Source organism: Scomber japonicus, chromosome 7 (assembly GCF_027409825.1).
Source record: "Scomber japonicus isolate fScoJap1 chromosome 7, fScoJap1.pri, whole genome shotgun sequence".
NCBI classification, from domain to species: Eukaryota; Metazoa; Chordata; class Actinopteri; order Scombriformes; family Scombridae; genus Scomber; species Scomber japonicus.
The window spans coordinates 31,048,856-31,109,457 of NC_070584.1; the positions used below are offsets into that span (position 1 = coordinate 31,048,856).

At 42.0% G+C, this 60,602-nt stretch overlaps 2 protein-coding genes across 2 annotated transcripts in view; both read right to left on the reverse strand.

Annotated features, from left to right (window-relative positions):
- The window catches only part of LOC128362307 (GDP-mannose 4,6 dehydratase-like), a 6,097-nt gene extending 2,541 nt beyond the window's left edge, over positions 1 to 3,556 (reverse strand). The window contains exon 1 of the mRNA XM_053323048.1: positions 3,358 to 3,556. Within this exon, the coding sequence (XP_053179023.1) occupies positions 3,358 to 3,456 (99 nt within the window). The 5' untranslated portion in view covers positions 3,457 to 3,556. The remainder of the gene's footprint in view (positions 1 to 3,357) is intronic.
- A 12,572-nt stretch (positions 3,557 to 16,128) lies between these two features.
- Positions 16,129 to 26,948, reverse strand: mylk4b (myosin light chain kinase family, member 4b). The gene is made up of 12 exons (XM_053321857.1): positions 26,421 to 26,948; positions 24,930 to 25,011; positions 23,194 to 23,641; positions 22,860 to 23,083; positions 20,800 to 20,905; positions 19,920 to 20,013; positions 19,177 to 19,286; positions 18,918 to 19,059; positions 17,621 to 17,691; positions 17,368 to 17,496; positions 17,012 to 17,243; positions 16,129 to 16,173 (listed from the first exon to the last, which is right to left on the reverse strand). The coding sequence occupies exons 1-12, from the start codon at positions 26,946 to 26,948 to the stop codon at positions 16,129 to 16,131; spliced, it is 2,211 nt and encodes a 736-aa protein (XP_053177832.1).
- Between the last annotated feature and the right edge of the window lie 33,654 nt (positions 26,949 to 60,602).

Below are 60,602 nucleotides of genomic sequence, written 5' to 3' on the forward strand. Positions count from 1 at the left end.
CAGAAATGTCAAACACTCGCTGGCTCCAGCTTTTAAGGATTAGCAGATTTTCGTTTTTTTTTTTTTTTTTTTCCTTTTCTTTTTTATGATGATGATGATGATGATGATGATGATGATGATGATGATGACGACGACTGTAAACAGAATATTTATGACTGCCGATGAGACAAAACAAGAGATGAAGACGTTTTCGGGGAAGTGATAAATCAAAGATACACTAGACGAACCTTTCCACTCGTCTTATTCGACACTATTCTATCACTTTCTTCCTTTATTCAATTTATCTTAACCCTCCTGTCGTCCTCCCGGGTCAAATTGACCCCGTCTGTTTTTTGATTGTTCCTTCTTTTCTTCCTTCCTCCTTCTTTCTTTATTTTTTCCTTCGTTCTTCCCCTCCTCCCCTCTCTTTCTTTGCTCCCTCCTCTTTCCACACTTCTTTCCTCACTTCCTTCTCTCCTTACTTCCTTCCTCTTTCTTTCGTTCTTCCGTTCTTCCTTTCTTTCTTTCTTCCTCCTGTCCTTCCTTCCTTCCTTCCTTCCCTCATTACTGTCTTTCTTTCTTTCCTTCTTTCCTTCCTTCCTTCTCTCCTTCCTCCTTACTTCCTTCCTCCTTTCTTTCTTTCTTTCCTTCTTTCCTTCCTCATGTCCTTCCTTCCTTCCTTCCCTCATTACTGTCTTTCTTTCCTTCCTTCCTTCCTTATTCCTTCCTCCCCTTCCTTCTCTCCTTTCTTCTTCCTTTCCTTCCTCTTTTCCTCCCTCCCTCCTTTCTTCCTTTCTTTCTTTCTTTCTTCCTTCCTTCCTCATCCCTTCCTCCTGTCCTTCTTTCCTCCCTTCCTTCTCTCCTTTCTGTCTTTCTTTCCTTCCCTCCTTCCTTCCTTCCTTCCTTTCTGTCTTTCCTTCCTTCCTTCCTTCCTTCCTTCTCTCCTTCCTTCTCTCCTTCCTCCTTACTTCCTTCCTCTTTTCCTCCCTTCCTTCCTTCCTTCCTTTCTTCCCTTCCTACCTCCCTTCCTCATCCCTTCCTCCTGTCCTTCCTTGACCTGAGGACAGCAGGAGGGTTAACTACTATATGAATATAAATCTAGATGGACTGATAACGTCACCCTAAAAAGATTATATCCCCTAAAAAGCTGCGTTCCCTTCTGTTTGGTGCCACAGAGGAACATAAAAAGCTGAATGGAAAGGTGGCTAATGTGTAACCTCACAACTCGGTGTTGGGCTCAGTGGAAAGCATGTGTTTGAGATAATAGGAGAAGGAGAGACTTGTTGTAGGAAAATAAACATTTCATTCCCAAAGAACAGTATATTCTGGGAAGACAACAGCTTCAGGCACAAGTTCGGTGTAATTTGTTAGCCAGCTCAGAGTCCGACCCCCCCCTCTCTCACACACACACACACACACACACACACACACAGTCATCAATGTGTTTGTTTATTGTTACTTCACTGTGATGTTTGAGCTTCGCAGAGTGATGCATGGACAGAGTTCGACACCATAGGAGACTGTTTTCACATTCATCAGTTTAAAAAGGGGGGAATGCTTCTCTGTTATCACCTCACAGACAACTGGAATCAAAATTTATCATCCGTCTGCATGTTCATAGTTTTTTTTGTAATTTAAGGGTTAAATGCTCTTTGGAAAAATGCTCTTTTTTTGGTCTCAGCCAGGTGTTGGAGGCTTATTTGATTATCATTAGCTGGCAGTCTACTAACGTAACACCATAGAGAACAGAGACAAAGTAAACTAGCTGCTGTACGTACAAGTTAAGGACAGAGAGAGTGTCACTTAAAGGGGTTTTGAAGTGCAACGACCAAACCAGCATCTGCATTTTTCCCCAGTGAATATTTATGTGGTGGCTCATTCAACAAACTAAGGTACAGGACAAGGCGTGTGTGACCATATAGTAAAGTTAGATAAGAAGGAGACTTTAGCAGGAAAGCTAATGTTGGCTGTTGTTCAGAGTCTGTGGCTCTTGTGTAGCAGGATGCAATCAGGCTCAGTGTGACTGTCTGCAAAATTGAATCTTTATGCAATGTTTGATTAGCTGTGTTTAAGTAAGGACTGGTATTCCATTGCTATCATTAAATGAAAGAATTTAAAAATGTTATTTCTCCCTCCTGGTTTCAGCTTTTTTTCTCAAAAGGAGAACACACGACGAAGTATAGAGCAGATATGTTTTTCTGGACACTGAAGGTTTTTAATTTCAGTTACACTTTAAATCTGAGTTTAAAAATCCCCTCCAGATATAAAAAATACTCTGCTTGAAACAATAGTGTGTGTCTGATATTTAGGGCGATGTGTCGATACTCGACATCTTTAAAAAGGTAAATAAATTGATAACAAATAGTATTGAAAAGTCTCCAGTCAAACGATACCTGAAATCGATCCTTTTTGCACCCAGAGCTTGAAAATAGTCATGGTGAATTATAAATACATTTCATAAATTAAGTCGAAGTTCACTTTGCTGGACAAACTATGTAATGACACCATGTTTAGATCATCCCAAGCATCATTTTCTGCATTATATGTTCTGTAAAAATAAGTTACCGATCTTTGAAAGGCCTAGGCTATATCAGCCCATAATATCAGTCGGCGATAAATCGGTCGGTTTCTTCATCTTCTTACATTTCATAGACAAAATGACTAATTGGGAAGTAATGATTTAAATGCCAATAACCACTACTCTGCACATTCATCATTCTGCACAATGAAGCTCAAACAACTGAGTGAACAACAAGTAGCCTAGCATAACACATTTTATGAGTAGAGAGGGACTTTAACTAGCCTATTAAACTGAATTTATTTTTGGGGGGGGTGGGGGTATTATTGGTCAAAGTAGAGTTTCCAAGTCAGGGAGGGATCTTTACGTCAATAAAAGCGTCTTTACAATAATCTCAAACGCATGAGTCATCGTTTGAGAGCAGAGTACTCGAGTAGCGGTGAGTTCGCACCTGGCAGGTGGAAACAACCACCGGTGTTTCGCTCAAACTGGTGACCGTGTTAACTGGTGACCGTGTTAACTGGTGACTTTCTCACATGACAGGCTACGTTGAGAAACATAAATGAGTCTTCTGTGCACAATTAAACCTAGATAACTGGTTAGCATAGATTTTTAACACAAATGAGTAGGTATTTTTGAAAAAGGATTAAACTATCCTACAATTAAAGGCTTTAAAGGGCACATACGTGCAAATCATCAATTAGCATGGTCACCATTTAAACTGAAACACCAGCAGTGATAAACAAAAGCCGCCAAAAGCATAAATCACGCTCAAAGCAGCAGTGATAAAGAGACACATAAGCATGATTTTTGGTGTGCGTGTGCATGTGCGTGTGCCCGTGTCCGTGTGTGTGTGTTACCTGTCCGGTGATGCCGGTGATGACAGCCACCTTCCTCTCTTTCTTCATCTCTCCATTCACCGCTGAGCTGACAGTAGCATCCTCTAAGCTCTCAGCCATCTCTGCACGGATTGATGTTTGCAGTCTGAAGCTTCACAGACCAACAGAAACGTTACAAAAAACCTAGTTTATGTGTGTTTACAGTCTGAATCCTGCAGCATCCGTCACCCAAACTACACACACGCACACGCGCACCCCGCTACTCAGTGCAATACGTAGGAGGAAGTAAAGGTGAAATCAACCAATAGGAGCAGAACAGCAGAGGAGGGTTTATTAAAGAGAGGAAGAAGAGCTTGAGATGTGTTTATTAAAGCGCCACTGTGAGGAAGGAGGGAGAAATACAGCTATACGTTTTAATATTTGGACAAATTGTTTGCAAAGCAGTCAAATAAATGAAATTGTACGGTGGCCCTGAAGTGCAAAATACAACAGCAAATAAAAAAACACATTAGAGAGACTCAAACCGGAAAAGTGTGTGTTTTGTGTTTTCTTATTTGCTGTTGTGTTTTGCACTTCAGGGCCACCATAAAACTGTAATCCATTATAGTTACTGAGAAAAAAAAAGTGGTATTAAATTATAGTTACTAATGACTGATGATTAGAAAGGGGAAGTCAGACCTTTAAGATTTTATCAAGAAGGAGGGTTTTTTCCTAATGTTTTCATATTTAACATGTTACTTAATACATAGGCCTATATTGCTGTTTTTAATTCTTTGACATCCATTTTTTTATATACAGTATGTTTAGTAAAAATATATATATATATATAATCATGATGTGAGCTTAAATGGTGTCACAGTATCAATACACCCATGTCAGATTTTTGAGTTTTTTCATAAAATATCTTTATTTTATATTCCCAAATCTACATGAACTCAGAGGTGGGAAGTAACAAAGTATATATTGTACTTCATTACTGTATTTAAGTAGATTTTCCAGGTATCTGTACTTTGATTTTTTACTTTCACTCCCTACATTTTAACACAAATATCTGTACTTTTTTTACTCCTTACATTGTCGAAACAGGCTCGTTACTTGTTTCAACCTCAGCAACGTCTCTCCAGTGTTGCAAAGTGAGGCGATGTGACTGCTCGGCACAATAAAACACATTTTTTTTCCCCCATTTTTTTAATTTAACAAAAAAGTACAAGAGACCCAACAATCAAACATATGACACACAAATCTATCATAACCAAAATCAACAACATTATCAACTCTCTCTAAGTTATAATAATTGTTGGTTGGATTCATTTATTATGACAGTAATAAGGTAGCGGGGGGGGGGGGGGGGGGTAATAAAAAGAGGGAGGAAGAAGATTGATTAAAAGAAGACAGATGGGAGAAATACATCAGTTAATGAATTGGCTGAATGGAAGTGATCCGAGCAGTGGAGAGAAATGAAGAAGTGGGAAATAAATGGTTCCCAAAAACCCAATTTACATTTTAATTTGTGTATTTCTTCTGAGTTATTCAAGAATAAAAATTGATTTATAAAACATTTTGGGAGTGTAGAGTGTGTCCGAGGGCAGATTTCATCATGTGTTAAAGAATGGGTTCAAAATCTGTCTTAAATCAACAGCCAGGTGCCAAAATTAACACTGAAACCATTTTTCTTGCTGTAATCATTCCTCCCATTCATACCAGCCATTAGAAGATCCCTTTCATAATGCTTTTACAATGTAAGTGATCAAGGCCAAAATCCACACTCAAAAATGTATTTCAAAGTTGATCTGAAGCTAATATGAAGCTTCAGTCGTCCAAATGAGTCAAATCAAGTAGACATCTTTCAACATTACAGTTTTTATAGAGCCAAAGTCTTTTTGTTACTATACTAGTTCCATCACAGCTCAACATGGAAACACTAAGAGGGAGTTTGATGCTAAAAAGACTGTAAATGTGTCAGATATCGACTTTATGACTAACTCAGACTGCTGAGACTCATATAAGCTTCACCTCTACCTTTAACCCTCCTGTTGTCCTTGAGTCAAGGAAGGAAGGGAGGGAGGAAGGAAGGAAAGGAGGAAGGAAGGAAGGAAGGAAGGAAGGAAGGAAGGAAAGAAGGAAGGAAGGAAGGAAAGGAGGAGGGAAGGAAGGAAGGAAGGAAGGAAGGAAGGAAGGAAGGAAGGAAGGAAGGATCATTTGATATGACTAACTCAGACTGCTGAGACTCATATAAGCTTCACATCTACCTTTAACCCTCCTGTTGTCCTTGAGTCAAGGAAGGAAGGGAGGGAGGAAGGAAGGAAAGGAGGAAGGAAGGAAGGAAGGAAGGAAGAAGGAAGGGAAGGAGGGAGGAAGGAAGGAAGGAAGGAAGGAAGGAAGGAAGGAAGGAAGGAAGGAAGGAAGGAAGGAAGGATCATTTGATATGACTAACTCAGACTGCTGAGACTCATATAAGCTTCACATCTACCTTTAACCCTCCTGTTGTCCTTGAGTCAAGGAAGGAAGGGAGGGAGGAAGGAAGGAAAGGAGGAAGGAAGGAAGGAAGGAAGGAAGAAGGAAGGGAAGGAGGGAGGAAGGAAGGAAGGAAGGAAGGAAGGAAGGAAGGAAGGAAGGAAGGAAGGAAGGAAGGATCATTTGATATGACTAACTCAGACTGCTGAGACTCATATAAGCTTCACATCTACCTTTAACCCTCCTGTTGTCCTTGAGTCAAGGAAGGAAGGGAGGGAGGAAGAAGGAAGGGAAGGAAGGAGGGAAGGAAAGGAAAGGAGGAAGGAAGGAAGGAAGGAAGGAAAGGAGGAGGGAAGGAAGGAAAGGAATGAAGGAAGGAAGGAAGGAAGGAAGGATCATTTGATATGACTAACCCACACTGCTGAGACTCATATAAGCCTGACATCTACCTTTAACCCTCCTGTTGTCCTTGTCCTTCCATCTGTCCTTCCTTTTTTCCTTTCTTCATTCCTTCCTTCTTTCTGTCCTTCCTGCCTTTCTTCCCTCCTTCCTTTCTTCCTTCCATCTGTCCTTCCTTTTTTTCCTTTTTTCATTCCTTCCTTTTTCTGTCCTTCCTGCCTTTCTTCCCTCCTTCCTTTCTTCCTTCCATCTGTCCTTCCTCACTTTCTTCCTTCCATCTGTCCTTCCTCCCTTTCTTTCTTCCATCTGTCCTTCCTCCCTACCTTCCTTTTTTCCTTTCTTCGTTCCTTCCTTCCATCTGTCCTTCCTGCTTTCTGTCCTTCCTACCTTTCTTCCTTCTGTTCTTCCTTCCATCTGTCCTTCCTCCCTACCTTCCTTTTTTCCTTTCTTCATTCCTTCCTTTTTCTGTCCTTCCTGCCTTTCTTCACTCCTTCCTTTCTTCCTTCCATCTGTCCTTCCTCACTTTCTTCCTTCCATCTGTCCTTCCTCCCTTTCTTTCTTCCATCTGTCCTTCCTCCCTACCTTCCTTTTTTCCTTTCTTCGTTCCTTCCTTCCATCTGTCCTTCCTGCTTTCTGTCCTTCCTACCTTTCTTCCTTCTGTTCTTCCTTCCATCTGTCCTTCCTCCCTACCTTCCTTTTTTCCTTTCTTCATTCCTTCCTTTTTCTGTCCTTCCTGCCTTTCTTCACTCCTTCCTTTCTTCCTTCCATCTGTCCTTCCTCACTTTCTTCCTTCCATCTGTCCTTCCTCCCTTTCTTTCTTCCATCTGTCCTTCCTCCCTACCTTCCTTTTTTCCTTTCTTCGTTCCTTCCTTCCATCTGTCCTTCCTGCTTTCTGTCCTTCCTACCTTTCTTCCTTCTGTTCTTCCTTCCATCTGTCCTTGCTCTCTTTCTTCCTTCCATCTGTTCTTCCTTCTTTATGTCCTTCCTACCTTTCTTCCCTCCTTCCTTCCTTCCCTCCATCTTTTTAATGATCAAATTGGTCTGTATGTGGCCCTTGAATGTAAATTCGGAAAACAGGTGAAACTAACCTTTACTACTAACAACAACTTTATCAAATTCAACTCTTTCCCAGTTCATCCCACTTTATTCAACAGAGGTTTTCCTTTACGCACATAACGTCAGAACCAATCCCTTCTTCAAAATGACCACCTACCAAACTGATAAAGTCACTACAAGAGAAATATGGCCATTAATCCAGGACAAATAAGATCACTACTCACATTTATAAACTCATCTTTGACTCCCCTTAATTTATAATATCAGGATAAAATAGTTTTAATTGTGTCTGTTATAGTTATTTATCAATTTATTCTTGTTATTTTGTATTTAATTATTTAAGAGTATCTTACATTGGGGTTGAGCATGAGCATTGAAGCTGTACAATAAAGGCAAAAAGGCCCAAAAAATATACTTAACCCTTAAACAGGCCTTACTAGTTATGTCATTTGCACCTAAAGTAAGGAAGGAAGGAAGGAAGGAAGGAGGGAAGGAAGGGAAGGAAGGAAGGAGGAAGGAAAGGAGGGAAGAAGGAAGGAAAGGAGGAAGGAAGGGAAGCAAGGGAGGAAGAAGGAAGGAAAGGAAGGAGGAAGGAAAGGAGGGAAGAAGGAAAGGAAGGAGGGAGGAAGAAGGAAGGAAAGGAGGAAGGAAGGGAAGCAAGGGAGGAAGAAAGAAGGAAGGAAGGTAGGAAGGAAAGGAGGGAAGAAGGAAGGAAAGGAGGGAGGAAGGGAAGGAAGGGAGGAAGAAGGAAGGAAAGGAAGGAGGGAAGAAAGGAAGGACAGATGAAGGAAGGAAGAAAGGACAGAAGGAGGAAACATTTACCCTAACAGCTGAACTTAGATCTGAGGAAGGAAGGAAGGACAGATGAAGGAAGGAAGGGAGGAAGGACAGAGGAAGGACCCGGGAGGACAACACAAAGGTTAAAGAGTCTGTATCTCCTGGTGCACGTTGCCTGTTTAAGGGTTAAAAAAAAAAGAGTATCTTACATTTCCATATAAAGCACTTTATTCAGCTCCTGTTGATTTTAAATGTATAAATAAATTGGACTTGACTTGATAATGTTTTCACAATATCCTCCATGAAATGTGTACTTTCAAAAAATAAAAAGATAAATATCCATATTTCTATTCTGACAGATAAATTCTGTATTATTTCAGCCTTTCATCATTAAAATAGTCTTTCATAAACACACTGTATTTACATTTACGTTTCCATTATTTAACATCAGGAATGGGTTTTTTTTTTGCAACCAACAAAAATAAAGAAAATAGACTTTCAAACATGCAGAAGATAAGAGAAGCATGCAGTGAGAGATAAGTCTGTCCCAGCAGCAGCAGCAGCAGCAGAGGACGTTTCTCTCTCTGTGTGTGTTTGCCGATGGGTGACTGTGTGTGTGAATGATGTGTCCTTATCTGGTTACAATTCACAGCAGTACTGTGAAAGCTATCATATAAAAAAATGAGTCATCACTTTCCTGCCAAACTCTTGTGTAACTGTAGTTGATTAAAACATTCGGCTCAAAGTAAACAGTGAGAGACGGACTACTGACAGATTCATTTAGGCCGTGTGTGTATGAAGGACAAATGTGCCGATTCAACCCCTTTGTTGTCCTCAGGTCAAGCAAGGAAGGAAGGAAGGACGGAAGGAAGGAAGGAAGGAAGTGAGGAAGTAAGGAAGGAAGTGGGTAAGGAAGGAAGTGAGGGAGGAAGGAAGGAAGGAAGGAAGGAAGGAACAAGGGGGGAGGGAGGGAGGAAAAGAGGAAGGAAGGAATGAGGAAGGAAGGAAGGAACAAGGGGGGAGGGACTGAGGAAAAGAGGAAGGAAGGAAGGAAGGAAGGAAGGAAGGAAGGAAGGAAGTGAGGGAGGAAGGAAGGAAGGAAGGAAGTGAGGGAGGAAGGAAGTGAGGAATGAAAGGAGTAAGGAGGGAGGGAGGAAAGGAGGAAGGAAGGAAGGAAGGAAGGAAGGAAGGAAGGAAGGAAGGAAGGAAGGAAGAAAGGAATGAAGGAAAGAAGGAAGGAAGTGAGGAAGCAAGGAAGGAAGTGAGGGAGGAAGGAAGGAAGGAAGGAAGTATGGAAGGAGGAGGGAGCAAAGAAAGAGGGAAGGAGGGTAAGAATGAAAGAAAAAAGAAAGAAAGAGGGAGGAAAGAAGGAAGGGAGGAGGAAGGAAGGAAAGGAGGAACAGAAGAGGAAGGAAGGAAAGAAGGAAAGAAGGAAGGAAGGGAGGAAGGAAGGAAGGAAGTGAGGAAGCAAGGAAGGAAGTGAGGGAGGAAGGAAGGGAAGGAAGGAAGGAAAGAAGGAAGGAAGGAAGGAAGGGAGGAGGAAGAAAGGATCAGCCTAATATGAGAATAAAAGTGAAATATGTGTTTAATTAAAAACCAAGCTTGTGTTAACCTCCATACAGTTTTAACGCAGCGTTAAAAGAACCAAATGCTGAACCCAGAGTAAGTGATCCTCTCATATCGTGTGGAAAATGATGTGTTTTTCTGACTTTATAAGCGAAAACGTTTCAGAGGAAAATCTGGGTTAAAGATCTGGTCATCGGTCATTTTGCCAAAACAAGCAGAAGTTCAGGAGCAGAACTTGATCTATTGACTGACAGAGAGATTCATTTCACAAGAACAAACCCGCATCACTTGAGACACTATCTTAACAGGAGCGATCAAAACCTCTCAGAGCTAATCTCTTATTGTTCTTGTACATTTGACCGTTTACGACAACATCTGCTCCAGCTGTGAGTCTCGGTAGCGTTGGTCAAAAGCTCTCTCTCTCTCTCTCTCTCTCTCTCTGCTCGACTTCCCAGGGCGCACAGCATGATGGGAGGTGTGATTTCATTACTGTCTAAAGTAAATATCATTGTAAAGGCTTTCCAATATTTAAAAAAGAAGAGAGAGAGAGAGAGAGAGAGAGAGAGAGAGAGAGAGAGAGAGAGAGAGGAAAAACAAGTGCTTGGGGTCCTGAGAACCGCAGCAGTCCGCTCATCCACCCTGCCTGATCAAAAGAGCTCTGTGTCAACCCCAGGGGCCTTTCTTCTTCTTCTTCTCTTCTCTTGTTTTAGGGGGCAGGTGTCTCGCTGTGTGCTTTTAGGTATTTGACTCTGACAGTGCGTCTACTGCTGTGCAAAAAAAAGCTTCATTCTTCGCACGTGTGGGAAACAGAGAACAGGAAACAGAGAGGGGTTAAGTTCATCTGAGAGAAAAGAGAAAAAGAAAGATTGATGGTGTCAAAGAAAGTTGTAACCGTCAAAGCACAAAGGGAAACGCAGTTGTTCAGGAGTTCAAGTCTCCATGTTGACTTGAAGCTGACTCCATACTTTAAATCTCTGAAGCTCCAGCTCCGATGTGGTGACGTTCAGTAGAGGTGACACTGACACAACCAGAGAAAATCTGCAGCTTGTTTGCTTGTTTTAAGCTCCGGAGCAAGCAGCTGGTTTTTATTCGCTCCTGAATTCCTACAGCAGGGAAGTGAATCTGTGCTTTTTGTGCATGAACATGAAAATGCAATGCTATGTAAGAGGGGGTTATGTTTTATATAAAAGGTGCAAAAAAAAAAAAGTAAAAACACCTTTAAAGCTGGGCTGTGGCAGTGAGTGTAATTACAAAATACTCACACAACTCACTCAAAAGGACTCAGGCTAACCTGAAGGAAGGGAGGAAAGCAAAGAGGGAAGGACGGAGGAAAGAAGGAAGGGAAGAAGGAAAGGAAGGAATGAGGGAGGGTGGGAGGGAGGGAAGGAAAGAAGGAGGAAGGAGGAAGGAAGGAAGGAAGGAAGGAAGGAAGAAAGGGGGTGGAGGAAGGAAAGAAGGAAAGGAAAGCAGGAAGGACGGAGGTAAGATGGAAGGGAAGAAGGAAAGAAGGAAGGAGGGAGGGAGGGAAGGAAGGAAAGAAGGAGGGAGGAAGGAAGGAAGAAAGGGGGATGGAGGAAGGAAAGAAGGAAGGGAGGAAAGAGAGAGGAAGGAAGGAAGAAAGGAAGGAAGGAAGGAGGGAAGTGAAGGAGGGAGGAAAGCAAATAAGGAAGGATGGAGGAAAGAAGGAAGGGAAGAAAGAAAGGAAGGGAGGAAAGAGGGAGGGAGGGAGGGAGGGAGGGAGGGAAAGAAGGAGGGATGAAGGAAGGAAGAAAGGGGGATGGAGGAAGGAAAAGAAGGAAGGAGGGAGGGTGGGAAGGAAGGAAGGAGGGAAGGAAAGAAGGAGGGAGGAAGGAAAGAAGGAAGGGAGGAAAGAGAGAGGAAGGGAGGAAAGAAGGAAGGAAGGAAGGAGGGAAGTGAAGGAGGGAGGAAGGAAGGGAGGAAAGCAAAGAAGGAAGGATGGAGGAAAGAAGGAAGGGAAGAAAGAAAGGAAGGGAGGAAAGAGGGAGGGAGGGAGGGAGGGAGGAAGGAAAGAAGGAAGGTAGGAAAGAGAGAGGAAGGGAGGAAAGAAAGAGAGAAGGAGGGAGGGAGGAAGGACAGACGGAAGGGAGGAAGGAGGGAGGGAGGGAGGGAGGGAGGGAGGGAGGGAGGAAGGACAGACGGAAGGAAGGAAGGTAGGAAAGAGAGAGGAAGGGAGGAAAGAAAGATAGGAGGGAGGGAGGAAGGACAGATGGAAGGGAGGAAGGAGGGAGGGAGGGAGGGAGGACACACGGAAGGAAGGAAGGGAGGAAGGAACAGTCAAAACAGACGGGGTCAATTTGACCCGGGAGGACGACACAAAGGTTAAATATGCAGTTTTATGTAAAAGTGTAACTCCAGACCTAATAATCAGTTTTATGTTTTTGGAGGAAAATCTTTCACCACAACTTCCCTTAACCGGCCCAAATTAGCCCACGGATCGCTATTTGATAACTTATATCCAAGCATCCCCCATCTGATAAAACTTTCCCTTTTAGATGTTCTGTCATAGAGAGAGTATGAAATCCAGACCAAAATAATCACACATTCTGTCATTGTTTTACTTTTGGATGAAATTATAGTGAAAATTATTTATTTCACTTTTAGCTGGGGACCTCCACAAGCACCCCCGGGGGTCCCCTAGCCAGACCCCACTTTGAGAACCGCAGCTCTTTAGTCCTCTTTTAGCTCCGAAGTTCCTTGGACCTGTTTGCTGCCTCAATGTATCGAGTGATGAGAGAAATGATCATTTTTCTCCCCATGAATCTTTACTTTGGCCCACAAGGTCAGCTGTCCTTTTTTCTTTCTGTCTTTCTTAATTCCCCAAATCCCCAAATCTCTCAGTGTGGATGGAGAGGTGTTTGTTTTTTCAGGTGATTGATACTGACTGACGGGAGTATACAGGAATGTCAATTGTTAATTGAGATTTGGATCCTAGTCCTGACATTAATACCAAGATTTAAACACAAGATTTCAAGAGTAAAAATCAAATCTCTGAATGTAATCTAAGAATTTCTGTCTCTTTTTTTTCTTCCCTTGTTCAGTTCTCTGCAGCTCTCAGTCAGATATGCTGCCCTCTAGTGGTTCAACTTCATCATTGACCAGTTTTAATATGAAGGAACATAAATATCCTCAATAATGTGGAATCTATATGTGCAGAGATTAAATGTGTGATGACCCTGCATACAGAGTAGTACACTGTGAACATGTTTGATATATAAATGACATGTTAGTAGAATATAAACCCAGTAGAGCTCTGAGATCTACTGACTCAGGTCAGATAGTCGAGCCCAGAGTTCAAAGTTCAAACTAAACATGATGAAGCAGCTTTTACACAACTGGAACAAACTAGCAGCAGAACTGAAATCATTTTTAAATCCAGGTTAAAAACATATTTCTCTTCTCCTGTGCTTATGATTGAGCTCTTTTAACCCTCCTGTTGTCCTCAAGTCAAGGAAGGAAGGAAGGAAGGAAGAAAAGGAGGGAGAGTGGAAAGGAAAGAAGGAAGGGAGGAAGGAAAGGAAGGAAGGATGGAGGAAATAAGGAAGGTAGGAGGGAGGAAGGAAGGAAGAAAAGGAGGGAGGAAAGGAAAGAAGGAAGGGAGGATGGAAGGAAGGAAAGGAAGGAAGGAAGGACGGAGGAAAGTAGGAAGGAAAGCTGGAAAGAAGGAAGGAAAGGAGGAAGGGAGGAAGAAGGAAGGAAAGCTGGAAAGAAGGAAGGAAGGAAGAAGGAAGGAAAGGAGGAAAGAAGGAGGGAAGGAAGGGAGGAAGGAAAGGAAGGAAGGACAGAGGAAAGTAGGAAGGAAAGAAGGACAGAGGAAGGAAGGAAAGAAGGGAGGAAGGAAAGGAAGGAAGGACAGAGGAAAGTAGGAAGGAAAGAAGGACAGAGGAAGGAAGGAAGGAAGGAAGGGAGGAAGGAAGGAAGGGAGGAAGGAAGGATGGAACAGTCAAAACAGACGGGGTCAATTTGACCCGGGAGGACGACAGGAAGGTTAAAGCACTTTACATTTTAATCTTTCATTTGCACTCTATGTCCTTTTAATGATTTTAAAGCTAATCATTATTTTATGCTGCAATCTTATATTTAATGCTCTATTCTAGCATTTTATTTCTCTATTTCTATTTTTCTGTACTTTGTTTTTATCATTAGTGTGTGTGTGTGTGTGTGTGTGTGTGTGTGTGTGTGGTTGTTGTGGGGGGGGGGTTAATTGTATGTTTTAATGTTTCTCAAATTACATGTTTTTCTGTTTTATGTAAAGCACATTGAGTTGCCATTGTGTATGAAATTTTACTACACATTTACAAATCTCTTTATAACTTCAGTAATTTAAAAGTCAAGAAATGTCCATTTCTGTAGTAATTCATGGGAAAAAACACAATATCTCTTCTTCATTTTCTAGTGTGCTTTATTTATTTGCTTATTCATATTCTACATTTATTTATTTATTTATTCATCATTACACAAGAAAACTTGAAAAAAAAAAGAAGTCATAAATTCAAATAAACAAGTATTCAAAATCACAAAGCTTTTTTCCATTTTCAAATGGAAGAATCAACAACTGAGTGACTAATATTCATCCAACTTTCCATTTCTTACCCAGAATGGGACAATACTGCACAGACCCATGTCTTCTTTTTGCTCTGTTGTTGGCTCCTCATCAAGCTGAACTGAACTGTGCATTAACACAAAACAATGTGGATAACTAAACTACATCCTGTTTGTACGACGGCGTATTAGAGCCATATAAGTAAAAAAAAAAAACTGACCTGGAGGAATTACTGAGATTAAAGTCGCACATTTGTGAGAAAGAAGTCAGAAAAAAGGTGTTTTATTCTGCCAAGCAGTCACGTAGCCTCACTTTGCAACATTGGAGAGAGGTCGCTCGTCGTGGAAGAACTTATTAAATTGTACTTTTCAGTTGGGTTTAGCAATAATAAGGAGATACTTGTTATCTTAGCTCAGAGTCACCATATCATCCTAAGCATCAGGACTTTGAAAAGACACTGCAAGAAACTGGGCCTTGGATGCTCTGCTGACCTCTCAACGTCCTCTCTAGAGCGGCGTAACGTGCCTTTGCGACAGTGACATATCATGTGACTCTTTGCCTTCAAATTTTGGACTTTCTCATAAATTTGCGACTTTAATCTCAGAAATTCTGAGTTTTTTTCTCGGGATATTACCCCCCTCCCACCCCTCTTTTTTTTTTACTTATATGGCCCTAATACGCCGTTGTACGTTTGTCTCCCCTGAAATAAAACTATAATAACATATTGAATATAAGCTTTGTACTTCAAGTACAGACTGGTGTTGAACCAGTAAATAAAGGAACATAAGAATCCACTCCAGTCATAAACATGAATCATTCATAGGTAGTATTCTGTTGTTCGTTACGCCTTCATGGAAGGTGAGAGGGCTACTCAATACTGCCGAAGCAAAGCCAAGCTCTGGTGGCATGAATGCATACAGAAAGGCAATCCAGGCTACAGTGAAAATGAATGTGGGTTGATTATGGAACAAAAACCAGGAAGCGGCGTACAGTAACTGAGATATTCTTACTTTTGGGGGGGGGGGGGGGGCGACGGTATATGCAGAGCTGTGTTATATATATACAAAATAAATTAAACAAGGGTGTGACTTCAAAAATCAAGCTCAAGTTCTAAATGTATTTTTTTATGTCACGTTCAAGAAAAGAGAGATAACATTTTCATAAGACTTGTAAAATCAAAAAGAAAGAAAATAATCTGTATTCACAAAAATATATTATTTAAATATAGTAACATTCAGTCTACATCCTGTGTGTGTGTGTGTGTGTGTGTGTGTGTGTGTGTGTGTTTTTTTTTTTTGCTGACTCTTGGAGAAATAGGCCCGAAAACAAAGTGCAAAGCATGCAACAAATCAGGACGACATGACAAAGTCAGAGGGAGAACAACAGTGTTTGTTTGATGCAAAACTGCAGATTTTCATTCTGAGAAGTGGAAGTTGTAGAAGTGGCAAGTAACACAGGCCCTTTTTCTCTAATATCTTGGATTCACTATTGAAAAACAGCTCTTTTTTTTAACCTTTGCAGCTACAAGAAACTAAAAATACCACAGAGCATCAAAGGCTCATTCTGAAGTATTATACTCTACAGGACAGCTACCAATGCTAGCAGGCAGTTTCTACCTCAAACTTTAGGGGTTAAAAAAGGTCAGATGTCTTCCTGCTGGCCTCACAATATTCTGTTACAGGTCCGAACTACAAGCTGCGGAGGTAAGCTGATGTCAGGGTGCGAGGCAGAGAGTAGTTATCCAGTAGCTGTTACAGGTAAAGCAGCATTGGTCCAGTGTTGGGCACCAAGGGCCCTACATTGTCAAGAGGCATGCTGAGGGCCTCACAGTGTTTCCTGGAGAGAAATAAAAACAGATTTCAGGATTAAAGATGATGAAGGATAGTTTTAAAATAGATACTTTAAGCTGAGAGATAATTGATAGGTGCTGTATGTTGGCTTAATGTAATAAAATATATATATAGATGTATCTTACCTGTCTAGCTCTCTGGAGAAGGAGCGTGTGTGGAGTGGCACTTGTTTTTCTGCAGGTGGAGAGGAAACACTAAATTAGTGAAGTTGCCCGTCTATTAGTAATGCTTTTTTTCCCCCAACTCTTTTTTTTTAACCCTTGTGTCGTCCTCCCGGGTCAAATTGACCCTGTCTGTTTTGACTTGTTCCTTCTTTCCTCCCTTTCTTCCTTCCTTCCTTCCTTCCTCCATCCCCTTTTCTTCCTTCCTTCTGTCCTTCCTTCCTTCCCTCTGTCCTTTCCTTCCTTATTTCCTCTGTCCTTCCTTCCTCCCTTTCCTTCTTCCTTCTTCCTTCCTCTTTTCCTTTCTCCCTCCCTCCCTCCTTCTTTCTTCCCTCCCTCCTTCCTACCTTATTTCCTCTGTCCTTCCTCCCTTCCTTCTTTCCTTTCCTTCCTTCCTTCTCTCCTTCCTTCCTCCCTTCCTTCTTTCTTTCTTTCCTCCCCCTTCCTTCTTTCATCTGTCCTTTCCTCCCTCCCTCCTACCTTCCTTCTTTCCTCTGTCCTTCCTCCCTTCCTCCTTTCCTTCCTTCTTCCTCCCTCCCTCCTACCTTCCTTCTTTCTTCTGTCCTTCCTCCCTTCCTCCTTTCCTTCCTCCCTCCCTCCTTCTTTCCTTCCCTCCGTCCTTTCCTTCCTCCCTTCCTTCTTTCTTCTGTCCTTCCTTCCTCTTTTCTTTTCTCCCTTTCTCCCTCCCTCCTACCTTCCTTATTTCCTCTGTCCTTCCTCTCTTCCTTCTGTCCTCCCCCCTTCCTTCTTTCATCTGTCCTTCTTTCCTCCCTCCTTTCCTTTTCCTTCCTCCCTTCCTCCCTCCTTTCCTTCCTTCCTCCCTCAAAAGCGAAAGTGTGTTTAGACTTTACCTTCAGATTTAGTCGATAGTGCAGACTCCGGTCTGACAGCCAGGGGTGTCTGAGGGACTCTGCAGCACTCATCCTCCAGCTCTTGCTCTTCACCAGCAGACGGGTGATGAAGTCTTTGGCCTCGTCTGAGATGTCCAAAAACTCCTCTTCCTCGAAGTTCCACTGACAGGCCAGAATGTTGTTTAGTGTCTCGTTGTCATCGTCCCCCAGAAACGGAGACAAGCCACTGAGTCTGAAGGAAAAGAAAGACAGGTCAGGGGTGCTGCTGGCTATATTTATGTGTGTGTGTGTGTGTGTGTGTGTGTGTGTGTGTGTGTGTGTGTGTGTGTGTGGTTAAATTAGCGTGTAAGACTCACAGCATGTAAGTGATGACGCCGAGGCTCCACATGTCTGTGGGGAATGAAACAAACTCATAGTTGATGACTTCAGGAGCTAAAAATTCAGGTGTTCCAAAGTTGACCCTCAGCTTCTCTCTGGGTTTATACCTGTTAGAGACACAAAACCACAAACATAAGAAACACACACACACACACACACACACACACACACACACACACACAGGGTTCAACAAATCTACTTATGAAAGAGAAGATAAATAAAGCTTCTCACCTCCTGGCCAGACCGAAATCAATGATTTTGATCTTGTTAGTAGCTCTGCTGACACAAAGAATGTTCTCAGGCTGAAAAAGAAGAAAAAGTTAAAGTTACAATCTTTTTAACCTTTGTGTCGTCCTCCCGGGTCAAATTGACTCCGTCTGTTTTGACTGTTCCTTCTTTCCTCCCTTCCTTCTTTCCTTCCTTCTGTCCTTCCTCCCTCCCTCCTTCTCTCTTTCCTCACTTCCTTCTTTCCTTCCTCCATCCCCATTTCTTACTTCCTTCTGTCCTTCCTTCCTCCCTCTCTCCTTCTTTCCTTCCTTCCTCCCTCTCTCCTTCTTTCCTTCCCTCCTTCCTCCCTCCCTCCCTCATTGTCACTTTCTTTCCTCCCCATTACATTGCTTCTTTCCTCTGTCCTTCTTTCTTTCTTTTTTTTTTTTTTTTTTTTTAAAGATTTTGTTGGCATAGACGCCTTTATTAATCAGTAGATCGACAGGAAACAGGGGAGAGAGAGGGGGGTGACATGCAGCAAAGGACCTCCGATCGGGATTCGAACCGGGGTCGGCTGCGTATATGGCATGCGCGCTAACCACTCGACCACCTGCGCGCCCGTCCTTCTTTCTTTCATTCCTCCCTTTCCTTTCGCTCTCTCTCTCTCCCTCCTTCCTTCTTTCCTCTCTTCCTTCCTTCTTCCTCCCTCCTTTCCTTCCTTCCTTCCTTCCTTCCTCCCTCCCTCCTTTCCTTCCTTCTTCCTCCCTCCTTTCCTTCCTTCTTCCTCCCTCCTCCTCTCCTTCCTCCCTTCTTCCTTCTTTCCTTTCCTTTCCTCCTTTCCTTCCTCCCTCCTTCCCTTCCTTCCTTCCTCCCTCCTTTCCTTCCTTCTTCATCCCTCCTGTCCTTCCTTCCTTCCTCCCTCCCTCTTTTCCTTCTTTCTTCCTCCCTTCCTTCCTTCCTTGACTTGAGGACAACAGGAGGGTTAATGGGTAAAATATATATCAGACAGACAGATATCAGACTTATACTGTGAGCTTCCTGTCAACTAAAAGCAGATTTAGACTTGAAAGCCTTAACACTTGTTTGATTTCATTGTTTTAGCCCAGTGAGAGAATGCAGTATTCATGTAATTTACCCTAAAAACTTAACAGTGAGACAAAGCTGCACATAAATAAATATTGGGATATGACTTTTTAATAGGTTCTGGGTTGAAATACAGTCGAAATAAGGGTGGAACAGCGCAGTAAAGTAAGGAAATGGGTACAAAGACTGATAAGACAGTGAAATAAGAATAAGAGAGGTCAAATTTATGCAGGTTTACCTTGAGGTCGAGGTGCAGGATGTACATCTTATGCATGTACTGCAGCCCTTCACAGATCTGGCGTATAAACAGCACCGTGTCCAACTCCGTCAGGTTGTAGTTCTCATCAATGATGCGGTCAAACAGCTCGCCTCCCTCAACACTGAAGCACACACACACATATATCAACATCTGGAAAAAGAGCTTTTAATGCTGCTGCTGCTGTAGTACCGCACACACACACACACACATAGAAAGATAGACTGTTAGGTAGACTTACTACTCCATGACGAGGATGATGTCATGGCGAGACTCGAAGGCGGCGTACAGTTGGATGAGGTTGGAGTGATTCAGCTGGTTCATTACCTGGATCTCATTCCTCACCACATCCTGAGAGACAGGAAATAGTGAAATAAGTTAATAAACATGCATAAAAATAGAGATACATTATAAAAAAATGACAAATATGCAACAATAAACTGGAATAATACTGAGTCTAATGAGCAAAAATGGTATAAATTCATTAGTTCTTGTGCTTTCTTTACATTATTTGGCAGTATATTTATTATATTGCAAATCTGACTGAACACAGACACACAGGCAGATAGTCGTGAGGCAGCAACACTGTCAGTTTTGGACTGATGAGCAGTGACGCCGAGCTGAGCCAGCTGAGGATTTAGCCGTGCATTTATTGGGGCTTTGGGGTTGGCGCTGAGCTTTTTGAATATCTCAGATGATAATGTAACCGCAGAGCTATGTTTGGACATGTGACCTCTCTCTTACATCACTTTTGGATGAGCGAGAGCAAGAAAAAAACACAACGAGACTGACAAATTGACACATACTCGCACCCTCTTTGCTGTCGAGCTGCATCTATTTTTAAAAAAAGTAATCCTTGATGGTGCTTAGCAATGATAAAAGTAATCGTCTATTAGGGCGTCTACAGAATCTGGCATCCCGACGCCATTATTGAGCATGTATGCTGTATTGTATGAATCGCCGATTGGTTAATTATGACCGCACCTTCTCTTTCTGGCTCCTGGCTTTGATGATCTTGGCAGCCAACGTCAGACCAGACGAGTTCTCGATGCACTTGTGGACTTGTCCAAAACGCCCCCTAATCAAAGAAAAGCAAAAAAACACATCGATAAGTCAAATATATTGATTATAGAGTAAATAATGAGCCTGGAAACTGGATTTTTCAAGCAGATATCCAAAACATTTGCTGGATTTAGCTTCTCAATTGTGTCAATTTAAAGTTTTATTTCTTATTTTCTATCATTGTAAACTGAATATTTTTTTGAGCTTTCAACTGTTGGTAGATCCAAAACCCAAAATTATATATGTTGGTCACACAAAACAACCAATTTGAAGATGATGATGGTGACTTATGATGGTTAGTTGTCAATATTTTCTGACATTTTAATGGATATCATCATCGAAAATGACAAATTTTAATCCAAAAAGGCAAATAATCATTAGATGGAGCCCTCAGTCACTTGTGTACATACATTATAATTGGCTCCTTCAGTCATACAGCAATTAGAGCTATGTACTGTGTCATTATGTCAGAAATCTTAGAAATGTGCTTGCGTGCTGAGGGGTAATCTCCAGTTTGAGAGACAGGATTTAGCACTGGTCTATTACATCAGAGAGGCCCACTATTTTGCAACTGCCCCCCCGGCTCTACCTCCCTAGGCTCGCAATCATCTGCCCTTTAGGGGCCCAATAAAAAGGTCTCGGAAAAAACTATTAGCCGTCCCCTCACAGGGCGTGAGATCCTCTGTTATTCCATTAGAGAAGACTGATGTGTTACGGCGTCTGTGGTCGTATCTGTAATGCAAATAAACTCGGCCCGTATTATTATGAGAGCCGAGCATTCTGCGGTTTTCTTCTCACTCACCCGCCAAGGACCTCGTCTCGGTTTATGGTGTAGTAGGTGGCGATCTGATGGGGTTTGGGAGTCACGATGCGGTGGTCAAAAGGTGCTGATGGTGGAGGGCTGGAGTCTGGAGCAAAAACAGGAGAGGAGATAAGATAAAGATAAAGAAAGAAAAAAAAAGAGTTTGCTTTTGCTTTAAAATATAATCAGGCAGAGATTGAGGAAGAGATCACTACAGGCCCCTCGCCCCCCAGAAACGAAGTGGATCAAAATAGCAGCATGCCAAAGTCTCATTATCTGCTCTGCCAGCTGTGCCTGCTGACATGTTAGTGACGCTTGAACAGGGAGGGTGTTATGACATTGGATCTGCTTCAAAGTGTGAGGAACAAAAAGTCAAATGTCACCAACTAAAGACTGAGCTGAGTCTGCATTTAGAGTCTGCTGTCCAGGAATCTGAGATAAAAATGTAGATTCATGCCAAATAAAGCGAAGATTTTAGAAATATAATAGTCCTACATTTAACTTTTATGGATAGTCTATTTTTTTTTGGCCAGATTTGGTTGGAAAACAGACTCATTTTACATATATATCTCTAACAATAGCAACTAACGTTATTTTAACCCTCCTGTTGTCCTTGAGTCAAAGAAGGAAGGGAGGGAGGGAGGGAGGAAAGGAGGGAGGGAGGAAGAAGGAAGGAAAGGAGGGAGGGAGGAAGGAAAGGAGGGACGAAGGAAAGGAGGGAGGAAGGACGGATGGGAGGGAGGGAAGAAGGAAGGAAAGGAGGGAGGGAGGAAGGAAAGGAGGGAGGAAGGAAGAAGGAAGGAAAGGAGGGAGGGAGGGAGGAAGGAAGGATGGGAGGGAGGGAGGAAGGAAAGGAGGGAGGGAGGAAAGAAGGAAGGAAGGAAGGAGGAAGGAAGGATGGGAGGATGGGATGGAGGGAGGGAGGAAGGGAAGGAAGGAAAGAAGGAAGGAAGGAAGGAAGGAGGGAGGAAGGAAGGAAGGAGGAAAGAAGGATGGGAGGATGGGAGGGAGGGAGGAAGGGAAGGAAGGAAAGAAGGAAGGAAGGAAGGAAGGAAGGAAGGAGGGAGGGAAGGAAGGAGGGAGGGAGGGAAGGAAGGAAAGAAGGAAGGAAGGAAGGAAGGAGGGAGGGAAAGAAGTAGGAAGGGAGGAAGGAAAGAAAGGAGGGAGGGAGGAAGGAAAGATGGGAGGATGGGAGGGAGGGAGGAAGGAAAGGAGGGAAGGAGGATGGAAAGGAGGGAGGGAGGAAGGAAGGATGGGAGGATGGGAGGGAGGAAGGAAAGGAGGGAAGGAGGAAGGAAAGGAGGGAGGGAGGAAGGAAGGGAAGGAAGGGAAGGAAGGAAAGGAGGGAGGAAGGAAGGAAGGAAGGAAGGAAGGAAGGAAGGATGGGAGGGAGGGAGGAAGGGAAGGAAGGAGGGAGGGAAAGAAGGAAAGAAGGAAGGAAGGAAGGAAGGAAGGAAGGAAAGAAAGGATGGGAGGATGGGAGGATGGGAGGATGGGAGGGAGGAAGGGAAGGAAGAAAAGAAGGAAGGAAGGAAGGAAGGAAGGAGGGAGGGAAAGAAGTAGGAAGGGAGGAAGGAAAGAAAGGAGGGAGGGAGGAAGGAAAGATGGGAGGATGGGAGGGAGGGAGGAAGGAAAGGAGGAACAGTCAAAACAGACGGGGTCAATTTGACCCGGGAGGACGACACAAAGGTTAATGTGAATGTGGAAGCAAAGAAAGCTAGTCCCTTAAATAAGCTTCTTATTATGAGCGCTCTGCTCCAACATGAACATTAAGTTGGAACAAATTTTGGATATTGCACATGAGAGATTTCTGTATTTGTATTTAAATCACAATGTTTTCTCACAGGTTTGGAAAATTACTAAATATGTTTTCATAGGCTTATACACGGCCACATACACCACAGGATGTTGGAGCCAAGGCCTAAATGTCTACATAAAGTTTTATGTAATTCCTGGACCTGGACCTGGACCTGGACCTGGACCGCAGTGATAGTTATGATCCTGATGTAGTAGTAGCTCACTTTTAGCTTCTCATGCATCATAAGGCTTTCATATCTCACCTATGATAAACTCCCCTGACTCATCCTCCTTCCCCTCCTCTTCCGTCTTTGTCTTCACGTCATCAGATTCGGACGCTATAGGCTCGGCCCCCTCCGCCAACTGTCCATCAGCGGCTTCCACCTTACTGTCTTCCACTCGACTTTTTTTCAGGTCGTCTTTAACCACGTCTTCTTCTGCCACGCGACGTTTGCTGCACGTGGCCACATCGCCGACTTCTTCAGAGCTACACACACACACACACACACACACAGGAAATTGCAATACATTTTATCGGTGCCACTAAATAACTGAGATGATGATGATGATGAAGATTTCTGATTCTGTTACAAATACCTTTCTTGTGTTAGGAGAGCAGGCTTGGAGATATCAGTGGAAACGTCTGTGATGACACTCGGTGTTGATTTCGGCGACACTTCTGCTTCTCCTTTATGCCTTTTCTTCCCATCGTCCTCCCCTCCTACTGGCTGCTCTGGAATAACATCAGCTGTCTTTCCCTCTTTCTTCTTCTCCCTCTCTTCCTCAGCCTCTGAGTCTTCAAAGATACTCCCCTCCTCTTCTGCCTCCTGTCTCTCTTTAGCTGTCTTCTTCCTGTCCTCTTTTGGCAAGGCGGCCGAGGTTTGCGACCCATCCAGGATAAGCTCTGTCGACTCCTGTCTTCGACCTCCACTTCCCCGGTCCTCCCCTCTCTGTATGTCAGCCTCTGTGTTTCCATGTGAATGCTCCGTATTCTGCCTGTTGAGTTTTTCCACCTGTTCCTGCAGCTCGGGCTCATTCAGGGAGTCTGAAGTGGGAAAAAACAAAGATGCAACCATGAGTGTTGGTTGGTTGATAAGTTGGTCAACCACAATCTCAACATCTTCTGGATATATTGCCATGAAATATGGTGTAGACATTCATGGATGAAAGTTAATGCTGATACTCTGTAGCAAACCCTAATAATAGGTCACTTGTCAAACACATCAGTTGAATAATGGAGCTCTAAAATACTTCATAATGGACTACTTCTCCAATTAATGCCTTAATTCCTATTAAAGCTGCAGTTGGTAAGTCTTATAAAAGTAACTTTTTGTCATATTTGCTAAGACTGTCACTATGTAGGCCAGGATTGTGTCTGATGGAGCGTCTGACAGCTGTCGATCACTGCTCACACACACAGGCCCCTCCCCCTTCCTCCTCACAGGCCCCTCCCCCTTCCTCCTCAGCTCGGTCAAGCTCATATCTCTAGTTTCTAGGTAAGGTATAGCCATGTGAAAGTCACTGTAAAGTGTTTTATATCTAGCTGTGTGGAGTGTAGTTCATGTATTACCGGTCGCGTGCACGTGGTCACATGCCGCTGCGTGCACATCAGCCTCCTCTGGGGGAGGGACTTTGGAGGCTGGGCAGGAGTGCAGTGGAGAGGGAGGGGGAGGGATCTGAAAGTTGTACTTCTTCAAATTTGATGCTAAGTCCTCTCTCTCCTCAAAGTTACCAACTGCAGCTTTAATACTTGTATTTTAGATTAATACTAACATACTAGGCTAGTTGGCAAGCAATAACAGAAGACACACATGTGTAGTACAGCTAAGCATGTGAATAATCTCCAGTTAGCATTTAGCTGAGTCTACATTGAGGCGGACAAAGTTTAGACTAATAAAAGTTCAGTGAAGTTGGCCGATGTGTGGCTTAGTCAGTCTTAGACATCCTGAAATAACCACCCAGGTAGAATAAAATAAGCAACATTAACAGGTTTCCATTTTTATTGAATCCAGTGAACTATTTTAAAGATTTGAATGTCCTTGTCAATCCTATTCTAGTAGATCATTAAACACAAAGATGCTCCAGTTAGCATTTAGCTGAGTCTACACTGAGGCGGACAAAGTTTAGACTAATAAACCTTCAGCTATGTTGGCTAGTGTATGGCTGTCCTAAAATAGTCACCAGATAAAAAAAGAAAAGCAACACTTTACAGGTCAAACTGTATATTTTTTTATAGAGCGGTCTTTCCATTTTTCTTCTATTCCCACAGATCATTAAACATAAAGATGCTGTGCAAGTGTCTACATGAGCTCAGGTGATTGTCTGAGACTAACCTGACGTATCTGGGGGCTTCCTCTTCTTCTGGGCCTTCAAACCCTTCAGGCTCAGTTTGGTTTTATCCTTGTCATCCTTTGCCTTGTTTTAGAAAGAAGAAACAGACAGACAGAAGATCAAGCATTAGACATTATCATACATAATACACTGGATCCATAAAGCTAAAGACGTGGACACAACTTGAACCAGATATGAAAGTCTCATATTTACAGCATTTTATTTTTCTTAGTTGTCTGAAGATTTTTGGAAACTCATTCGGAAAGCCAAAGTATTTGTTGGTGTTACTATGGTTACCACCAGTGATGCATGCCTCTTCGACAAAGAGGAAAAGTCATATATCCTCACATATCATCAGCAGCAGACTACATATGACACAACACTGCAAACTCATGTATTTATTCATTTACTTCAGACTTTCCTACTTAAAGAATACCACACAGTGAATCAAGAGCATTATATGACAACAATATATTATTTTCAATGCACGGCACCGGTATATATGTACAGGATGATACAGGGAAAGCTTTCACGTGAACCCTGCTACTGTTTTCCTGTCATTTAACATGTGTGACAGAGGCCACATGGAGTCATAAATCTCTTTCTCTTAACCTTCCTCCGACCGCTGAAAACACCCTCTGAATCAGCAGAATTCAAGTATGTAAGGTATCCCATCTCACACACACACACACACACACACACACATATTCTGCATAGACAGAGTAGTAAAAGCTATAAAACAGTCCACCAAGAATACCAAACATGCATAATTTAATGTAGACTATGTTGGGGCTTCATACAAAGGACATCAGCCCTCATCTCATCAATCACTACAGTATTATGTGACGGATTCAGCACGAGCCAGACTGCAAGTGCTAAACTGACTGTGTGTCCAGCCCACTGCTGATAAAAGACATGATTTGGATAAGAGAACCAGTCTGACTCTAATCACCTACACCTCTGATACAAGAAGGAAAACTACTTAACATTACAAACAATCTGAGAACGACATGTTGAAGAACAGCAGAACTAATAATAGATTCACAAAGAGCCACGACAACGTATATCAGTTTTTATACACAGGCGAGGAATTCAAAAACATGTGGAGAGCCATTTAAAAGAGGTGCCTCATGTACGTTTAACTATACCTCTTTAAACTTTAGAGCCAGGAATTAATAATATCACATTTCACCGATGCAATCAAGAGGATGCCATTCCCAACCTTTCGGACGGCACTTAGTGAGTCTGCTGCAATGATCACAATGCAATTAGACTTCTCACTATGTTGACATGCACATAGTACAGTAAGAGAAACCACCATAGGTACTCAAAGCAAGATAAATATAAAATCACACCTACTATTATGACAACTGTAAGGCACAATAATCCATTAGTTAGTTCATTTGTGAAGTTTCCTTTTAATTTTGAGGTTGTTTTTGCCCACTTCCTGCCCGAAACCATTGGTGGTAACACTATTAATTAAACACTCTCACCTTCCTGTTATGTTTGTTTCCAGGCTGTTTGAAGAGCAGCTCCACCAGCCTGGAGCTTTTCACCACTTCCCCGATGAAGCTGATCACCTGCTGGGTCCCTTCCACCAGCTTCTCCACCCCATCCAACCTACGGCTATGATTCTCCATCCGCTCGGTGGCCCTCTCCACCACCACCTGTAGCTCTCTGCACACCGCCACCACCACCTCCGAGCCACCGTGACCACCACCATTTCCACGTCCCTCCTCGCGCATAGAGGCCAGATCGCGACCCATGCCCCTCACGTCTTGGGATAGACCGTCAAGCCGGGTGAGGACGGTCTGCTGCATGTTGAGCAAACACTCCATTTGAGAGCTGAGGGAGTCCATACGGCTCTCAACGCAGCGCAGGGCGTCATGAGGAGAGGAGGAAGAAGAAGCTTGGGACTTGTCTGATCCATTTAAAGAAAGCTTCCTTCCACCAGGCTTCTGACCGTGGAGAGGGTTGGGATCATAGACTTTGGCTAAAGAGTTGACCAAGCTGGAGCTCATGGTCGATTTAGCAGTAGACCCCCCTCTCAAAAACCAAAAAAAACTTTTCACTCACTAATGAAGCCTCATGCAGACTTGATACGAACTACAATATAAAAACATATCACCAGAAAAAGCTGCAGGCAGGAGAAAAGAAGCGGAGAGAGAACAGAACAGAGATGTCTCCCCCAATGAAGCAGCACTGAGTTAAGTTTTAAGAATAGCAAGTGGCTGTCCTCCAAATTAAAGAGCAGCCCCCTGTGGACGTCAGGCACAGAGTGGCCAGTGATAAGAGCTGAGGGCTCGGGTGTGCAGTAGGGGATTGATGGGGGGGTTTAGAGGGAGATGCTGGAAAGGATCGCTATGTGACATTTGAGACACTTCAAAAGCCCTTCAGTCAGGTGTCACAATCCCAAGAATCTGGGACTGAAATATGACGCCGTGAAAAGTAAGACAAACAAATAAAATGTACAGCCAACAAAAAAAGAACAGGGGAACGCCCAAATCTGGTAATTAAGACAGTTTGTGGTTATTATAAGAAGATATAGAAGATGTAGAAGTTGTGAGTAGTGCGCCACAAGTTCTAGTTTGAAAATTTCCATATGGAAGTAAAATGGCTTTCACAATTGTTCTGCAACAGGAAGAGGGGTGACAGGTGTGAGTGCGTGCAAGGCCACAAAAAACTTTACTAACCACTGGGAGCTTTGTTTAAACACATAAACATTGTGAGTATTTCTGAACCTCGTCAAATGCCACCCGGTTCTCACTACTGCCTTGTTTTTCACCAAGCTGATGCGTCAGCAGAACATTGCATAATTGCTTGTAACTCCCAGGGTCAAGACTCTCTAGGAAAGAGAAAAAAAAGAAAAGAAAAGAAAAGAAAAAACAGACCTCAAGACTTATTTTAAATGTGAGGTTTAATTTTGTATATTGGATCAAGACTCTCTAGGAAAGAAAAGTAAAAAAAAGAAAAGAAAAGAAAAGAAAAAACAAACCTCTTATTTCAAATGTGAAGTTTAATTTTGTTCATTGTGCTTGTGATATTACAACCTTGCCAACACGCTTTATATAAGAAGCTGCATTTTGAATTAGGATTAAGTATTGAGTATTGAAAACTTATATTTTGCTACTTTCTTTCATGCTGGATATCTACTTTTTGGTTTTACTCCATTTATGGTTAAATATTAATATTAATTGTTTGTCTAAATAGTAAAATAACCTGTATCTTGTTAATGTTGTAGCTCATTCATACCTTTATTTTGTTTTTATAACATGTTTTTCATGCTGGAACAAATAAAAATGTACTATTAAAATAAAGATAGCATTCTGAATATGAAGCGAGGTGCAGTAAAGGCGAGTAAAAAGTTTATTCTAGTCAATGTTTGCAGGTTGCAGTATGGATTCTAAGAAAAGACGGGTTTCATTTACAGTGTAAAAAGAGGCGGCAAGGTTCCTAATATAGGCTCTCCATCCGTGCAACGTGTAGACAACGGAAGAAGAAACCCGCAAACAGGTGATACCAATGACACCCAAGAACTGTTGACACAGAGGAGAAGAGATTTGATGGAGAGGAAACTTAGTGCACATGTGTTGTCACAGAATAAAGAGAATGAACTGGCACAGATAGACCAATGCACAAGTTCATACGTCTCAGCTCGGGTCGTATTGACTCCTGCTCGCTGACCTCAAACCTCAAACCTTTCCACGTCTCAGTTTAGAGGTATCTGGAGTGGGCAGGGTGACAAAGCGCCGGCGCCTATATACTGGCACCCAAAAACTGACCTATACTCTGTTTGTCCCTCGCAGTGTTCCCAGTACAGACAACTCGTCAGCTGTCAGGTTTAACACTCGTAGCCTCGGTGCCTATTAACCAGCTAAGGTGAGAATGAAAGAGGACACGGTGCGAGTGCAGACAGAGAACAAGTCATAACGTGGAAATGCATGTTTGTTCCCTGAACGGACAAAGGAGATCACTGATCAGGAAGACACTAAGCTGCTTTGTAAACATGAGCACATCTGCATTAACCGCTGCTTGACCAAACAAATGCTGCAAATACAATATGCTGTAGGTTTATGTAGAAGTTAAAGAGCCATTTCATGCTAAATCAGTCCACTATAGTGCATTTAAAGATATTAGCTCAGCATGATGGTCCAAAAGCACTGAATGAAATGTCAATGTTAATGTCATCTTTATTTATATAGCACATTTAAAACTGCCAATGGCCTACCAAAGTGCTTTATAGTAAAATATGCAGAGACAATAAAAACAATAAAAGCAATAAAAACAGTTAAAACTAAATAATATAGAGAAATATAACAGATAAGAAGACCCAATAAAAGCGGCTATACTCCGCCAAAGGCCAAGGTGAACAAGTGGATTTTAAGCAGTGTTTTAAAAGTGGAGAGGCAATTCGCAAAATGTGTTTTTTTCCCCATTAAGAATAGATCTAATAACTATAATCCATGACTGAAAACTACTTTTAAGTAATCTTTGATTGTCAATAGATATCGTAAGTTGTTTCTTTTTGTACTTAGAGCATCAAAAATCTTAATATTAATGTATTTTCTACAACTAAATACTAATTTCACCCTGTTTTTATGAGAAGGTGGACCCCAGTTACTGACTATCTGGCTTAGGACTCTTATACACACTTATACTCTATTCATTTACTTTTTTTTCTAAAATATACCTTTTTTGGGTTACAGAACTAGATAAGATATGTGCTACACCCTTTACAGTGCTATCTCTGTGTGACAGATGAGACCCAATCTCAAGATGTTTTCTTTTCTTTTTTGTATTCCTTTGTGATATTAAATGCCTGTTAACGTGCATTTAAGGCAATAAAGTTCAAAACTCACAGGTGAAACTAAGCTAAGTGGTAAATCTGGCTCTAAATACACTTAAAGAGGCAGTAACTAACCTTTTTTTAGCAACATATTACCACTTCATTAAGTTGTTATGGCTCATAGTTGCTTGTTTACACATCCAGCAAACATGGAAAAAAGTAGTACTGATTTATAATTGTGTTTCTTGGCACCCACTGAATAAAAGTCTAATATTCCTTCTCCTTCAAGCCTTATTTTTGTCTCACTTCAGAGGAAAATGTTGGACCACTGAGTTGCTAACCTTGTCTGTGTGTCATTCGGTACAGGACAGGAAGTGTACAGTGAGTTTATCAGAGCTTTAAACAGCTGCTTGCTGCGGCTATAAATGAGTCTGACGAGTGAAATGAGTGATGAGACTGAACCATACAGTAAAACAGTAACCCTAACTCTAACCTTAACAGAGTTGGATCTAAATTCTCTGTGGATTCATCATCACTACAAGCGTCAACGTTGCCATTACACACCGTCATATGGTGTTTGTTCCACATCAGTGTTAGCTGATTTATTATGTTTGATGTACTCTTGTTGTTGTTGTTGTGTGTCCTGTAATGTGTCCTTGAGTGCTTTAATAGGCACCTTTCAATAAATTGCATTATTATTATCATTATTAGTATTATCATTATGGTAAATGGACTGTACTTACATAGAGGTTTTCTAGTCGTTATGACAACTCAAAGCACTTTTACACTACATGTCTCATTTACCCATTCACACACTGATGAGAGGAGCTACCATACAGTGTAATCAGGAGGAAACTAACCATTCACACACATTCATACACTGATGACAGCGGCTACCATACAGAGTGCCAACCTGCTAATCAGGAGGAAACTAACCATTCACACACCGTTGGCACAGCAACAGGAGCAATTTGGGGTTAAGTGTCTTGCCCAATGACCAGGAATCAAACCGTCAATCTTCCAATTGGTGGACGACCGCTCTACCTCCTGAGCCACAGCCGCATTTATCATTATTAATTATTATTATTATTATTATGGTAAATGGTAAATGGACTGTACTTATATAGCGGTTTTCTAGTCGTTATGACAACTCAAAGCACTTTTACACTACATGTCTCATTCACCCATTCACACACATTCATAGAGGGGCTACCATACAGTGTAATCAGGAGGAAACTAACCATTCATACACATTCACACACCGTTGGCACAGCAACAGGAGCAATTTGGGGTTATGTATCTTGCCCAACGAAACATCGACATGTGGACGACCGCTCTACCTCCTGAGCCACAGCCGTGTTTATTATCATTATTATTATAATCATTTTAATTATTATTAGTAGTATCACTTATTATCATCACTGATTAGTCACTAGTTTCACTGATCACTAGATTAGGTGTCTGACAATGTGTGATGGATGGCTCAATTCGCTCAATGTGAGTAGGCTTAAAACTTTCCTTTTTGATAAAGCTTATAGTTAGGGCTCTTAGAGCTCTTAGCTTATGCTGCTATAGGCTTAGACTGCCGGGGGACTCCCATGATGGACTGAGCTCCTCTCTCCTCCTCCCTCTCTCTCTCTATCCATCCATCTATATCCATTAACATTCATGTTCTATTAATGCATTCAATAAGCTAAACTTCTTCCCTGGAGTTGTCTGTGCTTTCTGGTCTCACAGGTAATCTGGGCCTGGAGACGTCCGGATGACGGATTCCAGTCCCGGACCTTCTAGCTTCATTGTTAATTTTCATTGTGCCTCTCTCCTCTATCCTTCCTTTCTCTCCTCTCCTTCCTCCTCTCTCCTCTATCCTTCTTTTCTCTCCTCTCTACCCCAACCGGTCGAGGCAGATGTTCTCCCACTCTGAGTCTGGTTCTGAGGGTTCTTCCTGTTAAAAGGGAGTTTCTTCTTGCCACTGTTGCTCATGTGGGAATGTTGGGTCTCTTTAAAGTTAAAACCTGAAGAGTTTGGTTTAGAAACTGCTCTGTTGTGATTTGGTGCTATACAAATAAAGATTGATTTATTGATGGCTGATTAAAACTTCAGACATATTTAAAAGATGGAAAGAATCTAGCAAAATAGATGCTACAGTACAAAACACAATATCATATATATATATATGACAATATTATCATGGTGATGGTTGACTGGTGTGGTCGTGTTGTTGTGTGCAGTGGAAGGTTTAACTGTACCCTGATGGTAAATCTCTGAAATCCCCCGTCAGAAAGGGTTACGTGCAAAGATGAGAGTCAGTGTGTGTTATAGGATCGTTGTTTAGGAATGAGACTGACCCATCCTCACCACTCACTCTCTCCACATATAGAGTTACTCAGCAGGAAGACGCTGACAATACATAATGTTTATTCTAGTGCAGCAGACGATCCAGTAATCCAATATCGCTCCATAGCAAAGGCCTGAACAATGTGGATGTATCGAGCTTTAGCCCACAGACACAATAATAGAGTGCGTGCCATGCAACAAGCCTGTTGCCTCAGGTTGTGGTAAACTGAGTCCTCATTTAACAATGGCTTGGCAACAGAGAGATGGAAAGTAACACAGAGATGGAAAGTAACGGAATACAGATACTATTAGTATTTCTGTGTCGTCTTTTAAAGAAATTAAACACTGTGCTGGCTTCGTTTTTATTTTCACACTATTTTAAAACTTCAACACACTCGTAAAAACATGCAGGTAGTAGATTTCATTCTTTCTTTGTAGATGCACTCAGAGTAATTTGATCCATTTTAGGGGGGGGGATGCTTTGAAGGACTCGGGAGATTGGAGATTCATGAGCTGCACCTGCAAATTTTTCCCAGTGAGACAATGGACAAATGTTGTGGTCACTAAAAATGTTTGGCTCTCCCAAACAAGAGCTCAATGACAGCTTTCGTATCTTGAGTATGTTCCAGGACTCCGGTGTCCAACTATGGAGGCCCTGAATCAGCCAGGATGTCCCCGACCCCCCCCCCTTATGGCATCCCTGCCCGCAAAGGATGACTCAACCCACACAGCTTCTTTACAACCAAAAATAATGTAATCAGAGGAGAGTTGAACCTCTTTAAGTTCACTAATAGGATGTTTTTCATCATCTTTCATCTCTGTATCGTGATTTTAGGAGATTGTTTGTGTTTAAACTTTAAGCTTCAAGTTTTTTTTTTCCTGTGAATGATGATTTGATATAAAGTGACTGATACACAGTGGATTTTGGGGTTCTGAGGATTTGGTTTGGCAAGTGAAGGTTGCACTTTTCTGCTGCATTTGGACATTTTCAGTCTTGAAATGTAGAATTTAAAAGGAAGAGAGAGATTTGGAGTTCTTCTATGAGAGAAACTTGCTGACCTTCTTTGATTTTAAGGGGGGATGCTCGGTCCCTCTAGCCTAATATTAGGTTTGAACTGTTGCCATTGTTCAAAACGAGTTTCTTTATTTATGCTATGAATTTATCTATAATTCTGTCAACCTGTTTTTCCCTGTTGTATTTCTGTAATTTGGTCCACACAACATCTGTTACATGCCTGTCTGTCCTGAAAGAGGGATTCCTCCTCTGACGTTTGTCCTTATCTTCAATTGAGGATCTATGGATGTTGGATGCTTTACAGATTGCAAAAAAGAGATCTCGAGAGGCAAATTTATGATTTGTAATATTGGATGAAACAAATAAAACTGACTCAATTTGGCTATTTCACTGCAAATGTTCGCATAGTTTTACATTTTGAACCCTTTAACCCCACCTCAAGTAAGTTGGGGAAAGCATATTTCTACACTAATAGCATGCAGGCAGGACTTAATTGAAGCTAAATTATGCTTACAATTATGTTTTTATAGCTGCAATATAAAAGGGATCTTAAAATAATCCACATCTTGCACATCATTGCATGCAAATTTTTCCCTAAATCCACCGTGATATATTTAGTATCTTTGCAAATCATGGAGTATAATTTAAAGTAAATATCTGAGAGTTTAAACAACACCCATCATTGCAACATGCATTATTATTAATATGACCACAGGCATGTTTTTCAGGGTTTTAATTTTCAAGTGCTTTTTCCAGGACTGCTGGAGAAAGGACGTCTGGCGAGTACATAACAATGGAAAGAAGGCTGAACATTATCTCTGCTGCTCCACCTGCTGCTTTTCTATCTGTATAAACCTACTTGTGTCACCGCTGGCCGATGACAGTCTGTACTTTCACAGTTCAGCTGCCGCGATAACGTTCGTGCAGGTCTGACTGTTATGACCTAGGACACACTAGAAAGATTCCTTTAATGGGATGGAGGAGCTCTGTGACGTCAATAAAGTGTGTGTGTGTGTTTATGTGTGTATGTGTGTGTGTGTGTGAGTTTGTGAGGGTTGTGTTACATAAGTTACAGATTCTTATATAAATAGATGCATAGAAAACAACTTTCCTTTGTTATCTGTGAAAGCCTCCAATATCCTTTTAGCTCAGTTTGAGAGTCGCTCTAAAAGCCTAATTATGATTTTCATGAAACCGTACAAGCAGACGATAATCACACATCGCCTGTTTACTGCTGGCTGTCAATGTTACATAACGAGTAGACAACTGGGCGTGTTTGAAAGGGGATTCTGCATAAATGGTGACCTCTGACCCCGCAGAATGACTGTGAATCCCACTGCTTCAAAACATGCACACACATACACAGACAAACAAAAACCAGCGCAGCTTAGCGGAGAATTCAAGCAGAGGATCGTGTATCTCACTCCATCTATTAGTGTCACAGTGTCAGCACGAAGTGATGGTCTAGCTTGATAAATATAATTGAATAATCAAAAAAGATTAATGATTTAATGTTTTGTCGGTTTGATGATGAAATAGGAGCAAACATCAATTAATCAATTAAATGTTCAGCCCTGACACTGACCTTTCACGCTGACTTCAGGAAAGCATTCAGACATTCTCACTGTCTGAATTAACATTATGTTCAAGGATTAATAAACTTTAAATAAAAAGGTATTAGATTTTACTTTTAAAAACAGAAATGCAAATATAATGGATTGTAATAATCTGTGCTATCTGGCTGCTTCATTGCTCGACCATTCAGTTTTTTTTTAACTCTGACATCACCACAGCAACAAATCAGTGTGATGGCAATAAATGTAAAATTTCATGAATATACAAAAGTTTGAGAAAATAAATAAAAGTCAATTAATGCAAAAAAAAAAAAAAGTTTAAATAAAATCGGAAGGGATTAATGTCGACCAATTTATATATTTGAATATTTATAAATTACTGTATTCATATTTGCATGTATAAACATATGGTACATGCCATCATATTTACTGAAATAAGTGTGGCCAAACTTTTGATAGGTACTGTATTTTTGAAATGTCTTAATGTATATTAGATATTAGTTAAATTATGTTAAATCTGATGCAGAAAAGAGCATTTAAAAAAAAATTGCTAAATAGATTGGTCAGTATGTGTTGTTTTTAAAATCTGCAAAAGTCTGTGCTGCACTAATTTATTGTGATTAAATTGTGATTATAATAAAGCTGACATAATGATCCTTGTAATGGATTACTTGACTAAAATGGTAAAAAAAAGAAATATGAAGGCTAGTTGGGGCCTTATTGGAGGCTGTTATTACCTGTTTATTTCAGTTAGTCAATGTTAATGGAGCTCAAGATCTCTGGTATGTTTTGTAAAATTTAAACCCTTTATAACAAACTAATATAATAAACTAAATCATGTTAAATTAGAGTGTATGGTCTATTAAGTATGAGGAAGGTGTAATTCCCTTGTATCACCACTAGATGGCAGAACAGGACCACAGACGCCTGCTCTCCCTCTCTTCTCCAGACTATAAAATCTACTGATGACCATGCAGGAATTCAGGAGCAACAGGAGACCTTTGGTTATGTATCTGGGTACCTTGAACCCCGACCTACTACCCCCCAAACCACACACACACACACTCACAGAAACACACCACCGCCCAGTGCATCAATATTTGCCATGTCAGAACTACTGTACATGGTGACAGATCATAAACACGACCTGGCCTGCAGTCAAATACCTTTCTGACAGGCAGCTGTGACTTCATGTTGGCTATAAGTTCAATTGGGCTTTATTTCATCCTGCACTCACTCACTATTCCTGCATGTCTTGTTTTATACTATGTAAAGCACTTTGTGTTGCATTACTATGTATGAAAAGTGCTATAGGAATACAGTCTGATTGATTTATTGCTTTATTGACTGTGTTTAACGACTGATATGCATGTTTGACTTTCAACTGGGCTTTTCTTTTAATCCAGGCCGCCATTGCTTGAATATAAGCTGCAACTAATTTAGTATTAAAATCAACTGTATCTGTTTATATTAATGTTTTTACAGTATATTCAATGCATCATTAGCAAAAAGGTCAGTGTATCCAGGCTTCCTCTATTACTGCTGCACTGCAAATCCTTAAACTAATTATAGATTTAATCATCTGAAGACATCTAATTAGGAACAAATCTAGGTTAAAATGTTGATTTTTTTTTTTTTTATGTATACTCAGTTGCCAGATTATTAGTCTACAGACCTGAAATTATATACAGACGTTGTTTAAACTATTTTAGAGAGGTGCTGACTCAATTTTCTGTTCATTTTGGATGTTTTTGTTTTTGGTGCTGTTATACTGAGCAGAGAGGTATATGTGGCTTACTAATTATTACAGTAGGCCTATATCTAACCCTATACTAAGTCTATTTAATGCAATACCTGTTTACTTTAAATCCACTCTATGAGCATCAATGTCTGATTTGCTCTTATTAAGTAAACCCTAACCAATCACTGCATGTATACTGAGGCCAAATAATTATTTTATTCTACTGCAATTTTTTATTATCTGTGTGTGTAGCGTGAAGGGGGAATCAACTGAATTTAACTGTTTCATCCTGTATTGCACTTCAATGCACCTTCTCACAAATCTTCACTCAAATCTCAATGATTTAATTCCATGCTATTTGAACAGTGCATGATGTTTAAATTAATCAATTAACCTACTAAAGTGAATTTTTATGTGTGAATTATGCTGTCAGCTTTAGCCAATTTAACCAGGACAGATGTATTCTCCAGAAACACATATAGGTGGCAGTATAACAGAGACAATGTGGTGATGCAGCAACAGTCTTTCAGTCAACCATATAAAGCATGAACAGGTGTATAGTCAATAAAGTGCTCAAACCCAGACCCAAAAGACCCCAAAAATTGCAAATAGAGTCGTCAGCACTGACAAATAAAGTATGTAACACTTTAGATAATGTGCAGCAGCAGAGAGAAACGGACGAGTTTCGGCCTTAGGCTTTCCTTAGTGTGTCATGAGTGTGAGACATATGTGGGTGTGACTCCCATTAAACAGCAGCCAAGGATTTACCAATGTTTAACAACCAGCTGAAAGACAAATAGTAGTAAGAAAAATGAACTCATAAAAAGAAATATATATATCACATAGCGATCGACTCATTTACACACTAACAATAAGAAAAAGCATGTATGTGCAGAACATTCAAAGAAAATACAAATACACATATTGTTTATCAATAATACCCAATTCTAATTCACAAGTGGTCTATCGAATAGGCCTGTCTTTGGAGAAGTTTCCTCTCTCTATCTCCTTCCCTCAACAGCCTCAAACCCCATGAATCATAGTCTACAAACTCCACAGCCATTACAATTACAGTGTCTGGCAATAGAAGATATTTCATCATTATTTCTGATGCTACTCTTATGCTTGAAGATCCTATTTTTCAATTATCTTGCATGCAAAGCAAAACCCACAAGGAGAAAAAAAGAGAAAAAAAGGACATTTACAATTCTTCTCTCGGAGTGCACAGAACATTTATTTGTGTGTGTGAGTCATTTTTAGCCAAATTACACCACACATCCACCACAGCTTAGTGTTGGAGAAAGTTCTGTGGTTGAGCTACAATTTGAACCAAAAAAGGCTAAATCAGAAATGGCGACAGAGCAAGATGGTCAACCATGTCAAATACAACACTGAGGTCCAAAAGTATCAGAGCTGAGCAGTCGGAGGTTGGTAGTAACTCTCAGGAGAGCAGTTTCTGTGCTATGATGGGATTTAAAACCCGACTGAAAATCTTTTAAAATATCATTGCTATCCATGAAAAATATGAAGTGAGATGATTTGACGTTTTCTAAGACTTTAGATATTTGGATGGTGACATTTGGACAGTGACAGTCTGCCATTTGTTAAAGGATAATTACTGTTTTTTACCACCTGGAGCTTATTTCTAGCATAAAATACGATCATTTACTCACCCAGACAACTTTGGTGTCATTTGGAGTCGTTGGGACGAAATTAGCTCCAGTGGAGCACCGCGTATATCCGTATAATGCGAGTACACGGGGCACCGAAGCGCAGCATCTATATAACACATTATCTGAAACTAGTTCATTTCACCAATATTATACCTACTAACCTAAATACATCTGTAACACAACACTGGAGGATTTCCGCTCATTGATAAACCGGGCTGTGGTAGAGATGTTCAGAAATGACATCATCCAGATCAGAGGTTACTAGGACAACCTACAGACCCCGGATGTTGATAACATGCCACCACGGGCTCGGAGGGGAATAGCACTAACGTATCATAACTAAATATTGGTGAAATTAACTAGTTTCAGATAATGTGTTATATAGAGGCTGGGCTTCGGTGCCCCGTGTACTCGCATTATACGGATATACGTGGCGCAACACTGGAGCTAATTTAGTCCGATCGACTCCAAATGACACCAAAGTTGTCTGGGTGAGTAAATGGTCGTATTTTATGCTAGAAATAAGGTCCAGGTTGTAAAAAACGGTAATTATCCTTTAAAAGTGCTTACAAGGATGCCAACTCACATTTTATTGAAATTGAAATTAATCATTAGTTGCAGTCTTAAACCTAACACAGCCTCTAGTAGAGGATAGTAGAGCATTACAGATGTAAATATGCCCGTTTTGAGAATTTATCCTGTAGATTTCACAGTTACTATTGTACCGCTGCACCAAACTGTTCACAATTCAAAACTACCTGCTGAATATCACGTGGATTATTGGGTTTAGATTTATCCATCTCAGTTTAGTAGATAGGTTTATTCTCTGCTATGTTTGGAGGTTCTTTGCTGAGGAATGGTCCCATGTAGGCGCCCGGGCCACACACAGACAGCAGATTGAATTTAACAATGTAAACTTTGGAGTGTGGGTTGACCCCAAGGAGGCAGTTATAAAACATAAACCATTATAATCATTCCACTTACTCAGGCCAAAACAAAACACAAGCAGTTTTTGCCACACAAAGGAAGACCACATGCACTTTTTCTTGTTTGTACTGAGACTGTCTGTGGTTGTATTTGCTTGTGTGTGTGTGTGTGTGTGTGTGTGTGTGTGTGTGTGTGTGTGTGTGTGTGTGTTCCCACCACTGTGTATCAGCACTGAGCTTGGTAATGAGTTATGCAAACCACTGAAAGGGGACACCAGTCAAGATCCCAGAGGAGCCCAGGCGAAAACAGCACATTCCCCAGAGTCCTCATACCAGAGAGAGTCAGAGGGAGTCACACGGAGTCAGCAGAACCAAAGTTTAGAGGTAAAAAAAATGTAGGTTTAATTTTAAACTGGTTTTAAAGTGCTCAAATTGCAACTCTACTTTCTTTAACGTCGACCATAATGCAGGTAGCTTATGAGACATCGTGGGTCATTGTCAAGATAGAAGATCATTGTCAAGTACAGTACAATATGGATTATAAAGGTCAGTCACAAAAATGAGCAGGCATAACTCAACAGTGCTTCCAAATAAGCAAATACAGTACATGCATTTAATAATACATAAATAATACATTTAAACCTGCAGTATGAATTACATTGAAACCCTTTGCAAAAGAGTTCACACAATACCAATTAAGCTATCACTGCCAGGTAAATCTCTCTGTATTTCACACTATATCTGAGTTTTTAAGTTAGTTTCCTGCACTGGCCAGATGAATTCATACTCCATGGGTAGGGTAATACACACTGCAGACTCCTGCCAGCCGAGTCAGCAAACTCTGATTAGCTCTATCTGTCTAATTTAACCCTCCTGTTGTGCTCCCGGGTCAAATTGACCCATCTGTTTTGACTCTTCCTTCTTTCATTCATTCCTTCCTTCCTTCCTTCCTTCCTTCCTTCCTCCTTTCCTTCCTTCCCTTCTTCCCTCCTTTCCTTCCTTCCCTTCTTCCCTCCTTTCCTTCCTTCCTCCTTTCCTTACTTCCCTTCTTCCCTTCCTTCCTCCTTTCCTTACTTCCCTTCCTCCCTCCTTTCCTTCCTTCCTTCCTCCCTTCTTCCTTCCTTCCCTTCTTCCCTCCTTTCCTTCCTTCCTTCCTCCCTTCTTCCTTCCTTCCTCCCTCCTTTCCTTCCTTCCTTCATTCCTTCCTTCCCTCCTTCTTTCCTCCCTTCTTCCTTCCTTTCTTCCTCCTTTCCTTCCTTCCTCCCTCCTTTCCTTCCTTCCTCCCTCCTTCCCTCCTTCTTTCCTCCCTTCTTCCTTCCTTTCTTCCTCCTTTCTTCCTTCCTCCATCTCCCTTTCTCCCTCCCTCCCTCCCTCCTTTCCTTCCTTCCTTCCTCCCTTCCTTGACTCGAACACAACAGGAGGGTTAAATGGGGATAAAATAATTTCATCATGCAGCTCTTACAGACTTTCTAAATGTTATCAGACAGAATGGATCAAATTGTGATCGTAAAACGAGGCATTTCATGGGGGTTTATGTGCCACTAATCCACGTTTACAGCTGCAACAGTAGCAACATACTTGGCTCTGGTGGACCGTGGAGCCAATGACACAAACACATTGACATTGTTTTTGTAATTACTCTCACTGCCAGAAAGGGGAGACAAAAGTCCTGCACTAAAGTCATTTATTGTGTATCTCAAAGTGCAGAAATACTGTTGAGAAACTGTCCTATATTTAAACTACACTGTCCTATAATATGCATCCATTCATTAAGGCCCTGACCTTAAAGTAAAAGCTTTTTATTTATGAATATTTATCTAAATCTAATATCTGATTCATACCAAACTGCAGTGTTATTCTATTATTATTAAATGTTATTATTATTTATATTGATTTGTAATATCTTCATAGTCATTTCATCTCATGCTAGTATGTGTGCAAACCTTTTTCAAGTATCTACATTAACAAACAGTAGAGGAAATACAACACAGTCTTTGATATAATAAAAGAAAGAAACGCTGCAAAATTCCCTGTTTGCAAAGAGTGAATCATCTTAAAGTTTATTCTTACTTGTCTAAAGCATCAATAACAAATTCCTCTTTGCAAAAAAGGGAACAGCCTACATTTGTTTCACTACATTTGATCGTCCTTAATTCTTTAAACCATCTTTAAACTATCACCAGCTCTCTGTTTCAATCTCTCCTCTACTTGTGTGTGTGCTAATTCTGTCTGAGCCATGTGAGTGTGAGAATCCGAGGCAGGGGAAGCCATTCTCACATTAGTCATGCTCGAACGCATTAGCACAGGCTAGAGTTTACTCTGTGCTGGCCTCATAAAAAAAAACAACTGTTTGTTGGTACTTGTTGTAATGTCTGAGGCTCTTTCACATTTGTTTTATTTATCAGTGCATTAACTCCAACTTCGCATAAGCTGAAGTGTATACAGATTGTCACATTTTGTCCAAGAGAAAAGGCCTCTAACATCAACATTCAGCTGGCAGTCTGTACAGTTTTTAACACAAACAAAGCTTATGGCTGATGCAGGAATACATTCATAACTCTTTTAACTATTTGTCAAATAGTAAAGCTGCTTGGTGGCTCAGTTTTCTCCACCAAGTGCACAATGCAACTGTGAAGCAGTAAACAATGACACTTACAAAGTATGAATAAGGGAACAACCTTAACCTTTTATAGTGTAACAGTTGGGTATTTTACTTTAATAATTTCACCAAAATATTCATTTATTATTTCATTTCCTACATTTTTTTTGGGGTTGTTTTTGGTTATTCTTCCTCTGCCTGTCTGTGTTGGGGAGCTCTGTGTGTGTGTATGTGGGGGGGGGCTCCGATGGGGAGGTTTCAGTCTGCGCCTGCGTGTTTCAGTCAAAGACTGCTGGAACATGTCTGCAGGTAGGGTGTGTGGAAGCCGCTCTCATGCTAAAAGTAGAAAAACATTATTTCATGAAACTGATACTTAATATGGTCAGTGTGGTTCATGTCGGGATGTTGCTGGGAGTGTTTTTCAGTGGTTAACTGCCTTGTGTATGTGTAAAATGTGACTACAAAACAGTATTTACATATCGCTAATTAGCATTAGCATGTGCTAATGTGTACGCTACATGCTTCAGTAGCTGAGAGCAGATTCGCGGCATTTTTTGTTTTGTTTAGGATGTGACTCTTTTCTTTCTCCCCGGTAGAAGTGTCGGCAGCCTCCTCGTGTACAGCACTCAAGTTTCTCCTGTATGTTTGCTTTGTGACAGACCAAGTAAAACATTGTCAGAGCCCTCCACCTCGTCTCCCTGGTTCATTCTCGCACAACACATCGCAGAGTAACGGCAGAGAGATGTCTACATGGGTTACATTGGTGCCGTGACCCGGATCATCAAGCATCGATGCCATTCCGATCACCGAGGGAAGCTCTTCATGCACACATTTAAAGTCTGGTCATTTCATTTGAGAGGGACATTTATCAATCGCTGATACATTTAACAGTAATATCACATTGAGATTGTCATTGACATTATTACAACTGAGACTCTTATTGTTGTGAAATTTTGATACCTGATTTACATTTTTATTTCTCTTTTTTTCTCTTTTTCTACTGCTATTTTTACTGCTATTTTGGGTTGTTAACATGCATTCAGCAACTAATTTGGGAGATAATGGAGGTTCAGCAGGGGAAATTAGCTCTACCACGAGTTTTGGGAGAGGGTGGTTTCTCAATGAGGGAGTTCAGACACCTAGAGCGGGTAGGCTGGAGACCCCTAGGTTTAGCTCCACCCGAATCCAGGTCCCCCTTTGTGAGCCTCAGTCCCCACAGACAACACCCCATGCTGATTTGAGCAGTCTCATTTCAGAGCTGGCCAATCAGATCGGTCAGTCCATCGCTGCCCAATTGCGAAGTGATAAAAGCACTACTGAGCCTGTGTTAACAGAGAACTCTAGGGCAGAGCAGGGCCATTCTGGGCTGAACCTATCTGGTGTAAAACTAGTCATGCAGTCTGATGTTAAAGAGCCACCAGTTTTTAGGGGTGACAGCAGTGATAAGTGTTCTGTTCGAGAGTGGGTTGATTTGATGAATATGTATTTTGTAAAGAGAAACACTCCAACAGAGCAGCAGTCGCAGGAAATACTGTCTAAATTAATGGGCAAAGCTAAAGATGTAGTGAGGGTTACACTTCGCAACAACCTTTCACTTGACCACATTCAGACCCCAGGACTGATATTTGACATTCTGAAGCAGCATTACAGTGAGCTGACATACTCCTCCATGCCGATGGCTGACTTCTACAACACTAGGCCACTGCAACACGAAGGGGTTATGGAATATTGGATCAGGCTGAACAATGCTATTGACATCGCTGATGAGTGCTTACGGCGACAGGGACGCAGTGTTGAGGATCCAGGCCGAGAAGTCACAATGATGTTCATTAAATATTGTCCTGATCCTATCCTGTTTAATAGGCTCAGCTTCAAAGCAGCCGAGGAGTGGACAACCAGCGAAGTCCAGGAACGCATCGACAGCTTCCTACGAGAGCTCAGGACGCGCTCTCCTGCTGGAAATCGAACCCCACATAAACATGCTGTCAGCCACACCCAGACCACCATGTTGCAGGGAACTGAGGTGTCACATGAATCACCGCTGCTCTCCACCCCACACTTCACTTCACCAGCCCCACCTACAGACACTTACATTACAACACCAACTTCAGCTCCAACCTTGCAGCTCTCGCCCACAGCTGACCAATTCATCCCATCGTCACCCCCAGCAGTGACCCCTCACGCCCCCCAGGCCCCAACACCAGCCTGCCCAACACCAGTAGTGGCCTCTCGGTACACACAGCCAGTTGCATGCTCACCTGTGTCTCAAGCTGCTCACCACTGTCCTGCCCCACCAATCACTACGGCTATAGACGGGAACGGCATGCAGGCTCTGATAAGTCTTCTGGATCGAATGATGGCTCGTCAGGAGGTGCAGGTAGCAACATCTTCAGTCGCACCACAACAGTTTGCTCCAGGCCCTTTTCAGAGAAAGAGCTGCAGGGTTTGTGGGGACACGGGCCACTCCACGCTCATGCACTGCAGAAAAGAGAAGCTGTGCCTTTCGTGCTATTCCCCTGGCCATTTTAAAAGAGACTGCAACAGACACAACCAGAGGCAGGTGGGTCCCAATAGTCCCAGCCAGAGTCAGCCTCAGGGAAACTAAGGCACCCACATGTGGAGAGGGGCAGTGTGGGGGGAGGACAAGAAACCCTCAAGGAAAGTGACACAGATCTTGAGCTTCTCTATGTTAACACCTGTTCGGCGGTTCCTGAAGGTTACCAAGTCGTGGTTCAAGGGTCAGCAGAGGTGCCAGCCTTCAGTGAGTTATTCTACACACAGGTCGATGTGAATGACAAGGTCGGACTGAAGGCCATGATTGATTCAGGATCCATGGCATGCACCCTGAATGAAGAGGCTGAAAGGTTGCTTAGAGAAGCCGAAGCTCTTGTGGGAGAACCACAGTCAGCAGAAAAAATTGTGTTGGTTGGCTGTGGAGGTAAGCAGACCCGTCCAAAATGTCTGTATGACTTAACAATGACTGTTTATGGAGTAAAATGCATTGTCCCTGTCTTAGTGGTCCCCGGCCAAAGAGACGAGCTCATCATTGGCTCGAATGTCCTCAAACATCTGATGCATGTCTTGAAAAGTAATCCTAACTACTGGAAGCTCACATCCATTGGATGCAAGCATACACTCACTGACTATGAACACTTCCTGGATATGATGTCATGTACCACCAGATGGAGAGGTAATGAGGTCCCAGACAAGATCGGCTCTGTGAAATTGCCCCGTGCTGTCACATTACTTCCCCAGCAAGAGCATCTGGTGTGGGGCAAACTTTCCAGCAAAGCCCCGGTGTCCCCTGGCAGCACAATCATTGTGGAGCCTTGCACTTCCAAGTCCAGGCCAAGAGATGTTCTCATCGGGCGGGTTATCACACCGATGTGGGGAGATCGGTGGGTGCCACTGAAAATAACCAACCTGTCTTCCAGGCCAATTCTCCTGAAGCGTAACTCTCTGGTTGCTGAGGCGTCGCCGTGCATTGCAGTGGAGGATTTCAACCTACAACAGGGCTCCTGCAAGGTGGAGAAAAGGAAAAAAGAGCCAGCCACCGAGTCCACTCCCACTGCAGCCAACCTCAAGGCCAGACTCTCGGAGCTGGGGCTGGACGAGCTCAACATTGACTCGTGTCACACAAGCATCCAGTCGAAAGCAAAGCTTGTCGAGCTTGTCGAGCAGTATGAAGACATCTTCTCTAGGCACTCGCTTGACTGTGGTGAAGCTAAGGGGTTCGTTCACCGTATCCATCTGACAGACGACAGGCCATTCCGCATGCCATACAGGAGAGTGCCCCCGGCCCATTACCAACATTTGCGGCAGGTACTGACAGACATGGAGGAGAAGGGCATCATCCGTAAGTCCATCAGCGAATATGCGTCTCCTCTTGTCATGGTCTGGAAAAAGGATGGAGGACTGCGGATCTGTACGGATTTCAGGTGGCTTAACGCACGGACCCTGAAGGATGCTCACCCGCTCCCTCACCAAGCAGACTGCCTTGCGGCCCATGGGGGCAGTGCCTTCTTCAGCACCATGGACCTGACCTCCGGGTTTTACAACATCCCCATGTGCGAAGAGGACAGAAAGTACACAGCCTTTACAACACCTGTTGGCCTGTACGAATACAACAGGATGCCCCAAGGACTCTGCAACAGTCCAGCTTCGTTTATGCGAATGATGTTGAACATCTTTGGTGAGCTCAACTTCACGAGTCTCCTTTGCTACCTAGACGACCTTCTCGTGTTCGCCCCCACTGAGGAAGTTGCCCTCAACAGGCTCCAGGTCGTCTTCCAAAAACTGAGGGACAACAATCTCAAACTAAGTCCAAAGAAATGCCATCTGATGCAGGGGACAGTTAAGTTTCTTGGACATGTAATTGACCAGAATGGTGTGGCCGTCGACCCTGCAAAGGTGAGCGTGATTTCAGATATGCCAAAAGAGGCTCTGATGGAAGAGGATGGGCGCACTCCCTCAGTGAGGAGGATTAAATCTTTCCTGGGCATGGTCTTATTCTATCAGAGTTTCATCCCAAGGTGCTCAGCCATCGCCAAACCCCTATTCGCTCTGACTGCAGGCCAGAAGAGGAGAGGGCGGTCTGGCAAGGTTGGTGGGGGTGCCGGCCTGTTCAGAAAGCTGACAGCTGATGATTGGAGCCCTGCTTGTGAGGAGGCTTTTTATAAGCTCAAAGAGGAACTCGTCAACTGTGCAGTACTGGCTCACCCTGACTTTTCAAGACCTTTCATTCTGTCTGTGGATGCATCACTGGACGGATTGGGTGCTGTTTTATCTCAGGTGCCTGTTGGAGAAAAGAAGGCACGCCCCATAGCTTTTGCTAGCAAGACCCTTAGCAAATCACAACAGAGATATCCCGCCCATCGCCTCGAGTTCATGGCTCTGAAGTGGAGTATCACAGAGAAATTCAGTCATTGGTTGAAAGGACATGACTTCACAGTGTGGACAGATAACAACCCGCTCACCCACATCTTGACCAAGCCCAAGCTTGATGCTTACGAGCAGAGGTGGGTGGCCAAGTTATCGTCCTACAGCTTTGATCTGAAGTACATCCCCGGTCCAAGAAACATTGTAGCCGATGCCCTCAGTCGTGACCCTTTCACAACTTCAATCAGTGGGCGTCTCATCCAAGAGCCTTATGACAGTTTGGTGCATGAAGCAGATGGTGCGGAGGCTGAAAAAGTGCAAGATGTTTTCAGAGCTGGCATCCAACACCTTCAAACAGTCCACCAGCATGAACCCACCATGGCGACACCGGGCTCCTGCAGCTCGTCTGAAATCAAGGCTGCTTTGCTGTGTCATAATGATTGGGAGAGTCACGCGGAGACGAGAGCCTCACATCTCGTTCAACATGTCCAACAGCTGCAACCTGCTGGTCAGGACACCTTGCCATCACTCACTTCACATGAGCTCGAGGACCATCAGCTGCAAGATCCAACCATCTCCAGTGTTTTGCCCTTTGTAGTTCGAAAAAGACGTCCGTCTCGACGAGAGAGGCATGGTATGGGAGCGAAATCACTGGCTCTGCTGAAACACTGGGACAAGCTCAAGGTTCAAGGTGGCATTATGTACAGGGAGACAAGAGATCCTGTGAGCAAGATAAAGAGGCTACAGTTGGTGTTACCAGCAGGTTTGAGGAAGAGAGCGTTGGAGGGAGTTCACGACTTGGCGGGTCACCAAGGGCAAGCCAGAACTCTTCACTTGGCGAGGCAACGGTTTTTCTGGCCGAATATGGAGAGAGAGGTGAAGGACTATGTGAAGTGTTGTAAGAGGTGCGTCCTGGCCAAGACTCCAGAGCCTTCAGCCAGGGCCCCATTGGAAAGCATAAAAACTACCAGCCCCATGGAGCTCGTCTGCATCGACTTTTGGACGGCTGAGGACAAGAGCAAAAACTCTGTGGACGTGTTAGTGGTGACTGATCACTTCACGAAGATGGCCCATGCTTTTCCCTGTCGAAACCAGACTGCCAAGCAGATCGCTAAACAGCTGTGGGACCGGGTTTTCTGTGTCTACGGGTTCCCTGAACGTATTCACTCGGACCAGGGCCCCAGCTTTGAAAGTGAACTGGTATCTGAGCTGCTGCAACTGTCTGGTGTTGCCAAGTCACATACCACCGCTTACCATCCGATGGGCAACGGTGGCACGGAGCGGTTTAACAGAACCCTTGGCAACATGTTGCGAGCGCTCCCTCTTGGGGCCAAAAACAACTGGCCACAGCAGATCCACACATTAACCTTTGCCTACAATGCAACTGTGCACGAGACTACTGGTTATGCGCCTTTCCACCTGATGTTTGGACGTGTCCCGAGGCTCCCAGTTGACATTGTGTTCAGATCTGTGTTACACGATCCTTTGGTGACAGATTTCAGCAGCTACTCCAAGACTCTTCTGTCATATCTCGCTGAGGCTGCCAAAGTTGCTCAGCAGCACGCAACCAAAGAGCAGGAACATCAAGCTCATCAGTATAACAGGAGAGTGAAAGGACTTGCTCTCCACGTTGGAGATCGTGTGCTGCTCGCCAATAAGGGAGAGCGTGGCAAGAGAAAGCTGGCTGATAAATGGGAACCTGTTGTGTACACAGTGGTTGAGACAAATCCCAAGACCCATATATACAAGATCAGTGATGTTTCAGGACACTGCAAGGTTGTACACAGAAATCTGCTGTTGGATGTGACCTTTCTCCCTGTTCAAGATACACTGGAGAGTCAGTCTTTGGACACCTCCTCTAGTGCTGACGCCTTCAGTGACGATGGTGAAGCAGATGGGCTTAACAGCTTGGAGAGAGAGGCTTCTCAAACGCGAACGTCCTTGTGGGTTCAGTCTGAAATGGATCAAGAGGAGGATGATGATTCTGTGGTGGATGAGCTCGCTTCACTAGTCACGGACAGCGCTGATGCTCTGTGGGATGGTGTTGACAAGACAGACTCACCTGGTCCACGGGTCAGCACAGCATCAGACTCACCTAATCCACAGACCAGCACAATCCCAACCCCAGCAGTTTCCCCTGCTGACCCTGACATACGTCAGACTCTGAGTCATGATCATCGACACACTGACGCACATTCTGACCTGCCTAGACATGACACTGACCAAGTTAGAGCCCCAGATAGAGTGGTTACTAGAGCGGGGAGGGTAGTGAGGTCGGTTAATAGACTCATTGAGAACATGGTCCAGAGACCTATTGTGTGGCGTAGGTTACCGCCACAGAAAGCATTGTCTGTAGCATAAAGAGGATTTACAGGGTGCTTGTTTTTGTATATGGGATGTATAATTTGATTAGGACACTGTATTACAAATAGGCCATTAAGGGACCGAGTGTAAAGAGGTGTAGACTGCACCTTTAAATTCCTGAAGGGTTGGAGGCCTGATCAACCTTCTAACTGCTTTTGATCTGTGTTACGGATAGTTTTTTAACTGACTTAAGAGATATAATCTTTTGGCTTAATGGTCCAGAGAATGAGGAGAATGTTTCAGTGTTCTTGTAGCCTACATCCTTCAGTTTAAAGCGCCTTTGAAGTGTGATTTTGGTGAAATTCGGAAGGGGAGAATGTAACAGTTGGGTATTTTACTTTAATAATTTCACCAAAATATTCATTTATTATTTCATTTCCTACATTTTTTTTGGGGTTGTTTTTGGTTATTCTTCCTCTGCCTGTCTGTGTTGGGGAGCTCTGTGTGTGTGTATGTGGGGGGGGGCTCCGATGGGGAGGTTTCAGTCTGCGCCTGCGTGTTTCAGTCAAAGACTGCTGGAACATGTCTGCAGGTAGGGTGTGTGGAAGCCGCTCTCATGCTAAAAGTAGAAAAACATTATTTCATGAAACTGATACTTAATATGGTCAGTGTGGTTCATGTCGGGATGTTGCTGGGAGTGTTTTTCAGTGGTTAACTGCCTTGTGTATGTGTAAAATGTGACTACAAAACAGTATTTACATATCGCTAATTAGCATTAGCATGTGCTAATGTGTACGCTACATGCTTCAGTAGCTGAGAGCAGATTCGCGGCATTTTTTGTTTTGTTTAGGATGTGACTCTTTTCTTTCTCCCCGGTAGAAGTGTCGGCAGCCTCCTCGTGTACAGCACTCAAGTTTCTCCTGTATGTTTGCTTTGTGACAGACCAAGTAAAACATTGTCAGAGCCCTCCACCTCGTCTCCCTGGTTCATTCTCGCACAACACATCGCAGAGTAACGGCAGAGAGATGTCTACATGGGTTACAATAGCATCTGTCTCTAGAAATGTCAGCTTTGTTTAAATAATACAGTTTAAAAAGCAGAAGAGTGCAGATCTACACCAGATGTGTACAGTCAAGATGGCGGTGAAGATAACAAAAACAGGGATTTATTCATGACGTATCGTGCTTAACTTCAGTAGATTTTAACATATCAGGTGTGGCATTAATCTGCAGGCGCCCCAGTTCAACATAAGGTGAAACTTATCACTGGATGTCAGTTTTTGAGCCACAACAATAGACTTGTTTTCAGCCTAGCCGATGGCCTGATATGCCTTTTGCTATATCATAATACACATCGTAAAATGGCCAGAACTTCTGAAAAGACAAAAATCTACACTTTATGATAGCCTCATAAGGATTCCTATCAATAATTATTTGTATTCATAACTAGGGTTGCAAAATTCTGGGAATTTTCAAACTTGGAAACTTAACGGGACTTAACGTGAATAAACCGGGAATTTACTAAACTGAAGGTATGTTCTTATTAGGGAACTTAAATATAGTCATGTAATAATTTTAGCATAATCCTGACTAAAACAACCAGATATCATGCAGTACAGTTGAATATCTTTGCTATCACATGCTCACATAGCACACTGTTTACTGCAGGGCTACTGAGACCACGCCCCCTACATGTATGTTCATACTGAGACCACGCCCCCTACATGCACTGTGCATACTGAGGCCACGCCCCCTACATGTACTGTGCATACTGAGACCACGCCCCCTCCATCACATGCACAGATGATTTCTATAATTCTGGACCACACTTTTGAGCCCAGAGCACACAACCTGAAGCCAGACTGTTGAGCCTATGGACTGCACAGTTATTTTTGTTCTGATTGTTCAACTTGATCATGTTCAACTTATAAATACATCTGTTTTAATTGTATCTGTTTTAAGTGTATTATTTTGCTTATAACTAAACAATTATTTTTGCTTAGATATGACACCTTTCCACTAAATTACCCTCAATTGCCATAAATTCCCATAATTCCCATGGAAAGTTTCCAATTTGGAATATTTCCAAAATTCCCAAGCTTAACTCCCCATGGAAATTTACCAGAAACGTTCCCGAAATTTACCGGAAATTTTTCACCCCTTTGCAACCCTATTCATAACACAACCCCGCTCTCAAGTTAGCACACTTTGGTATTGATTCCTCGAACATGACAACAAGTCAAGGTTACAGGTCGGTCGTCCTTTTGCACAAACAAGATTCCAAACTGAAGCAGTTGTTGATCACTTGCGGCCCCACCGACCTCTGAGGAGTGAGTGAGTGAGAAGTCAGAAGGTAATGGTGTTGTTTTTCAAAAATTGTGAATCACCACAACTACGAGATCTTGAGTGGACGATCACAAAGGTGCATGAAACATTTTAGACAGACGGGTCCAGTAGTATGTGAGATTAGCTGCAAACAGATACACACAGACTTCTTGAAGGGCAGGGGCGAAAAGAAAAAAAAGGGCACATACAGTACAGCACGTTCTCACCACTGAAGAGGGCACTTTAGTGCGTGTTTTTGCCACCCAAGAGGGCAGTTTCGTTCAACCAGGAGGGCACCTTAGCACACGTTTTGGCTCCCGAGAGGGCACCGTAGCACACGTTTTGGCTCCCGAGAGGGCACCTTAGCGCACATTTTGGCTCCCGAGAGGGCACCTTAGCACACGTTTTGGCTCCAGAGAGGGCACTTTAGCGCGTGTTTTTCAACCCTAACCCAATTGGGCCAGTGGTGTGCACAAGGGGGGGGGGGGTCACACACTCACGACCAAACACGTCTCCCAACCGAACGCCAGACTGAGGTAAAAAAAATATCTGATCTCTGGTGGACTAATGATATTAAGTAAACATTTATTTTTTGATTATAAATAATAGCTACATGAAAGGGAGTGTGTACTACATCTGAATAAAATGCATTAAATGTAATGTAAAAATACTAACTTTTTTTTAACCATGGATCACTAAATTCATTTTCACACATATTATTGTTTTGTATTGTCCAACTGGAAGGAATAGAAATAAAAATATGACATAATGACTGTTATATTAATGGAGATATTAATATGATGCAGCAAAAGCATTGAATGTTATGTTTGACCATTTTATGCCAATTGAATGAATCCAATGCTGCATTTAATTGATTAAATACAGTAAAATCATTATTTTAAAGAAAGAGAATAATAATAAAACTTGTGAAGAGATAAACAGCTGTCTGATTTTAATCCTACACTCTGATTTCTATCTTCTACCTTTGTGAACCGGCAATGTTTCCCAAGCAAAATCTGGGCTTTTCTGTCAGATTAAAGCCTTTTTTTCTTTCAAATGTTCAAACAATATATTCATTTGCAAGATGATTCAGACTCACTTTAAGAGGAAATCTAATGTAGAAAAAGAAAATGCTGCCAGGTATTTAGGGTAGTTGTTAAACTAAAACTACTGAGCTGCACAAACATCAGCACAGAGAAAAAATATTAAAGTTCAAAATCCTCACGAAGAGTAAAAAGAGTTTCCTGAAGATTAAAATTCATCTGAGGAGAAATAGAGAAGAACTTTTAGATGTTTCACACCTGATGCTTTTATTTCACTTTACTATTATTTTGTATTTTTAAAATCGATTTTAACTTCAGTTTTTTTACTGTAACTTTTAATAAACTGTTCCTCTTATTTATTTATTTATTCTTATTCATTTATTTAGATTTTCTGAACATTTTTGTCCTCTTAATTCTCCTCAGTTTTTGTCTTTTATTTTATTCTCTCATCGTTCATCTGGCATGAAAGGAACATGGCTACAAAAATAAAGTCACCTGTTCAGCACCTTGGACAGAGCTCACCTAAACAGGATTAAACCATGAAGTTCACTCAGTTTATCTCAAACCTTTAACCCAGTCTTACACTCAAGTTCCCCATATCTATTGTTTGAATCTGAATTTACGGCATCCACATCCTGAGCTGACAAGACCATGTTGACACATTTGGTCTAAACTCCCCTTAATGGTCGTAGATATGATAAAGTTATAAATCCAGCTGTAACAAGTCCACTGTCAGCAGAGACAAGAAGACTGAGACTAATAAAATTATTGAGCTCATACTGACAGGCTTTAACTGCTGAAAAACACCACAGAGCTCACATTTTATGAGGAGTCAATTACATTTGCTTCCTGAGGGATTATGTTAGCATAATAAAGTGGTTTATGCCAGACTTGGTATGCGTAGCGTAGAGGGCACCGGCTCGTCTGAATGGAGCGGTGGAGTTAAGTGCTGTTGGGCAGAATTTAGATGTCAGCACTGGTGACAAGTGTGTGACGCATGTAAGATGACGTTATCTTTTCCACTGAGCTCATACACTCTGGCACCTTCATGAAATACTGCTTTACCTGCAAAACACTGTTGTTGTTTCATTGTTTTGTCACAGCAACCATGTTCAGTACATGTCAAAGGTTAAATCCAACAGTGGAAATGTTACCGATGCCAGGAATACTTCTGCTGATTAGTTTAACAGCCAGTTGTCACGTCCGCACTCAGATCTCATTAGTCAATAATGCTTTACTTGATCCAAGAGAAGAGCAGGCTTGAATCATGTGAGCTTGATCACATCGCCAGAAACATAACTGCTCTTCTCTGACTGAAAGCAGAGAGCCACCCAGAGATAACTTCACCATAGATGAGCTCAAATAGTCCAGGTTCTGATTTCCAAACTCAAATATATGAATAATGAAATCACCTATATACAGAATAATGCTTCAGATCTGCTTCACCAGCCACAGCTTTCTCGTGAAGTGTCAAGGCCTAAATGTGATTTCATTTTAAATTAAAGTTTTCAATTCTGCTGTTACTACTACACCTTCACTAACAGCAATAAAATGATATTATCCATCAAGAACTTCTTCACACATTTAGACTAAATGATTCGTCATGATTCAATTATTCAATTATGCATCAAAATACACAGTGTGTATACTTATATATAAAATAATGCCCATGACTTCTTTGAAATTCCTCATAAACAAAATCCAATCACTTGTTCCTCCTTCAATGACCTCAGTTTCATTATAATCTACTTTTAAACAGATGTATTAAATACCTTAATAACTGGCAGACAGAGAAAAAGAAAATAACCTCCTAAAAGAGCAGAGCTAAGAAATATTTATGACAGCACTGGTCACACCTGCCAAATAATAAGTATAGACATCACACACACACATCTGTCATGTCCAGGTGCTGAATCAAAGATATTGCAGATCCTTTTGTTGTTACTTTAAGAAATTGTGAGCTGAGTCATGCTCTTTGTCAGGTACAGATGTTCTCATGTTAACACATCTGTCAAAATGACAAGACAGAAACTATCTAGATTGTGTAACAGCATCAGAAGGCGTGATAATGTGATAACATTATTCATTTCCGGGTCATGCAGGCCTGCAGCCTGTCGGCCTCTGTCATTATCCACAACATGACAGTTCAGTCCAATAAACAAATATTTATTGATTTCTTGTGTTATATGTGACAATTCTGCCATTCATTCATACTGAGTGAACTTCTGGCACATCACCAGGAAAGATTCCGCTGTTCACACGTAGCGCAGGTGCACAAACCCAAACTCCTCTGTCTCAGTATTACCTGTGCATCTGGAGACGGTGTGGTCTTCTTGGTGGAGAATAAATTCCACAGCCGTCGCCACAGGAAGGTGGCCACAAGACACACACTCCCTAATATCCAAATATCTTTATCCTTAAAGAAGTTCTCCATGATGCAAACCTCCCTCTTCCTGCCCCAGGTTCTCTGTCCTATCTCAGCCTCTCTGCCGTCTGTGGTGAAGGAGTCCCAGGTGGAGGGCAAAAAGTTGTTGACATGAGGCGAAACAACAGGCCTACGATTGTGAAATCAACAGGCTTCTGTAGCTGTGCATTGATTGTCAGTGTGTTGCTCTCTACAGAGTTGGACAAGAACAGGGAACTTTGCTGTGCTGCCACCCACCCACCAAGTCACCCATTCACTCTGTACCCGACTTCCTCCCTGCCTCCCACCCCTGGACCTAAAAGGAGAGAACATGCCGTCTCTGAGACGAGAACAGGACAGGTGGTGTTGGGTTCAGGGTGTCGTTGCAGTACGCAGAATCAGATGCCTGCTGCTGCTGCTGCTGGCATGTTAGTGAGACCCCTGCGATATCCTTTAACTTCAGACACAGCACTTCACGCATGCATGCATACTCCTAAGTATATCTGTTAGGCAGTCGGCCTTGTCCCTGTACCAGAGGGCATAAGTACCCTATGTACGTGCATCACTGCCGATGCATACAATGGCAAACAAGTAGACGAGCACGCACCCATGTAAACAAACACTTTCATTTGTGTGCTGATAATCTTTTTTTGTAGCAGCACGTGCTAAAGTAGTCGTCTCATTCAGTGGACCACTATGTCCATACTGTGTAAGAAAGAAGAAGGAAGGGTGACTTTTTCTGTCCATTCAATGTATAAATTACAGAGTAAGTCAAGATTAAGGTGTAGGTGTGTGTAGTTTTAAATTACACTCAGATTTAAAAAAGGGACAAAAACAGAGAAATTACAATTTTCTGAAAAAGAAAAATCTTATTTAAGAAAAAATGACTCCTGCATACGTTTAGCACACACCCAGCTTGCTAGACACACATGGAGCCTACAGGTTCTCGTAGTGTTGGCAGCAGAGGACTGCAGAGTGTCCTTTTGGGACTTTGAGTGCCTCTGTGTGTACGACAGCTATCTGTCTGGACGGAGCCCATGATTTATACTAGATAGTGGAATGTGACCACTGCAGTAAGGCAGATCGGATCCCTCCCCGTGCCCTGCTAAACATGTCGGTCTACAGTATTAAGGACATTTAACCTTGGTGCCTTTATATGTTTCTTTAAGAGATTGGACCTTTTTAGAGGCAACCCTCCAAAGCAAGCTTTATATAACAAGCAGCAACAGCTGGGGAGGGGGTGGGGGTTCAAGGGTCCAATGGGTTACAGGGGTTACAGGATCAGGACCTTGGAGAGGAAAAATATTCCTCAGTGGGAATCTGAGGAGAACTTCTGCACAGATCAGGAGTGGCGTGACTTTAGGTAATGAAGCTGGTGAATCTGGAGACTCACTGACATGCTGCTGGTCTGAAAAGTTCGTAGCAATTAAACTGAGGAGAGCGCAGACAGGTGGAGACTGAAAAGATGAGGTGACTGAAAGAGAGATCGTGGAGGGAAGGAAGGTGCAGCTGAGAGCAAGGTGGAGGAGGAATGAGAGAGAGGAAGGTGAGAAGGGTGTTCACTGGGCGCTATGATAGACTGAGGAGCTTAAATTACACATGGAGCCAGCCTCCCATGTAACTGGAACATTTCCCTCAGAGCTGCCTGGTGGTTGATGGAAAATCACCACAGATTTACAGCTTAACCAGGCAAAAAGAAAATAAAATTCAAATGCCAACAATGCAAATATTGTCCGTGACTTTTCTTCATTTGGTCAAGATGTAGCTACTCACACCTCAAACAGCTGCTGAGCTCTCTGAAGGGTTAGGGGGCATGTACAGCTCCTCACACCAGGGTGGTTGGTTGCTGTTTGATTTTTATACAATCTTGTAAACTGGCAATGCTTTCTATCTGTTCATTTTTTATTTATTCATCAAAAATAAATCCCCCACTATGAAAAATGACATAAAGTAGGCTTCAATCACAGCAACCTCTCCAACAATTCTAGCAGAGGTGGCAAAAGTATTCACATTCTGTACTTAAGTAGAAGTACAGATACAACTCCTTTACTCAAGTAAAAGTAAGAAAGTACAGGCTCTGAAATGTACTTAGGTACAGAAGTAAAAAGTAAAAATACACAATACCTCTCCTGACAACTCGACAAAATGAAAAAAGTTCTCAGCACACAAATAGGATAGTTTTCCTCTTTTGTTAACAACCTGTACTGAAAGAAATCACTGGATACAGTCTAGTTTTGCTGCAGACCAAATTTCAGACAGAATACTAATATATAAAATATGTATAATATAAATATTAGGGCTGTCTGCGTTAACGTGTTAATCGTGATAAGATTAAGGGCCGAACATAACGCGTTAACGTTTTTAATTGCGTTAATCGCTCCTCACTGACTCGCTGACTGCTGTTATAATCAACCTCTGTAAACTGTGCACTGTTCACAGCATGTGTTCATATGGTAGGAGTCTTCCTGCTGCTGTCATATTCCTGCACTGTCTGCACACACTGCTGGGACTTTCCTTCCAGTAGCAGATTTTGATATGAGCAGTCGCCCAGGGAGGCTTCGTAACGGTGACGACATGGTGCACACACACCAAAAGAAAAAAAAAAGATCTGTTTTCTATCTATGAATATTTATAAATATCTATAAATAAATACTGACACACAAATTTACGAGAAAAACATTGCTGCACTTATTTGCATGTCATGTCATCTTTAAAAAGTCAGCGACGTCGAAACAAGTAAGCCTGTTTTGACAATGTAAGGAGTAGAAAGTCCAGATATTTGGGTTCAAATGTAGAGAGTAAAAGTAAAAAGTCTAAAAAGTAAAAATGAATACTCAAGTAAAGTACAGATACCTGGAAAATCTACTTAAGTACAGTAATGAAGTGCAAATACTTCGTTACTGTACTGGATAGTTTACTGTAGAGATGCAGACAGGAAATGAGAGGAGAAAGAGGACATGCAATATATGCCCTTTGGCTAAAGTCTCATAGTATGCAGGTAAGTACATTTGGTTATTGCACCACACAAGGTCATTATTTTTAAAGTCCTCAGTATGTTTCAAGTCTTGAGTCAGTCTGAAGTTAAGTCCAGCAGAAACACTTTGTTGTAAAAGAAACAAGGTAATGAAATGCAGGCAATAAGTGTCACTGAACATCAGCAGTAACATCAGGAAACTGAGTAGAGCACTCTTAATTTCTCTGTCAACCTGTTGTATTAAAAGGACCAGTATGTGGGATTTAGTGACATCTAGTGGTGAAGTTGCAGATTGCAACTAAATGAATAACCTCTCTCCTCATCCTCCTTGGGCCTTTTCTAAAGTCAGTGTTTGGTTTTATCTGCTCTGGGCTGAAGATATATGGTGGGCTCTGTGGAAGATGACCGACTTCCTATATAAAATATAAAGGACTCACACATACTCATTTAAACATACTCATGAATATCACATTACATTTCTACCTAGCCTAAGTTCTACACACCGCACTTTTAAGCCATCATGCAGTAAACAATCCTCTTTTTCTCCCTCTGACCCCGTGTCCTTACACTTCGGCCCTAGAGGTCACATGACTCCAGTTCATGTCAATCATCATCAGTGTCAAATCCAAACTGAAAAGACTAACCTGCTTTCACTCCAGCAGGTGACATAGAAACAAAGATGCTGTGTCCTCGGATCCTCTGTTGCCTGATATTTCTTTATAGTAAAGGTATTTACTTAAATTTAGATGTTATATAGTCTCTTAAAGTTTTATTACCTGAGCTAAAATATCATAGAAGCACTTTAAAACACCTTCTCTACATTTAAGAGTAGGCTTAAAACTGTCCATCACATGATGCACCTCTCTCCTCCTTACTCTCTCCATCTGTACACATTCGTCACATTCATGTACCAGAAATGCTTTAACTACTTTTAACTAAAGAGTTCTGGGGCTTTCTCATCTCACAGGCTTCTTTGGACCCCATCCTGCCATGTTATTATTATTAGTCATATTTCTATTATTATTAATGTTGTTATTGTTGTTTTGTTGCTTCTCTGTGTCTCATCTCCCACTTTCTCTCTCAACCCAACCGGTCAAGGCAGATGGCTGCTCACTTATAGAGCCTGAATCTTCTTCAGGTGTCTCACCATTAAAGGAGAATTTTTTTGTGGGAATGTTAGGTCTCTTTAAATTAAATTAAAGGGTATGGTCTAGACCTGCTCTATGTGAAAAGTGCCTTGAGATAACTTCTGCTGTTATTTGGTGCTATATACATAAAATTGAATTGAACTTATAATAATGACTGTATGCAGATGAATATTAACAATAAAGATTAGAAAACAAGATTACCTGTGTATAGTTATTTTGAGCATTGTGTCCTGCAGGTTGGTGTTCTGAATTACTTTACATTTATTTAATTGTGTGTCTCTTATTGACATTAAGTCAATACATCTCCATTAGTAAAATAAAATGAATTGTAGTTTCAGTCATATCATAGTGAAGGTTCACTGTATTTCTTTCCTGAATATGAAAACTGGCCCAGTGCTGCCATCTGGTGGCGACTCAATCTGCATCAACCTTGACTCAGCACCAAATGTTTAGTTCAGTCTGCAGGTTCATGTGCGTGTGTGACAGACAGTGGGTTGAAGAAGTTCAAACAGGCAGTAAAAAGCATTTAAAGATCTGCAGCTCCCTCTAGTGAGCTTGTTACATTTCACCTGTCAGGGCATGTTGTGCCTGCCAACAGGTGCCGAGAACGGGAATAGACTCTGCTGTGGCCTTCATTTGGTTACCTTATTCCTCCCATGCCGATTGGTCAAACATGGTGACAAAGACAGAGTCATTCTCTTTCAACTTAGCACTCCCATAAATGCTGTTTTGAAGAACCGACAGCTGTAGGCCAAAGGGTGCAAGTGTAAGACAGCATTTCTGTCTCCAGAGATCAAGGACTTGTCTAATTATCTCCAACTTCAGTGAAAAGAGCAGGCAGAGTGTGTTACCTGTTGATTTCCTCCCTCCAGCTCCACGTGTTTGAGCTCCCAGAAGCAGCGCATGGTCTCCACCTTCTCCAGGTGCCGGTAGAAAGCCAGTCGACCCAGACGAAGGCTGTTGCTACGGTTGCGGATTTCTTTCAGCCCCTCCATCTTCTCAACGATGGGGGACATTGGTATCGGTGGCGGTACCACGGATGGCAGGAGTTTTCCATTCGTCTTACCAGAAACAGACTCATTACACGGACTCTTCTTGTCTGACCTGCAATTACAACAAGCTCTTTATTAAACTTTATCCTTTAAAATGTATCATTACTGTTAAAAACATGAGTCAATACCAACCATGAATAGGTAAAATAGATGTTTGGGCTCAGAATATAATCTACTGCTGAAATGATTAGTTGATTGACAAATGTTTCGACAATTTATTCATATTTCATCTCTCAAACCTTTAGCTTCTCAATTGTCAGTGTTTCTTCTTTTCTCTGTTTTAAATACATTTAAATTGAATATCTTTAGATTTAGTATTAGTATTAAGTATTATGAAGACGTTACCCTGCACTCTAGGCATCTGGGTAATTTTGTTTTCTGACATTTTATGAAGTAATCTACTAAGGAAACTATTACCTGATGAATGTTAAGTCCTGTCTGAAGTTAAACATTAGTTGCAGCATTAATTAATCTCTAAAAAGCTCAAGGTAGTGCATCACATTGATGAAACTATCCTGTGAATCTAACACTGCCATGTCCCCTGATTTGCAACATTGCTTACACTTTGCCTAATGCGACGAGTTATATTAAAGGGATTGCTACCTTGGTATAAACAGTATAGGAAAATCTATTTCCAAATCTATGGCCACAGTCTAATCTACAGTGTTGAAATGACCATATGCTTTGATCCATCCCTCCAGCGGACAGCAGATCCAATTGGGATGACTGATGATGTTGGGGAGAAATCCACTGTGACGCCTACAGGCGACAGCTGGCTTTCTGCTGCGCTCTACCTGTTGAGCCTCTGGGGGAGTCATGGAAGATCACTGGGGATATTTATACCTCCAGAGTGTAAATGTTCTGCCTTTGCTTTACAATTACAGAGGTCAGAGAGTG

Excerpts from the sequence above, each read along its gene's own strand:
- mylk4b (XM_053321857.1), bottom strand. The coding sequence starts at position 26,948 with ATGAGCTCCAGCTTGGTCAACTCTTTAGCCAAAGTCTATGATCCCAAC. Across the intron at positions 17,497-17,620 it reads GATTTCGGTCTGGCCAGGAG|GTATAAACCCAGAGAGAAGC; the intron begins GTGAGAAGCTTT and ends TGTCTCTAACAG. Across the intron at positions 16,174-17,011 it reads ACTATCGACTAAATCTGAAG|AAAAACAAGTGCCACTCCAC; the intron begins GTAAAGTCTAAA and ends CTCCACCTGCAG.